The sequence below is a fragment of the Haemaphysalis longicornis genome, unplaced genomic scaffold, assembly GCF_048455015.1.
Source record: "Haemaphysalis longicornis isolate Haplotype H1 unplaced genomic scaffold, Haemaphysalis longicornis Haplotype H1 scaffold_14, whole genome shotgun sequence".
In the NCBI taxonomy this organism is placed as follows: Eukaryota; Metazoa; Arthropoda; class Arachnida; order Ixodida; family Ixodidae; genus Haemaphysalis; species Haemaphysalis longicornis.
Window position 1 is genome coordinate 53,901,209 of NW_027526245.1, and position 72,089 is coordinate 53,973,297.

The window sequence follows — 72,089 nt, forward strand, 5'->3', positions numbered from 1 at the left end:
CGGCTTCTGCCGACGAAGACCAAAACGAACCAGGAACAATTGTGTTCTGACGCAGCCAGGCAGTGAAATTGCCGGCAAAACCGCGAAGCGTGGGGAAAGGCAACAAATACCAGCGTGTAATATCAAACACCATGGCCGTAGACCTCACCTGGAATATATTGAAGCTGAACTCATACAACCAGTCAATTTCGGTCGCCACTGAGAAAAAAGCCCGATTGGATTGTAAACAAGTTAAGGCTACATGTTTTACCTATAAGCTCTGTACGCCCGTACAGCAGCTTCCAGTGTAAGGTTAATTTGGCTCATTCTGTGCAGTCTACATCAAATCTATGCGCTTACGTTAAGTGTAGTGCAGGTCCTATCTGAAAAAGCTACAGGCTATGAATAATGCCGACAAGAAACGTTATATTACTGGCAATAATTTCAGCAAACACCTATCCTAAGCACACACACACACACACGCACGCACGCACGCACGCACGCACGCACGCACGCACACGCACACGCGCACACACGCGCGCACACACACACACACACACACACACACACACACACACACACACACACACACACACACACACACACACACACACACACACACACACACACACACACACACACACACACACACACACACACACACACACACACACACACACACACACACACACACACACACACACACACACACACACACACACACACACACACACACACACACACACACACACACACACACACACACACACACACACACACACACACACACACACACACACACACACACACACACACACACACACACACACACACACACACACACACACACACACACACACACACACACACACACACACACACACACACACACACACACACACACACACACACACACACACACACACACACACACACACACACACACACACACACACACACACACACACACACACACACACACACACACACACACACACACACACACACACACACACACACACACACACACACACACACACACACACACACACACACACACACACACACACACACACACACACACACACACACACACACACACACACACACACACACACACACACACACACACACACACACACACACACACACACACACACACACACACACACACACACACACACACACACACACACACACACACACACACACACACACACACACACACACACACACACACACACACACACACACACACACACACACACACACACACACACACACACACACACACACACACACACACACACACACACACACACACACACACACACACACACACACACACACACACACACACACACACACACACACACACACACACACACACACACACACACACACACACACACACACACACACACACACACACACACACACACACACACACACACACACACACACACACACACACACACACACACACACACACACACACACACACACACACACACACACACACACACACACACACACACACACACACACACACACACACACACACACACACACACACACACACACACACACACACTTCTCGCACGAGGACAGCGCTGTTAACGGCGAAAATAACACGAACAACATGGCAGTATCAACCTTCACGCAGATTGGAATAATTCTACCGTCGGTATTTGTGAATCCATGCCAGTTGAAATTTTCGCTTCTGCTTTGTGTTCTAACGGAGTCCATCTCGGAGTTTCTATTAGGACTGCGGGCGGACACAATAAGCTGGTGCTTTGTTACTGGTTGACATATCGGTACAGCCCGAATGTCCAGCCTGCTGTAATGAGTTCTTCCTTGGTGTTGCGAAACAGTTACATTATTTTCTGTCAAGTTTTCAATGCTACATGCATAAACGCCCTCACTCTTCCCGAAGGAATGTACACTATCCAGTAACTTTTCTGGAGTGGCCATCCCCTTTAGGTGTACGTACCACTCCTGGATAAGGTAGAGAAAGTCACTGCAAAGTTCAATATTCAATGCCATGCCGAACTTTAAATTTAGCAAGAAAAAATAACGCAAACACGGCGGTGTCTTACCATACCCTCGAGGCTAGGCATGTTCTGTGCAAGTTGAGTAAAACCTTGCCTTGCTGTGTTTAGAATTTTGTCGTGAAATCCGAGGAAGGGCGTACAATGCTGACCTACTATTTCGGGATCAAACGTTAGGCAACCCATACTTTTTAGCGCACACGTGCGCAGTCTTTGTTCTGCCGAGTTCAAACTGCCGGTTTCAAAGCTAAACAATAAAAAAGCCGTTTGCAGTGTATGAGCTGGGGAATGTATAGGGCGCATAGAAATTTTGTGCGTTTCGTTTGTGACACGGGAAATGAAAATTATGTTGGGAAGCTGCTTGGTCCACCAGAAAACAGGGAGTATTGCACAGTTGTACAGACCCAGCATGGCCTTCGGGCGTGAGACGATGGTAAAAATGAGTCAGCATTTTGTTCCTCGCCCTCCACCAAAAAACAATTGTGCTTAATGGCATTCCCCGGGCTACAGACTACCGTGTTTCAGCATGAAACGGACAGTAATGGTACAGTTAAAGTACTCGCTACAGTGATGTTCAAGCTGAAGCATTATTTCAGGCTACGACATAATTTGCAAAACATTGCAAAGTTGCTTACAGTGATAATTCCTCGGTCATTTTGGTTACCTAAGTAATGCTATAGACTTTTCTAAATTTTTTCCATGCAACAGAGAAAGCATCTTAGAATGTATCAGTAACAGTTGTGGATCCATGCAGAAACATCGGCGCACACCCGGGTGTGTGTGTGGGGGGGGGGGGGAAGAAAGGGGGGAGAAGAAGATGTGCTGGTGCTCTTGAGAGGGCCTGAGGTCTGTAGCGTGTTTTTTTAATTACGACATTCGTTTGTCCTGTCAGACTCATTGAGCGCTGAAAGACCAATACTCTAGTGCCCACAAAAGTTCGAAGGTCCGGAAGTGTTAAAGATAAAATGTGCCAGAAAGGCGCGTTCGTTTCTTTGGTCCCAGTGTAAAGGTCTCACTCGCGCGCGCTGCTATGATAATTTTAAAATTAAGTTTAACAATAGATGTACGCGTTGGTATAACACGCGGTAAGAAAATCCCAATAGCAGGCACAGCATGCGACAACGGGTATACCTCACATAGAGTAAAGTGCCCGTAAAATCGAACTACCACAACTGAAGCGAGAACAAATATATTTTTAATTCTTCATGTAGTGATACTAACGCTGTCCTGATAAACTCTGAATAAACCTCTCCAAATTCATGTGTCACAAAATATTTAGGTATTTATATGAGTTAAATTTATGTTTTCCCTTATTAAAAGTTACCTAGCCGCTTCATTGTGGGCGCTTTCTTTTTCAACAACCAATTCAGACACAAATGTTGCCTTCGAAAGGAAACTATACAATTTTTCTGGCTGGCAGACACAAAGGTGCTGTGACATTGCGTAAATATTGGGAAGTGATTATACAAACATCAAATATTTTAGTTAATTTACACCGCTCATCTTACGGCAAAAGCAACCTCCATCGTCACAAGACACCAGTGATTATGCAATGATAAATCAGTGGAAGAAAATTATTTACAATTTCAGGACTCTTGTGTGTTGCCACTACGAGCGTGAGCTTCCCAAAGCCAGGGGCGCTTCTGTCGTTGCGGCATATTGCCGTTGTGTTGAGTCAGGCCTCCGAATATACACTGCTATCGTCGGCCGCCGCACAGGAAGAAAGCGGCCGTGGACGCAATGGAGGGGCTTTAGTTTTGGCCGAGCTCGAAGATGGTCATTTTGTCCTTCACCTTCTAGCACAGATACGCCCACCTGATTGTTTTCCTTGGACTTCTGGCAGACCACGGCGAAGTTCCCTTTGATTCCACAAAGGTGGCACCGTGATGACCGTGCGGGGCACCGGGTTCTGGCATGATTTTCATGTCCATAGAACCGGCACCCTGGTAGTCGGCGGTGTTCCCGTTACCATGGCTGTTGCGACTGTCGTTGCTGTACGGCGGTGCGCCCCTCCCGGTTGATGTACGGCCCCCTCGGTGCCCGTTGAATGATGCCCAGTTCGCCAGTCGTTGCCTCGTTGCTGTCGGCACGAAGTTCCAGTTGCTGTCGGTGAACTGTTTCCTTGAAAGTGGCCTTCGCTAGAGCGGTCGCTAACGTGAGAGTGGCATCCATCTGGAGAGCTTATGACAGCTGTGCGTCTCGGAGGCCTACAACAAATCTGTCCCTCATCATACGCTCGCGGAATTCTACAAATTCGCAGCGGTCGGCTAGTTCATGCAGGGGGTGTCACAAACTTGTCCACGCTTTCTCTGGGCTCTTGCTTCCCGCGATAAAAATTTGCGCTTTCATAGACTATGTTCTTGGCGGCCACGAAATGAGCGTCAAACTTTGTCTTCACTACCGCGTAGCTTCGGGACTCTTGCTCCGTCAGGCCGAACGTCTGAAAAATTTTCCGGGCCTGCCTGCCCATGGTGTACAACAGCGTCCTCACCTGGGCTTCCTCTGTTCTGTCGTTGAGCCCCGATGCGTAGCCGTAGTCATCGAAGGACATAATCAATTCTGGCCACTCGAAAGTCCTGTCGAAGTTGAACGGCACAGGCGGTGGCAGGGCGGCCGCTGGTGGGCTGGCTGCCGCTGTCGCGGCCGTTATCGTATGACCGGGTGCAGGGTGAGTGCCGCAATGCCGCTGAGGAAGAGGAAGGTCATCCCACTTCTGACACCATGTCGCGACCGCTCCTTGGGAAGCAGTGATGCGAGCAAAAGGCTGACGCCACTCCGATGTAGCCGCAACCAGGAAACAGCCCGTGGTTTATTTCACCGGAGCGTTTCATACAATTCAGACAGTGACGTCACATCGGCTCGCGTACCCCGGCGCTCAGCCACAACAGAGATAACAGATAACACGACACATGCGGAAGCATGGCATTCAAGCATCGTAGTCGGCCGTCTTCCGTAGACAAGCTCGAACGGCGTCATCTGCGTAGTTCCCTGGATAGCCGTGTTGTGCGCAAACGTGACATACGGGAGCACTTCGTCCTAAGTCTTATGCTCAACGTCGACGTACATAGACAGCATATACGCGATCGTCTTGTTCACACGTTCCGTCAGTCAGTTCGTTTTGGGGTGGTACGCCGTCGTTCTCCGGGGATCCGTGTTGCTGAATCGTAAGATTCCTTGCATAATCTCCGCAGTGAAGGCCGTTCCGGAGTCCGTGATTAGACTTCAGGGGCGCCGTGTCGCAGAACAACTTGGCTTATCAAGAACTTCGCGACTTCTTGTGCAGTCCCCCTGGGAAGAGCGGCGGTGTCTGAGTAGCGCGTCATTTAGTCTGTCGCTACGACAATCCACTTGTGAGCCCGTTCCCGACGTCACGATAAGAAAACAAGGTCCATTCCAATCTTGTGGACGGGTCTCGATGGGACGGCGATCGGCTGCAGAAGTCCGGCGGGTCTCGTCGGCGGCGTTTTTTGTCACTGACAGTCACGGCAGCTCCGGACGTTGTGAGTGACGTCGTATGTAAGGCGGGGCAAGTAGTACTTAGCCTTGATTTTTCCAATTGTGCGAGCTGTGCCGAGATGTCCGGAAGACGGGTTGTAGTGGCACGCTTCAAAATTTCGTCACGAAGGTCTGCCGGAATGACAAGAAGATAATTCGTTCTCGTTCCGAGGCTGAAATTCTTCTTCACAAGGACAGAGTTTTTCAGGCTGAATGATGGTTAGTTGCGTTTGAAGGCCCTCGGCACAAGCGACGTGGCGTCCTTCGAGGTATTCGATATTAACTCGTAACTCGGGGTCGGAACGCTGCCGGGCGGTTAGGTCGTTCTCTATCAAGATTCCGAAGAACGCGCTGTCTTCATCGAAGTCATGTGGCGGTGGGTCGACGGGGGCGCAGGAGAGGCAGATGGCTTCGGTGTGTTTCCTGCGTATTTATGGACGATTGTAACATCAAAGACTTGCAGGCGCAAGCACCAGCGCCCAAGAAGGCCAGAGGGGTCCCTCAATTTGCCGAGCCCAACCACACCTCTAGGATGGCGTCGACGGCAGGAATAGCATCTTTACAGTAGACGGTGATCATGAAGCTTGCGCGGGGTGGCAGGGTGACATGATCATCGGCGATCCTTACAGCAGCACAGTGTTGGGGGTTCGGTTCCGGCGTCATGGAGTGATCTGAGGAAAAAGTTATAAACTTGGTCTGTAGATAAATTATTGCACCGCTGCCCATAAAAAAGTCCATTCCGATAATGAAGCCATTGGAGCAGTTAGGCAAAATGACGAACGTGGCAGGGTACGTAGTGCCGTCTATGGTGACGCGTGATGTGCACGTCGTCACAGCATTGAATGGTCCAGCATACACGTTGGGGCGAACTTTTGAAAGCCCTGATAATAGCAAGGCACTCTGTCTCTGAGGCTGGCTAGTTTTTCTGTTGCTTCGAAGACCACGGCTGGGATTGCCTGTTACTTTTTCGCACCCGCTATGCTTTTGGGTGAGAACAGCACCCAAGCCTGTATCACTGGCGTCCGTGTGCATTTCAGTTACAGCGTTTTCGTCGAAATGAGCGAGCACGGGTGGGTTTTGCAGGCTTTATAGCAGCTGGCAGAATGCTTTTTCTTCGGCGTTTTCCCAGCTGAAAGGGGTGCTACCTTTCGTCAAGCGTGTAAGTGGCTCTGTAATGCGTGCGAAGTTTGCGACGAAGCGCCGGTAGTATGCGCACAGTTCGAGAAACCTTCAGCCGCCTTTCTTGTCTTTCGGTCTTGGGAAGTTTGCTATGGCTGAGGTTTTCGCCGGGTAAGGCAGGACTCCCTCGGCATTGTCGACGTGGCCCAAACATTTGAGCTTCTCCTATGCGAAGCGTCACTTTTCAATCGTCAGCGTTGACCTCGACGTGCGAATGGCCTCAAGTACAGACTCCAAGCTTGTGAGGTGTTCGTCGAAAGTACGGAGGAATTCCACAACGTCGTCGGCGTACACACGGCAGGTGTGCCACTTCAGGCCAGCTATCACAGTGTCCTTGACTCTTGGAAACGTCCCTGCTGTCATGCACAGCCCAAACGGAATAACCTTGAACTCGTAAAGGCCATCCGGGGCTATGAATGCAGTCTTCTCTCGGTCCCTCTCATCCACTTCAATTTTTCAGGAGCCTGGTTTTACATCCATTGATGAGAAATACTTCCCGTGGCAGAGGAGGTCGAGGACGTCGTTGATTTGGGCCAGGGGGTACACGTCCTTTCTGGTGATTTTGTTCAGTCGCCGGTAGTCAACGCAGCACCTTAATATGCTGTCTTTTTTCTTCACGAGTACGATCGGCGCAGCCCAGGGGCTTTTCGATGGCTGTATAATGTCGTCGCTGAGCATGTCGTCGACTTGAGTCCGGATGGCTTTTTGCTCGTGTGAAGACACGCGGTACGGTGACTGTTTGGTAGGGCGAGCTCCATCATTCGGTTCTTCGCTAGAGGTGTCTGACGTAGTTTTGAGCTCCACAAAAAACACTTCCTGTAGCGGCGCAGCAAAGCCAATAATTTGTTCCGTTCTTCTAGCGGTAACGCCGTATTCACGTCGAAGTTATTCGGGAGCTTCAAGGTATCTTCGGGTGCGCGGTCAAAGTCGGCAATCGCGATCACATCACTTGCTTCTTGCGTTTCTTCCAGCAACGCAATTTCAGCGCCCTTGTTTAAATCTGGTACTCCTCGGTGAAATGGTGACCAAAACGTGGGATTGGCGTTGCTTAAAGCGCGCAATGCCTCTTGCGGCCGAGATACCGCAGTTTAGAAGCAACCTTTGATCACTCTCTACGATAGCGTCGATGTCAGAATCAGCATTTTCACAGTAGACTCGATCATCAAGCTTGCGCGGGGTGGCAGGGTGACATGAACATTGGCTATCCTTACAGCAGCACAGTCTTCGGGTTTCGGTTTCGGCGTCACGGAGTGATCTGAGAAAAAAGTTATAAATTTGGTCTGTAGATCAATTATTGCACCATTTCCCATCAAAAAGTCCATTCCAAGAATTACGCCGCGGGAGCAGTTAGGCAAAATGTCGAACGTGCCAGGGTACGTGGTGCCGTCTATGGTGACGCGTGATGTGCACATTCCACTTGGCGTTACGAGGTGGCCTCCTGCTGTGCGTACGTGCGGACCGTCCCAAGACGCGAATGATCCGCTCATTACAGAGTAGTCGGCTCCCGTGTCTATGAGGGCACCTACATAAAAGCCGTCGATGGACAACTGGGCGTTGGACGGCCCCTTCCTCGAGTACCGGCTGCGTCGTGGTGTCGTATCTCGGCTTGTGCTTGTTGACGGTCGCGTACTATGCGCCGTCGACTTCATCGTATTCTCAGCGGCAGGTTCGGTCATGTCGGGTACGCGTCGCGCCGTGTGGTTGTCGTCGTGTTCGGGAGTCTCGTCAGGGTTAGGTCGGGTCGTCGGGATGAGGGCATGTCGTGAATCACTGTCTTCAGCGAGTCGCTGCGTCGTTGGAGGGTTTTCATTTTTCCGCCGTTGTGCAACTTTACCTCCCGAAGTTGCTGCTTCTAGTTTCCCTTAAATTGGCTAGGGGACCTTCCATGTGAGAAGACAGCATTGCTACGGCGGTTCGGCGACTGGTATGGGTAGGGCGACGGCGAACGGTTGAAACGGGCTGGCCCATGGCTGGTTTGAGATAGATACTCGTCGATCTCACGTTGTCGTTGGCGGGGAAAGGGCGAGGTGCGTCGACAGAGAAACCACGCAGTCCGAGTCTCTTGTCGGACTGCGTGGACGATTATCCGGGGTTTGCGTGGACGAGTCGGACGATTATCGGGGGTTTGCCATACGTCCGTCTTCGTCGGCTTCTGGTTTTGGGCTGCAGGGGGTTGTGCGGGCGACAGTGGATGGCGGTTAGGCGGGGATTCTTGATGACGGGTTGGAGCAGGGCGGGGTCGAAGAAGAGCTGCGGAGTAGGTCATAGCTTGTGGTTCGCGGGGTGCTTCCGACGGCGTAGAAGTCCCCAGTGCGTGATGGACTTCTCGGATCACGTCGGTCAGGCAGGCGACTTGGAGTTGCGGCGTGGTTGGAAAAACCTTCCGCATTTCTTCGCGAACGACGGTGACGATTGTTTCCCGTACGTCTTCCGTCGCGAATCCAGGGGCGTTGAAGGGTTCGCCAAAAACGTGTTGAGTGGCCAATCGTGATACCTCGAATACATGTCTAGGGTCCTCTCCATCATCAAAGCCTCGATCACGAACTGAGCGACGGTTTTTGGGGGGTTGCGAATGAGTCCAGCGAAGAGATCTTGTTTAACTCCCCGCATCAGAAAGCGCACCTTCTTCTCTTCTGCCATTTCGGGGTCAGCTCGTCGGAACAGAATCTTCATCTCCTGAACGTACACTACAACACCTTCGTTCGGGCGTATCATTCGCTCCTGGAACAACAGCTCAGCGTTCTTTCCGCACGACAGTTGTGAACGTTTCCTAAAATGGCCCTTTGAGCATGCTCCATGGTGTTAGCGAGCTCTCGATATTTTCAAACCAGACTTGAGCCAAGTCTCCGAGGTAGAAAAACACTTGCTTCAGGGTTTCTTCATAATCCCATCGGGTGAAACTTCGGACGCGCTCCAGTTTCTCCAGCCACTCCTCCGGGTCTTCACCAGGGGATCCGTGGTATGATAAGGGCTCCCGAGGTTACTGCAGAACGACGGGAGGGTTGGATTGGTTGACCATGGTTCTAGTCGCAACGTCTTCCTTCTTCACTTTCTCCGGTAGTAGACCCACCTCGCGTGGGAGGCCTTGTTGTCGGTGGTTGGTACGAGTGGGGCTTGCTTGGTGACTTGCAGAGGGTTATGGGTCCATGTACCCCGCACCTCCACGAGATCTCACGAAGTAAAGACGACGCAGTTGTCTTCAAGGAAAACAAGTTTATTGGAGTGAACTTGTGCTCCCCTAACAACTCAAAGAATACACAGGCGAAGAAGCAGCAGTCAACAAACTGACGTGCGGAGGCGAGCGTCGGCGCGTCGAATACCGCGGCGTCTGCTCTGCAGGCTTTTTATCTTTCGCCGCGAGTGGTTCTCGAATCGTCTGTTTACATCGAGAACATTGTATATGAAAGAATATTATTCTAGGCTAGTGGCGTCAGCGCGAAACCGTCTCCTTATCTGAATGAGATCGCCCGTGCGGCATAAAAATAAAAAATGAAACACGCGCTTCGCTTGGGACACAGATAACACAGCCGGGTGCGGCCGGGCAGTAAAAACAAAACATAAACAAACTGATGCGGGGTTCACGGCGCTATCAAACCTCTCAATTCTTCTAAGTTTACGCGAATACCTGCTATCTATGTTGTGCTAACATCGTCTTTCGTTGTGCTTCCCGCATGATGCTTTCTATGTTCACACAGGCCAGCCTGGGGTATCGCTGCCAGCTGTCAACAATTGACATGCCCAATGGGTGCTCCTAAAACACTCGAAAACGACCAGCCACTCTTCTCCGACTAAGTATATATCAAACTGTGTGTCCATTTAAGTAAAGAAACTTATTCGAAGAACAGTGGGCAGTCGAAGGGGGTGTTCCAGAATCAGCTGCTGGGTGTGTAAATTGTGATGACAGCTCGTAGCAATGTCTGAGGCTGGCCTGTGTGATAGGCGCAAGCACGTCGCGGATGAAACTGAGGAAGTCTTCAGTAAACGTAGATATGTTTTTGCAAGCAATTCTTGAAACTTCTTGAAAACTTCTTGAAGCTGGGTTGAGAAGTAACCTAAATGTCATCAAGAAGTTTCTGAGACATCCGGCAAAAAGCTGTGTAGATGTCTTACAGGCACTGAATTAGCGGCCTATAAGCGTCGCGTTAACACAGCTACGAGACTTCTTCAGGACGGCTTGCATAAATAACTTCTCGGCTGAGACGTCTCGAAGAAGTTTGACGATCGTCTTGTGCATACGACTTGTGTATACGACATTTCCAATATCCCTATCTGCGTTTCATTGGAAGGTGTGCATTCTATAGCAAGGCAAATCGCAAAGGCTAAGGGCAAATGGGCAAAAAAAGACGAAATAACAACGACGGCAGGCCGATGGCGGGTAGGTAGCGGTGACCCATCCGGGCTGCCGCAAGGTCTTGTGAGAAGGGCGATTTTAGGATCAGCCATTGCTTTGCCTGTAGTGACAGTTCGCAACCTGTGGGCAGTAGTTTGTCGTACTTTAATCACGGTACACTGCGCTGTATACGGTTGCTATAACTCGTCAAGAAACACAGCTGGCAGGTGTGAAAATGCCAAGAAGATGCCTAATATTATCTACCGTCAATTCCTACGCCTATTGTTAACCATCGACAATGCAGCAAGACGCATGAAATATCAACAAACCGTCGCGCCGAGTAGTTTCGCCACCTGGATTGCGGGCATATCAACAAAGAAGCTCCGCATTACAAAGTTCAAAGTGAGCATTTCGTCTCTGGGAAGCACATTTCCAGCTTCGGATGTGCCTACGCTTTTTTTCGTGCGCCTGGGAGCGTACCCATTCTGTCTAGTTTCCCATATTTTTGTCTAGGGTGCGTTCTGGCGTGTCTGACAAAAAAGGAAATGAATTATGTTACCGGGCCCTATTTTCCCATCCGTATTTGCGCTTATGATTTTTGCTTTGTGTCATGAATTGTTCATGGCTCCATATAATTGTAACTAGCCACGGCATGCACACAGTCGTGTGATGAGTGATGAATCGCAAATTGATTCGGCAGTGTTGTCGTGACCCGTTATCGTTCCGTTTTATCTTCCTCGGTTTTCGTACGTGGGGACAGTACGAAGCGAGGGCAGCCTGCATACTTCTCAATAAAGCTTCACAAACGGTTGATTGTGGCTTTTACGCACCGAAGCTACCGTAATTACCCGATTCTAACGCGCACTTTTCTTCCGGAAAAACAGGCCAAAAAATGGCATGCGCGTTAGAATCGGATACGAAACCAAAACTGCCGAAACAGCTGAAATTTCGTTTTACCATCGCCATCGCCATCTCAAGATGGCGCCAAAGCTTTTAGCAACAATTTTTCGGATCTAGGCGCCTAGCACGCCTAGGTTTTCTATCAGCGTTCACACAAATCGTCAAATTATTCTATTTGCGCGCTTGATAGCAGCAATGGGAGAAGCGGCAGCGAAGGTGCGCCGCTTCCACGGCTTACGAGCGGCTCCCACGCGTTCACAACGAGCGGTTTGCTGAAGCGTGCGCCTTTGGAGAAGCTGGCGGGATGGGCGTGCGAGGCGTGGGCCACGACCCCATCGACCATGGTTGAACATTCGTTCAGAAGTGTGGCATCGCGAACGCGTTTGATGGTATCGAGGACGAGATGTCGCGATCAGCGAAAGGCGATAAGGAGCTCTCGGAGAGCGACGAGAGTGAGATGCGCGAGATTAATTCAGGAAATAAATCGCCCGTTTCTCTCGCATTCGTTTTTCTTGCTCACAAAGTTCCGTGCGCGTTACAATCGGAGGTGCAAGTTTGTTCATTTTTTTGCCTCGAAAATCGGGTGCGCGTTAGAATCGGGGGCGCGTTAGAATCGGGTAATTACGGTATTTTTGCTCTATGAGGCGTGGTTTTGGAGGGCTCCGGATTACTTTTCACTACCTGGGGACCTTCTTTAACATGCGCCTAAATCTCGACACACGGGAGTTTTTATTTTCCACCTCCATTAGAAAAGCAGGCACCGCGGCCAGGGTCAAATCCGTGTCCTTGGACACAGCAGCACAACGCCATAACCACAGAGCCATCGCAGCGAGTGCTGTTGAAACGAACGTCCTGATGTTCCAAAATGCACTGTGCGGCTCGGCATTAGGTTAACGAAAGGCTTAGACGTCATAAGTATTTCTTATGCTATCGCCTTCCAACTTTTCTTTGTTTACTTCCATTTTGCTAGGAGACCATGCTACATGACAAGCGATACTAACGCAGACTGGGCTCCAAGTCTTAACCTGGGATACAGCATAAAGGCTGTCTCGAATGAAAGGTGAGATGCCATCAATTCTTAGAACGCAAAGCTGACGCATAGCGCCATTGTCTGCGTAGTGATTATGATAATAATAGCAGTTCAGTAGATAATGAGGTACAGAGATGGTGCATCCCGTCAATATTCCCTCTTCCGTTTGCAGTAGCCTATTTACATGAGTTTGTTGCTGGGCTTGTTGGTGCATTTTAAGTTAGGAGTAAACCAGTTGAACGTTAAAACAAAGAACAAAGTGTTGACAAGGAAGTGACAGGGACTCTGCTGGGCTAGTAACAAGGGTTGAACAAATATACGTAACGTGAATCCCATATGAAAACATATAAAACCGCTTGACGACACAGCAACGCGTTTTCAAGCCCGAAAAAGCTATCGCTGAAATAGGTCCTTGTCATGCGCGCTGAAATATGTCTTAGCACATGTCTGCATCAGGTACGTCTTTTCTATATCGGGCAGCAACACCGACGGGCTGCTCGCGCATGCTGTTTGCACCAGGCCGAGGCCTCGTGCGAACACGCCTTTTACGACCCACGGACGAGCCAGGAAAGCTTCAAAGGTGGGGGTGAAGCGCCTCGCAGTTGAGCACCTAGATGACGCGGAGGGCGTTCAGCCACTGCGTTCGCTCCGCGACGTTCCCTCTTCTACGCGATGCTGGCAGGCTTTTCTGCCACATCATACAGCAGACAACATGTCAGAAGTGCGGTATATCCATTCCTGAGACATCAGGAAGGCCCAAGCTAAGATAACGTCAAATTCTACGCATGCCGTTTCACGGAACCAGAACCGAAACTGATTTGAATACCAATCTTGGACATTGTCCAATCACATCGCAACTCGATTATGCGTCACTTCTGTTAGTTGCGGCGGCCGCCGCAAATGTCGCGCGGTGTTTTACTTTTTTCAAACTTTAAAAATTCAATACTTGTTGTTTGGCAGAATCACTTCATTCTCCCTTTAATAGCATTTTCCTTAACTGCACTGCCTTTCTTGGTCACGAAAAACGCCACGAGAACACATGATTCGTGGTGGAGTTCATTCGGGAATTTTGAGCCGGTGGCTAGAGAACGCAAGATTTCGAGCTTGTGGGTGCGTAACCGAACGTGTAAAACAGCGTTAAAACGTGACAACGCGAAGACAGATGCCCTGAAGTGCCGTTCTTTCTCGCTCTCTTGTTTCGACCCATCCTACGCAGTCTCACGCGTTTTAGAATTTCAGCGTCACTACTTCAGAGCGCGGGTGTTTCTATCATACGAAATTATACACGTGGTCACCGCAGGTGAAGAAGGCGACATTGGTAATGCCACTTTAAAACTTCGCTATAAGTACTAACCCATTCGTGCACAATAACGCGGTCGCCAACTTGCTGAGCTGCCGCTCCTGAACAAAGCCACTGGTCACATAACTGTGCACACCTAGAAAATTAGAGGCCTTAAATTGTTTGTGTGTCATAAAACTGTTCCCGTGAACGAGGTAGTCGTTTCCACTGCACGTAGAACATCGGTGCAAAGGGAGGAGTTCCCAAACAGCAAAAGATCAATGCCACTTCACATCGCTGCTTTTTCTTCACAATACGTACCTTTTAGCGCCTGCCCTAGCGTAACTAAATAAAGGTATCGGCACTCTTTTCTCTCATTGTTATGTACCGCCAGGATTTTCATTGGTCGGTCGGCACCACGTGATATTTGTTTACATATGGGCGCGGCCATTTTGTTTCTGGCGCCTCTCCTCTCTCTCTCTCTCTCTCTCTTTCTCTCTCTGCTGCACGGACGCTAGAGCGGCCGGTCACACTCTGCCCGTCACAACTGGCGGCGGTTTCATTGGGAGAGATGACAACACTGCAAGCCAGAAACAAAATGGCCCCCAGACGCTTCCGGGTGCATGAAGTGGCGGTACTTTTAGCGTAGCTTATCTAGTGATGCCAGCCTGCCCCAAATTCAATCATAAAGGCTCAAACGCAATAGGGGCCCATCATTAATACAATACTGTACTGTACAACACAGCATACAATACTGTAATCCGGGCAACCCTAGAATATGCTTCCATAGTACGGCACCCCCACACAGCAATCCTTAACGATACGCTCGAATCTGTTCAAAACAAAGCCGCGCGATTTATTTTGTCATGTTATTCCCGCTATGAAAGTGTGTCATTCATTAAGAAAAATTTAAATCTCCCACCTCTTGCCATGCGCACAAAATATTTCCGCTTATCTTTCTTCCACAAATTATATCACAGTGATTCGCCGTTCCGCCATACGTTCATTCACCCTGCTTTGTACATTTCCGCACGCGTTGACCATGATCATAAAATTGAACCTGTATTTTCTCGCACAAAAAAACACCAATACACACCCCTTGTATTATCGATAACCGAGTGAAATGCTCTGCCTGCCAGCATTGTAACGCATACACAGCAATCATCTTTCCAGTCTGCATTATTTGCGTTCCTTGAATGCGTTGGACACTCTTAGCCATTGCCACTTTTTTGCTGCTGTATAACGTGTCGTGCAGCTTTTTCAATGTGCTCGCCTGTGAAAACCTTGCTGTGTTCTTTTTTGCTTATTTTGGTTGACCATCTCTGTATCCTGCGCATTTTTTCTTGTCTTCTTCTTTTCTTGTAAAAAATTGCTGTTGTCACTGATTACTGTATAAACACCCCTTATGTAATGCCCTAAAGGCCCTAAGATACGTAAATAAATAAATAAAATAATGATCTCACCACTGTCCACTCCAGGCGCAATAACAACACCCACGCCAGTGCCGTAGCAAGAACTGCAAGGTAAATATAACTGGTAGCGAAGCTTCCATAGAAGCCCATACGTTCAGAAAATGGCGGCTCTTAAGCTGCTCATGGGGCTTAGCGCCATCTGTGTGAGGAGGGAACACTTCCGGCGGAACAAAAAATAAACAGGATGTGACGCAAGATCCGGTCAGAAAGTGACGTCATTTTGGTGGCATTAGCGGGAACATTTGACTTCAAATAGTCTTAGCAGGCCTCTGATCGCTGAGGGCTCAAGTCATTGCCATCTGACGCAAGTTGGCGAGCCCTTGGCGTGTATGTTTCAAGTCAACGCCAGCCTATACTCGTGACTAGAGAAACGTACTTTAGCATACTGTCGTATGATTAGCCTCGGTGTTTATAAAAACATCTTGCATCTTCTCTGAACCTTAATTCTGTATTGATGCCTTCCACTGCTGTATAAAAGCAATCAGTTGTTTATTTTGATTGCAGTGGGTGGCAAACGTACCCCCCCCCCCCCCGACATTTGTTTTTTCTGCCTTGGGATACAGAGCACAAAATGACACCATGACACTTTACCACTCTCCCCGGCCCCCCTTTCATATAAAAAAACGTGCCCACTCCTCACCCCGATACCAGTTTCTACCAACGCCACTGCTGGGTTTAATTGCGTCGCACATACGCAGGTTGCGTGCGTGCGTCAAGTATAGATCAAGGTTATATAATGCTTGCTCAGTTTGTGGACTTCTGTTCTAAGAGAAGAAATAACGCATAGTCATGCTATAATCAAGACATTTGAATTTTATTACAGGATAAACATAAAACAAATTTACCACACTGCACAAAATCAGCACGTATACAATAAGTACAAAAAGTTCGTGGGCACTACATGCATTATGACTTTCCTTACGCGCCGAAAAATTGACTTTACCCGTAACACATAGCATTATGAGCAATGAAAGCGTCAGCAGCAGAAATACTTCGAAACAAGAGAAAAGAACTAGGCACTGCATCTTGACGCAGAAAACCGGGCCTCAGGAATGCCGATTCACGAAAGTGCAGCGAGCACACCGCAGCTATCCCGGCGTCTTATCAAGTAGACAAGTGTTTCTACAGACGTTCACTCAGCATTCACGCCTGCAATTTCCTGGTTGCATTATTAGGCAAGTGTCGCAACAGATAAGTAAAAAGAGGAAAAATGGATCAATGCAAACGAAAGCGATGGCAGTATGTAAAAGCACATCGCAGGAAAGATCTGGCAGCAGCGCAGCACGGAGCAGCACAACACAGTACTGCGATGGAAATAATGCTTGCGCATACAATTGCGGAAAGCAACGAGCACTACAAGCATTGTAATGCAATAGAGAAAACACTGAGATAGACAATTAAAGCGACTCGTTTAAATTCGATTGGTACTACGCTGAGAAGTCCTAGAGTAATTGACACCACTTGCTCCGAGCCAGCCTGAGGTGAAATCAAGAGATAACTGTTACATAACAAAGCTTTAGACCCATTTTTTTTTTGAAGCACCACCACTTACCCTTACACAACCCCCGTGCACGTATTACCCGAACTATAGTTTCGCGTTACCTGTGGAAATGAGAGGAAAATGGTGCAGTAAAACGCCAGGTGTACGGGAGTTGCTGTTGCAACCTTGTACGGCACATCGTTTCCATAGGTACCGAGGAAAGCGCTCCGCTCCAACCGTTGGCAGCATCGTCCCGTAGTTTACCGTCCCCGCCGGGCACGGTACTAGACGTGTCCACCGACGATACAACGCACCTCGCAACTCCACGCACAGCAAAAATTAAGTGCACACCAAATTGACATGGAAAAACGAATGCAAATGCGCACCACCAAAACACGCGAGGGGCGTTTCCTAGCAGACGAACTTTAGGAGCGCCTTTCCAAACACTACAAGGACTGCATCACAGAGCAATGACATGTGCCATTCTTCAGAGGGCGCTACAAAAAAGGTTTTTGAGAATGAACAGCATTTTCATAAATTATTTAAACATTGTGCCTAAATAAATGTGATTCAGAAATAAATATTGTTCGTAAAATATTAATGTTGTTTTATTGTTGAACAAAACTTGGTTTTTTATTACTAGTGTTTGTTCCCTCCTCACCTAGTCGCGCTTCAATCGCCACTCCCATAAGCCCCCATGCTGATGTCGCTGGCAATAGGTTCTGAACCGCTTTTTGCCCGAGCCTTCGCTACCATTTATATTTACCTTGAGAACTGTTTTCGGGGGGGGGGGGGGGGGGGGGTGTCACTTCTAAAACAATCTAAAAGGAAAGATAGCCTGCTCGCAAACAACATTTCATTTTCATTTTCTTATCTAATTTCCTTATTTTTGTTTTTGTTTTTATATTAACATACCGATGCCGAGTGTGAACAGAGTGGACGGAGAAAAGCCGAAATGACGAGAGGACAAAGGAGGGAATGCACGCTCAGAAAATTTCGTGGGGTGTTTTGAACCCCCCCCCCCTTTCCCGCCTGGCTACGCCCCTGACTCACGAATTTACACTGCTTGGTTGTTCCGCAAGTGCTGCCAAAGAAATGGCGTCGGCCGCACTGGAGCGTCAATATCCAGGTTGCCAGCATAGCCTCGGGCTCTGGTGACGTCACAGGAATATATATATATATATATATATATATATATATATATATATATATATATATATATATATATATATATATATATATATATATATATATATATTTTATATATAGTACGAATAGCATATTACAATGGAAAATAAAATTTATAACTCACGACCTAATGTGGAGCAAGCCGGTGGAGTGGCGTCGGGTCCGTTGACATGATCTACCGCCTTGTGTTATTTGGGAACCTATAGTTTTCTTCCGGAAGGGACGGGTGGTCGTTCAGCGCTGACTCGTCCTCGCTTGAACCCTCTCTCAAAATCTTGAAGGCGAGCGAATGCACATCGCTCGTTTCATCCGAGCTGGTTGATTCTGCCGTCCGGCTAGCAGGCCGCGATGTTTGAGCTTGTGAAAATGAAATTAAATAGATTCATCGCTTCTTCTGTTCCCATTCGATTTTTAAAATGTCCGAAATCAAGTGCACACTATATTCCCGAGCCTATGTCTAACAAACAAGTATTATTGGTATAACCGATAAGCAAGACTATATTTGAATATACTGAAACTACTGAAATATACCTGCCGAGCAATCAGACGGTGACAGACCCGAAGAACGGGAGCTGTCGTCAGGTAATAGTTGTACATCGACGGCGTTCGTGTTGTCGGTCCGGGATGGACCAATTTTTGCAAAATTCGTACCATCCTTAACTGTTTCAAAATTCCCCTTTTAAAATGACAAAATTGGTCAATGAGATATCAATTATTACAATCATGGGCTGCGCCTTGCTCTGCGCGATGACACTGCACGCCGGATCTTTCAGAAGAAGCATCTGGTAGCGACAAAGAAAAGCGTAGAAGCAAGGAGAAGTGTTGAACGGAGGCCCCACAAACAGAACTCGTGATGAAATACAAAAAAGCTGTGGAATATTATACATTGAGAATCTTCACTTCCAAGGCATGTATGCTTTGGAGCTGGTAAAAGGAAACCACTGATATTTCCTTGGGAGCCGGGCATTGCGTGAGGGCTGGGATCAAATAAAAGAGCCATTAGTCTTTAAACGCTGCTCACACCTAAGAGACGTCGGTATAATCATTGCCAAGTTCGCTTGGGGTAGTTGCACTAACAGTATAGCATGGCTCCTGTTGAAGAAATCTCAGCGTTGACAGAGCTCTCTCCTGTCCCTTTTTCGGTTTCTTTTTCTGTTTAGCACCACTTGTGACCAGTAGGAAGGAAAATATAGCTGCCAAAATATTTTGTCGTATAGAACATGGGTGATCAGTAATTCGCGGGCTACATCAATTTTAATAATGGGAATGTCAATTACATTTGTATCAGCAAATATCGAGCAGCATGTGGCTCTTATAATATGACAGCTAGGAAATATTTGTAATTTGGTAATTCGGTTTCTGTTCCGTTTAAAAATATGAAAAACAGCCTAAAAGCACCGAGACCCCCCAAGTGCTGGCTGTCATAGATGTCGACATGGACACGTTATTTCATGTTTGCGAAAAGAAACTTCCGTAGCGTGACATTGCTCCCCCGTCCCCACCACCCCGATTACAAGGTCGGCAGCTACAGAAGTGTACTACCACATGAATGAACGTATAAAAATACATTAACATAAAAATACTTATGTGAGAAAACACCGGATGTTTCTGTGACAAACCAAAGTGTTAATGTTCTCACACTGGGAAAGAAAAATAATAAGCGGCATGCAACATTGAAGTCATATAATTCAAGCAAAGCTATTCACATCAGAGAAAAACCAAAATTGGCATGCTACGAACACCTATACAACCCTCACATGGGGGATGTATAAATCGGAACAGTGGAAACAAAAAAAAATAAGGAAGCTGGTACAGATAAAAACAAACGCTACATTATTAGCGAGAATGGCGCTCAAGCACTACGATATACATATAAATGAAGCCCATCTTTAAATGTAAGTCGATATTTACCGCTAGTCAATACATCCAAAGATTACGGACAATGCTTTGTTCTGGTTTTTTTCTGGTGGGGCGGAGAGTCCAATAATCAGGTCGTTTCGCGTGTAGGAATGCTCTTTAACGGTTCGGTTGGACACAGTACGAATAGTAAATGTTTGCCTTATTATTTACGCAACACACGCCTTCCATAAACGGTAATTATATTAATTGTTCGTGCTGAATAAACCAAACAATTTGAACAAATATCAAGTTGGCTGGTCTCCTGTAACGTTGGGTATAAATCGAACAGCTTTATTTTGCAACTTAAATTCTTTAGGGATGTTTGTAACCGTTCTTGGGCCCCAAACATGAAAACAATAGTTTACGTATGACACGAACAGCAATAATAAATGAGTAGCTTTGTATTCACACGAAGTAGGCCACTATTTGTGTAAAACAATCCGGTTACTCTCGGCAGTTTGTTGAAAACTTGGTCAACCTGAAAACTCCCAAAGCATGCGTTCGGTAAAAACTACTCCTAAGGTTTTTAAAGCTGGCTAGAGTCTCTGCAGGACGCCCATTCAAAACTAATACTGTTTTTTTATTTACAGGTATACCTCTGCACGAGAAATAACTGCCTTCGATTTTTAGTGTTGTTCAAGAATGCGTTGAAACAAGCCCGTACGGCTAATTTGCCAAGGACCTCATTACCTCGGTGGAGTAATTTCTCGCTAGCCACTTCCGCGATGAACAAACTCGTGTCGTCTGCGTGAATTACGAACTTCACTCACGGGTCTACCGGCCCAATGTCATGATTATAAATACTGAATAAGAACGGTCCTAGAATACTGCCCTGGGGAACACCAAAACATGTTTTCTAGAATATTCCACTTGCAATTGTATTATTGTCACAAAATTGTGAACCATGACTAAAATACGACAGGACCGCGCTCGTCCTGTCTTATTTCTTCTTTGTCCTCGGTCATGAACCAATACCAGCTCGCCCAGCTGTCCATTCTATTGGATGACTAAAATAATATGTAATAAGGTTCAAAGCCACACCTCGAATGCCATAGAATTCCAGTTCATGTGCAAGAATATTACGATCAAGAGTTACGATAAAAAGGCAGCAAAGTCTCCATTTTTTACATGCGTCAATATCAAACCGTCAAAACAAATGCAAAACAAACATCAAGTAAAAATTCTAACGTTTCCGGGTGCCACCAAGCTTTAATTTAATGAGAACTTTATGTCATAGCTTTTGTCTGTGCTTTCTCCGTTCACGTCAATCAAGGTATAAGCACGGGTGCATCTTGTTTCTAAAAGCCTATTATCCCACCGACCTTTACGTAGTAAACTCTGTCTAAAAGTACATGCCAAAGCCGTCAAAAAACACGAAACACGTTACGTTGGCTGTGTAAACAACGTCGTCTGCGAGATTCCGTTGTCGTGTAAACTCTCCTACATAGGTCAAACAGGCCGCCGCCTGAATGAACGTTTGAGGGAGCACGCGAACAAAGTCAAGCCTTCGACAGGCGGCACGTCGTCAGCGCACTGAACCTCCTGCGGCTGCACCCCCAGCTTCCGATAATGTGCCACCCTCACCACTTACCGTGGGCGAAGGGAGAGGAAGATCTTCGAAGCCTTCCAAATCAGCAGGAAAGGGGGCGATTGCGTTAATGAACCATCCGTGTCACTACTAGTTATAAGGAGATCGCATACATAACAAAAATAGACGTCTACAAATTGTCACGCGGCGGATAAAAATGTTGTTGCTTTACTAGCAAGTCTGTTTAAAACATTTTTACGTCAAAAAATTATTTTGCTCTTTCCGTTTTTGTAGCGTAAGCTACACTGGCCGAGGTTGAGCAGTTTTGCGTGGACCCTGAAGGGCCGTGCTGCGCAAGCGCGAGGAGCATTGAATTGGATTGGATTTGAATTGGATAGGATTAAATTGGATTGTACTGAATTGGTTTGGAAAGCTAATCCAATTGGAGTACGGGTGTGCAGAGGATTGGGTCTGCCCATTCGCCGGTCTGCGCATTACAGAGTGACGTCATAGCGGCGGCAGACTCACTCGCGCCGGCGCGTGCCCAGCTGTGCGCCTCCGTTGCGCAGTAGCCAAGTCTGAAGCCGTGCCGGAGGCGCTTGATAGCCGTTTTACATGCCTCCTGAAGAGCCGTGCTGCGCATGCGCGAGGAGAAATGACTGCACTGGAATGGTCTGGATTGAATTGCTGAACCTTAGCTCACGCTACGTATATTTTGGCATAGGCGACCTAAGCCACTGCTAATTTTTTCTTTTATTCCCTTCGCTTTTCCTGTGTATTTTCCGGCGAATTAAAATGCGCACAGTTGTGCGCCAGCGCCTGTGTCGTCTGTTCCTTCCTTAGTCCCGTTTACCGCGCTGTTTTTAAACGCTAATATTACCAACAAGCTCTCCGGTACACCCTCTTAAACAAACGGCCACGCCAAACGTCGTCTCTCAAGTACGTGATAGTTGACGTACACTGAGTACTTTTGGAATGGGTGCCGGTTGAAGGCGTCAAACCTCAATGTGTGACGTTGGGCCTAACGTCACTAACCTCTAAATGCGACGTTAGGCCTACCTAACGTCCTGCGGCTAACAGTCTTACTGCACGCACAGCAACGTCATTCTTATCGCATGTCGAGCCGTCGGTAACGGCTCTCGGCGGTCACCTCAGAACATGACGTCAGGCCTATATATGCCCCGCCTTCGCTCACCAGCGTCACCTCCTCAGCCTGCTGGACATCAACCTTATCGGAGGGGGCCTAACGGAGCAGTCGCCAAGAGTGGCAGGGGAACGTTTTAGATGCGACGCATCTCTTTCACTCGCCTTGTCCCTCCGGCGTCGTACGGTGTAGTCCGCATCCCTCCCCCGTTCTCCTCGCTGCGCCAGCTGCGCGCTAGCGCCGCTTTCACCGCAGCGCCATCTGCATGTTAGCGCTCGCCGGCGCTCGCTCCGCCGCCGTGCCAGCTGTGCGTGGGTGCGGGTTAGCGCGCAGCTTGCGCTCGGTTAACACATGCGCATGCGCTGCTATGCGCTGCTCTCTCTCATTCCGCTGCATATAAACGCGGTAACTGCGCCGCTCCGCTCAGTCGTTCCGCCGGCGCTCCGCCGATGACATCCTCCGATGACCACCGATGATTTGAATGGAGACTAACAGGACTGATATCGCAATGGTAGGCGCAACCGTAAGAAGCACCGGCCACCCCGATAAAAATTTACACCATCTTCCCGCGAGGGGAACCATGGGGTAGATGCGACGCATCGGGGGTGAACATGCTGCGTAAAATATGGACACACAACAACAATGGACACGCTAACATAACGGAAACCCAACGGAAATCCCCGATGCGTCGAATCTACCCCATGGTTCCCCTCGCGGGAAGATGGTGTACATTTTTAATCTTTATACACTTCACCAATCATGATCCACGTCAGAGAAAGTTTGCTTTCCAGCAGTGCGTGTTCGCGTACGGACACCATCAGTGAGAGGCTTAAAGCTTCGTTGTAATAACGTTAATTCAGGTTGAAAATGAAAGCAGTGTTGTCGCAGTCCACTGATCACGCTGGATAATTTGCCTTTTAGCCTGCTTATCACAAGACATGTGCCCTGTGAAATATACCTGCACGTATTGTTATGAAACACAGCACAACTTCGATATCTTTATTGTTAATCTTTATAGGAAGAAGTTTAAAATTCGGATGCTACGCTCTGAACAATTGGTCCCCTCGATTTGGCTACACTTTCTGCACCAGTTGAGGCGGTGCAGCCCTCTCGCACTCGATTTGCCAGTGCAGTTAGCGCCACCTGCACTTCGGCCCTCGATTTGACGCTGTGCTGCACGAGTTCTTCTACACTTCTGCACTAGCCTCTGTGCGAGTTCTCTTCTCGTGCAAGGCGCAGCGTGCTTTGGCGCGTTTTTGGTGCGCGTCGTAGCAGACGACTCCAGCATGATACTTGTGTCAGTAAACGGAGTAGAAACGACAGCGTTTCCGGTTTAAACGAGAATGGTCGTCACATGCAACAAGATAGTGCACTTGTGTACGAAACACAATTTGAGTGAAACAGAGACAGAGAGAAGTAACTTTTATTTTTACCAAGAGATGAGCTTTTATTTAAGCTCGCCCTCAGTCCAAGATGGCTTAGGCAAAACCAACAAAGCGGAGAGTAACACTTGTGATAGCCCGCTACAACCTGTTTCTTTGTGCCTAGACGGCCTTTACATCAGCATCCAGCACGAAGAAGCGCCAGCCAGCCCTAGGCTTGCGGTAGCCGCTGTCGCTATAGTCAGCTGTTCTCACCTCCTGCCGCCGTCCATTCTCCGCTTCCGCCTGCGACCCAGCCTGCGGCTTCGCCTTCGCCGGCTAGTCAGCTTTTAGCCCCTTCGTCACCACCGTCCGCCGACAGTGCAACGAGTGAAGTGTGGAGCGCCAACAAGGCGAAGTTCCCCATTTGCCAGTACAAGGAACTCGAGGAGAAGATTGGAATCTCGGGAGGATTTAAGTAAGCCCATCATATATCGTACGCCACCATATATGATTCATGAAAGGAATTTACACCATGTTTTGTCACACTTTCTGAATGGTGATGCCCTAGTTGAATAATAGCTGTTATTGTCGGGTGCTAATATACGGTAAATTATTTTCACAGGACAAAAAAAGGCCATGTGGGAAAAAATGGCCTACGAAATTAACTCTGCATTCGGATGTCAGATGAGTGCACTTCAAGTGGAGAACAAGTGGGGGACCATGGAGTGCGCCATAAAAAAAAAAAAGAAAACTAAAATGAGGGATGGCTCAACCGGTCGCCCCCGTGTTGAGTGCGAGTTCGAAGAGCTTGAGCAGCAGACCTTTGATATTTTTGTTTGCTCATTTACTGACTCAGGATCATTTTTAAATATGCGTTTTCTCGCCAGTGAACTTTCAGAGGTTTTGGAGAGAAAGCACCACATTGCTCCTGTTGTACTGCTCACTCCAGGAAGGATTGTTGCGTAAGTTTCCAGTATCACGCCAATTCTCGAAAGAAATCTCATTAAAACATCATCCCGCTAGGTGTACAAATTTTTCTGGCGGCACATTTGAACTGCGCTTAATATTCATTTGCACAGAATTGTTAGCTGATTATGTAATTGCTATATGCATGCATGTTTATGCGGTAAAACTTTCCATCAGTATGGCAAACGCGAACTGTTATTATATATCAAACGCGGTTATCCAGATAACCGGGGTTCGATCCCTTCATTTGCAATTAAATTCGCTTTACAGTGAATTGACCTATCAACTGCACAGATACCCACACTTTGCGTGAAGTTTGTGGACATTCAGGAAACTTTATTATTTCGAAAGCAACAGGGATGGAGAAAAGATGCTGCCAGAAAACGAGCCCGTGGATGAAGCTAGAGATGAGGCAGCACCAGCTGAGGAGGCACCTCCACCCCGCAGCAGAGAAGCGACAGCACCGAGGAAAGGCGGCAGTCGGCAGACGAACGCATCTATTGCCATCCTGATCAGGGTAACGCAGGATATGCCATGGCTGCGAAGCGAAATATCCATGAAGAAAAAATGCGCCTTCTTGAGCATCTCGTACCTGCTGTCGAGGCAAACAAATGATCACGTGTGTTTTCTCGTCCGCAGCCAATGCAAATAAAAGAATTCTGTCACGGATTCTTCCGATGATTTGCATGTTGTTCAGCATTGATGATGGGCTATGTGTCTTCTTCGGGTTTCACACTGTGCAGCGGATGCGTCGCTTTCACTTGATTCTTCATCATTGCCAACGTCATCATGAGCAGGCAAGTCTACAAGCTCTTCAATGAAATCCCTCTCAGAGTTGCACAAGTTGTGAAGCACGCATGCCCCCATAACAATGCGACAGCACTGCATAATCGTCTTGGCATCGGCAAGGCATAGTCTTCTGAAGCGTTGCTTCAAAAGGCCAAAGCAGTTTTCAATGGCCACCCTCTGCTAGCTGGCTGTGGTACTTCTTGAATCTTTTCTTCCACGAAAAAAAAAACTGGAGCCATTGTCTTTGCACGGTGGCAAAAGCCAAGGTAGCATGGGGTACGCAGAATCTCCAAGTATGTAAAAATCGCCACACTTGGCTCCAGCCTCTTCGAAGGAAAGGCTCTATCTCAACACACGGGCATCATGAGCACAGCCAGGGAAGCCAATGAATACATCCACAAGCCTGTTCTGGTCGTTGCAAACTGTCTGTAGAATAATTGACGGCCACTTCTTCCGGTTGATATACGAGGCAGTGGTCTTTAGAATCTCGATGTGCGAGCCATCAATGCACCCCGCGGTGTTGCGGGGCCCTTTCCCGCCGCTTTTTGCCAGGAAGGCCATTTTGTGCGGGCCATGTCGGCAGCGCTTGGCCAGCATATCACTTCAGCGCTTACCGCTTGCAGGAAGTTCAGCACCCTCCGCATGGGCATCACAACCGACGATTCGGAAACGTCAAATCTATCGGCTACCGATTACATGTTTGTTTGGGGTACCAGGTAGCTCAAAGTTATCATGCAGCTCTTTTCTGCTGTGATTTGTGGACGACAGGCGACATTTTTCGGGAAGAACGGCGACAGCCTGAACCGCGCGCACCAATGGTCAAATGTCTCGCGCGACAGCCAGAACAGCCTCTTGAATTAGAAGTCAAAGTACAGTTAAAACCGGATATAACGAAGTTGACACAATTTCGCAATTTTTCGTTATATCCAGGTTTTCGTTACATGCAGATTTCGAGTTAAGGCTCGCGCGAATGAAGCAGAAACGAAACCTATCAGTGACAGCAGAGTCCTTCAAAGCTTGGGAAGGTGAACGAACTCTTATGGGCTTATTTCACAGTGAAAAATTGCGTTATTTGCGCCGGCTGCTTTCCCATCGCAAACTTAGTCACTGCACAGCCCTCCAACAAAGCAAGGTCACTTAACCCCGCTTAAGTATGACTTATGCCGTTTGACAATTTTCGGTTCCTTAACCCGTGTCAACGACCAAACGTATGCTGAAAGGGCTCCTTTTCGGGAACTTGATGCACTTTTCCGCAGTAATAATTCTTGATATGGTGCACGTTGGGATACTGTACCGGGCGGCGACGTTCTTAGGTCCTCGCCGGGGGAGACGGTGTTTAAAATTGAGATCTTGTCTTGAAAAGAGAGAGAGATAGAAATAACTTTATTAAGGCTTAAGCGAGTTTGTAAACAAAACTTTTAGTTTTCTAGCGGGACAACTTACCACCGACGAACCGACACCACAGATCAGTGGAGACTCGCGGCTAGCACCTAACCGACACTCCACTGACACTGAAAATGCACCGTAGTTTGCGGTGCTGGTGGAGATCGCTACATTAGTGCATTTCTCCAGCCGATTTTTCAGAAAAGTGCAAAAAACAATGCCTCATCGGCGTAGCGAATTCGTTGCATCAAGGTTAACCGTCGCAACACGCTCGTTTCGTAGAGGCCGCAAACAGACGGGTTTCAATGGGGCTGGCAACGGGGAATTGAAAAACTTCGTCAAATCTAGGAATTCGTTACATCCAGGATTAACTGTATTTGGTTGACACCTGTTCGAAGTATCCGTTCACTTGACGGTCGGCCCGTGCAACTTTGCACAAAGCAATAAAAAGGGCGCAGTCAAATTCCTCGTTGCAGTCGGGGTCCACAATTTCCATGGCCGCTGCCAAAATGCACGCAATTTCGGAAAAAAAAAAAAAAAAAACGAAAACAACGCGAGCGCGCAAACACGGACCGCTGAGACGACGTTTGTGCACTTTTGCCCTCGATTAGGCCGCTGTAGAGAAAGCTCTAGTGTACGGCTGCACTCGTAATGAAAGAACTGGCGCTGCACTTCCACGACACTTTTGTGAACTAGTGCACAAGTGCAGCCAAATCGAGGAGACCTAATATTGCCTCGGTATTATTTATATTATTCTGTAGGTCATTTATGACACGCCAGTTATTATAAATTTATGCGCTTTGTTCGCCCATTCAAATAAGTTGACTCCCGATTCCCTTGGAAAAAAAAAAAAGGTGTCGTCGGCGTATAAATTATACCTAAAAACTCTCAACATTAGAGCTTGCATTTACATACATATAATTGAGCGATTTTCTTGGCTGTACTACCAAAACGAGAGCGACTTAGTCTTTTGTCGCGAATAGCGTCGGCATTCGAAGGAAAAAGGGGACAACGCTAGAAATTTGGAACTAGGTTTTGTTAAGACTGCTTTTAACAATTGAAAAGAGCCTATCGAAACGTGGAAATCACACCGTGAAACTAGAAGTCATTTGAGCCAGCGCTGATGGGGGGCCCAGTTTACAGGTAAGAATAAGCAGCGCGTAAGAAAAACATTTTTACACATGGTTAATAGAAAAGAAGTCGAGTTCTTTTCTTTCGAGCGAAACTCTGATATTAATAGCGTAAACATTTTCAAGTACATAAAAACACCGAAAAAATCGCTTCAGGGCCCCGCCCCCCTTGAAAATATAGTTCCGGCGTCACTGCGAGGGGAAAGCCTTTCCAGGTGGTGTTGTTCCAGCGCGTGGAACTTTGCGCTAGCTTGGAACCTTGTCAGCTTGGAACCTTGGAACCCTGTCCAGCTTGAACCCATCCGCTTTTTCAGTAAATTTCTACATCACACCATATTGTGGACAAGGACGCGGGTCGCGAAACGATTTTTCTTTTTCGTGGGCGGGTGGGAGGAGAGGAGCATTTGTTCCGACGCACAAGGTGAGAAACTCTAATTAAAATTAGAAGCAAAGTAGCGTAATTGTAAATACTGGCTTTAAGCCCCCTTGAACGCGTTTAAATATGGCGCCAAAGCAACCCTCATTTGTTTGTACACTACTTTTGGAAGTCTGCTTTTAGTCTTTTTTAACACGGCGGTGTTTTAGTTTTTATTTAACACTTCGACCTTACATGTAAATAATTAGTTCTGCTAGCGTGAATCTCGCACAACAACGAGTTCACCAGTAGGGGTGCAAGTGTAGCTTTTACAAGCTTTTGTTTGTGCCTGTTTGCTGTTTGTGCGCGTTTACTTGCTCTCGTGTGGAGGATCTTCCGAGTTTGTCTAACTTCGTTACCGTGCGCAAATGTGTCACTAATGGATACTTAGTGGACAAGAAACAGGAGGCTTCAAAGTAACCAACGGGAGAAGACGCGGGCACTTCGCGCTCGGGAGTTTTTCGAAAATAAGTGGAAGACTGCTCCATGTGACTGCGGGTTGACAGCGCGGAGACGCACGGAACGCTTTTGTCCGAGTTCCGCACCGCCACCGAGAGCGAAGAACAAAACAAAGGAGATTGGAACCTGAGCGAAGCTTTCCGGGACGATACCAAGAGAAAGGTACGCGTTAAAAGCGACAGAAATCGCGTCGCTTCGGTCGTTGCAGTCGCACGTGTTCTCGCCTTTTGTATCTTCGCAGTGTTCACACGAAGCTTCATAAGCAAGACGGTGTAAACGTTTAAGTAAGACAATACTTATAATGCGGCGGAACTTGTACAGCTTTGAGTAAAATACCTTGCGGACATCATCAAAAACCGTCCACATTATAATGTTTAGAATTTTGGTAAAGTTGCCCATGACGACCGGTGACTGTTTTGAGCAGAACGCATCCGTGCATGCCGAGTGTACGAGCTCGTTGCGCAGTGTTCGGTTTTTTTTTTCTTTTTTTTTTTTTTTGCGGTCACTGCAAGTGTTCAGATTAAATTGGCCTTGGGGGGGGGGGGGGTATTAACTAGGCAAGATGGTTTCAAAAAAAAAAAAAATCTTCGCGTCGGTCGAACGCTGAAATTCCTTCGAGGGGAAAAAGGTCTCGTGAGTTTTGTGAATGAAAATCAAATCGGCTGAAATGAAGAGTTGAAAAGGATATCTTTTCGTGCTCAATTGTTACTTTAGTCAATTAAATTTGTCAAACATTCTTATTAGTTGGTAAATCCTTGGATCAGGTCGAGTAGCCCCATACAACCTTTTCAAAAGTATCGGGTCAGCAGCAGAGAGTACTGGGAATGAACCTAATAAAACCAGCGAGGTTAGGTGTGTTTACTGATTTTTTTTTCCCCATACAATATTGTGACTTATTGATGTGTAAACATTTGCAGATAACCTCTTCTATAGCCTTTTAATACCCCTGCTACACTGAACCAAATGTTGTTTGACTCAAATGCCAAGTTGTGCTGCTACACTAGAGTTTGAAATGCCATTCGGCTCAAATGACATTCGAGCCAAATGAGCACCGAGAAAGACATTTGGGATTTCAAATGCCATTTCTACCACTCTCGCACGCAGCGTCTTCCATCGGCAATAAAAAATATAATACTTCCATACGTAAAACAAAGTATTTTTGTTTGTGGAACTTTGTTCAGTGTTGATTTACTTAAAATATGAAATCAACATATTTAATTTTCATACTCTGAAAACCAGTGATTCATTGCAAAAAAAGAAAAAACTAAGCAAACAGCCACCACGTTAGAGTCAAAACTAGTGTCTCTTCTATTTGATATCATTTTATTGCCTTAGACTGCTCCTAAATTTGATTGTTATATTATTGTACGAAAACGGAAGGGGCGACAACAGCGCTACTACAGCACGGCGAGCAATTGTGAAAGCTTTCAAATGCCATCAAGATTGTAGGTAGCACGGTGGATTCTGAATGGCATTCGGAGCACCCCATTTGTGTCAAATGACATTCGGACCCTAGTGTAGCCGCATTCCACACGAGCGTTCATATTGTATGAAAAACAGCATCATTTTTGCTTGAAATGCATGTAAAAGTTCACGCATTTTTTTTAGTTATATTTTCATATTTATCTAGACAGGTCAAAAGACGTCGCATTAATTGTGAGTACATACATTACTGCGAGGGAGTGAAATGCAAGAAAGGCCCAGTTTGTGGTACAAGAATTTGACAGAACAGTAGGAACCCTTCTGTAGGACCTGCTTCACACCTATGAATATGTTACCAATACCGCTCATCAGGGAAGGACAAGTGGGTGGATATTCAGGGTGTTTTTTGCCGAAGGGTGATGCGTAAAGTTTCGACCACTAAGTGCAGTTATGCAGAGGTACTCTGATAATCCTTGTGTCGTCTGCTGTTGTGCCCACCCTTTCACATCTGTCGCAGTTAAGGTGCACGCGGTTTAGTGAAAAAAGAAGGCTTGTTTCTGTATCGACAGCTGACTGAGTATGGCCGTTCACGAGTGAAAAATTTATTTGCAGAACCATTTGTGGATCTTTAACAGTGCGTGACCATCTCGTTCCTTTCCTTGTGAACTTCAGGCCTGACCTGAGGGCGCACCATGCTCCAGCTTCAAAAGTTGACAATGTGTAACGTTTTCATCTAACACCTGAGCTGTCGCACCCGGCCAGCAAAGCCCCCTCCGAGCCCATTTCCACGTGCTTCTCACGCGGGGCATCTACCTCAACAAATTGCTAAGGCAGTGAGCTAGCGTTCCAATCTCCTCCCCCATCTGCTGCATGTTTGGGATGTGCTTTCCCAGTGAAGTAATCCCACCTCCACGAATGCAGTTTGCCCCCCCCCCCCCCCCCCCCCCCCCCCCACAAAAAAAAAATAATACGCCGTGCTATTGTCACATGTATGTCAGCGTCTTCTGGAGTGCACAACCAGAGTTTGCTTGCCTTAGCAGGGGAATGAGCTGCCTGTCTATTGCCTATCAGTGTTGAAAATTTGTCACTTGTCAGTGTTGAAAATTTCCTTCCCCTTTGCCAACTGCACTGGTACCCGCCCCGCCACGGTGGCTCAGTGGCTAACAGGGTTGTAGAGGTGCTTGAAAACTTTTAAAACCTTGAAATCGAGCATTCAGTTTTCAAGGGCCTTGAAAACCCTTGAATTCTTTGGGCAATAAAGAAGAGGCCCGGATATGTGACTTGCTTTTTATGGCTTATCATTGTGGCCCTGCACACTCCCCGTCAAAGTCATGCTTTATCAATTTCAAGCCGGCTTGGGAGTACAGGCAGGCTGCTTAATGCAAAGACTCGTACGGAATGAAAGCCCCGCATCAGACTAGGGGAAATTAACGTAGGTCCCCCTCCCATGTTAGGGGCTGCTTTCTGCATTGCCTCGTCCTGCTATTCATTTTGCGTATCTCTTGTGCCCCACCATAACCCCACTATGTTTCGAAAACGAACGGTGCTGACACCCCAGAATGATATAAAAATGTCCACAGGTAAGCAAGATTTGGAATGTGACTGTGAGAACACGGTTCATCTAGCTTCTAAGCTTTGTTAGAATACTTTATTTTGTAGGTGTGATGGTGGGCAGGGTCAGTAAACCCCCCCTTGTTCATGAACAGACATTTAGGGGAAGGAAGACAATGGGAGGAGGTATTAATTTATGTTCCTTGCTATCTGATACTTTGTAGTAAGAACATTTCCAGAGGTCGGAAAAGTTAAAAATGGCGTGTATCTGGTAAAGCCCATTATTATTGCGGGTGGCGCTAAACTTTACCACTTCCAAAAGGTGGAGTTGCTCCACAGAGGTTTTCCTCGGGGTCATTTTTCGAAACATAAAGAAGCAAATGTTTTTTGTTTGATCAGAGCAGTAGTAGAACAGTTCCGTGCACGTTGTTCCCGGCCCCCTTGAAAATGCCTTGACAGGGCTTTGAAAGGTCTTGAATATCCTTGAATTCTTATATTTGAATCCTGTACAAACCCTGGGCTACGGTGTTGCGCTGCTGAGCATGAGGATGCGGGTTCGATTCCCTTCTGCGGTGGCCGCTTTTCTGATGGAGGTGTAAAGCAAAAACGCCCATGTGTGTGAGATTTCGGCGCATGTTAAAAATTCCTAAGTAGTCAAAATTAATCTGGAGCCCTCCGCTACTGCGCGCCTCATCGCCTGCATTGCGTTGGCGCGTTAAACCCAAATATCAATCGATCACCAAAACGTACCAGGGGTTGCATGCATACACCAGTCCGACCCTTCAAGGAAGAGGAATGCCATGCGTTTCGCTTGTCTCCACGACAACGTGGCTTGCAGTTTTATTTGCACTTGGTCATTCCGTGCTCCTCTGTCGCTCTTTGTTGTGGCAGAGCAGCACAAAAAGGAACAGAGTGCCATGAAAATTTTGCCAACATGCTTCGTCTGTCGCTCACACAATTAAGAAACACTCGTGCTTTTATAAAGGCTCTTGTCACTCTGCCATAAGTCTATGCATGCTGCCACAATTTGTTTCCTAGGTTGCCTTTTCTTGTCTTGCTGTCTCCTCAAGAAAGCTCCCCGACTGCTGCCAAGATACGTCTTGGATTGCTGTCCAAATAGATACCAGCCAACTAGGGGAGGTGTACGCCGGTTGCATTTCTCCAAACACTTTCTTCCCAGCCTGAGTGCCAACACAAATGGTTAGTCGAGGATTAGAAGCCGCCAAAAATCAAGTTCAGACCCCACATTACCTGTTGTGCACTCACGGAAGTTCCCTGGCATCATACGGCATTTTTTTCATGTGGTTATTCATGTAAGCAATTAGTAAATGAAAAAAGGTATTACCAATCAATGAAAGGAACACAACCACTACAAAGACAGCTAGGAAAGTCTAATCTAATACAGAAAGGCCAGCAAAGGTCTTGACTGAAATATTCTTAGGTAACTAATTTTGTCGCTCTAAGTGAAAGTCAGACGAAAAACTTTCTTGATCGATTTGTACTAAAATTCTGGTGTTTGAAAATGAAGTAAAGAAACGAGTGAATGAAGCGGTTGATCCAGTGAGATGCAGAAGAAGAGGGGAGGAAAGTTGGTGCTTGCACCAGTTAAGGCTTTTGCTCGGTTTTTTACATTACTGTAATTGATTGATTGATTGTGGGGTTTAACGCGCCGACGCAACGCAGGCGATGAGGCGCGCCGTAGTGGAGGGCTCCGGATTAATTTTGACCAGCTGGGGATCTTTATCGTGCGCCGAAATCTCGTACACACGGGCGTTTTTGCTTTTCGCCTCCATCAGAAAATCGGCCGCCGCGGCCGGGAATCGAACCCGCGACCTCGTGCTCAGCAGCGCAACGCCTTAGCCACCGCTTACTGTAATGTCGCAAGTCATTCCCCCTCTCCGCTTGCCACCGTCACCAGAAACTCGCCACTTTTTGAAGGGACAAGTAAGGCACTGCGCACTTGTGTACTCCTCCAGGCAAGAGGTGGCGTACCCCAACACCCTGAGCATCCACCCAAGATCCAACACCGGATCCTGTGGGCCCCGGTGCACTCAGGAATAGAGGGGAACACAGGCAGACAGGGTAGCTCGAGGATATACTACCAACCGAGCTTCCGATGATTCCAACTTCGAAGAACCCACGCCAGTCCCCCCGGAATACTTGGCCACATTGGCATACTCTGGGGGTGTCAGGGAAAGGCACCCTCCTCCACACGAATCCCTGACGAGGGCAGAAGCCACCGACTGATAACAGCTGCAGACAGGCACGTTCCCAAACCTAAACGTGCTGAGCAAGATTTATGCTACTCTACAAGTAGATGCACGCCCATTGTGCCATAATGGAAAACCCACCCTCTACCGCACCACATGGGAATTCCAGAACACAAGGGCTGTCCCCAAAATCGCAAACCCAAATGCGGAGCAGTGGGAGGCACTTCTGGCCAGTGACCGCAGTGAAGACCAGATCGGACCACCTTTGCTGACCCTCTCAGAAACTGTAGCACGTTGCACAAGACCCCGGTGAAGTGCCACCTAAACACTTAAAAAAATATAAATGTTTTCCCTTGCCACAAAGTGGGGTGGGCCACCTCTTGGAGACCAAACAAAATTTTAAAAGAAGCTAGAAAATGCATTTTTTTGTTTTCATCTAGTGTGCCATGTCAGGAGGCACACTCAACTTTAATCTTGAGATGTTGTAATGCTCTCAAGACTGATAAAAACAATGTTTCACTGGCTGTGCAATCAGTTGCTTGGTTCACGCACACACATTTCAGAAGAGCATGGTTCGAAGCTGTGACAGCATGCCTGTGCTGAATAGCAAATGCAGTAGGAAAATAAAACAATAGTATTCGCTGAAAATTACAAAGAAAAAAAAATCTACCGGGCAAAAGCTGATGGAGACTGGCATCCAAGTTTCAAGCTCATGCACCACCGTCTTTTAACCTTAAAGTTGCAGAAATTCAAGTGGATTCGTAACAAAGGTTTTGCTCTCCTATGTTCTTTTTTGTTTTTTGCAGTGGAAAAGTTTCAGTGTATTTTTTTTTCAAATTGTGAACTTTCTGGTTCCAAGTTTTAACTCTTTCGTGACCACGCCTATCCAAAATTATTCAATTTGAACAAAACCTTGGGAGCCCCTTTTCATAGCGTTCCACGTGTTGCTGGAACACGTAAAGCTATTTGGAGTGAGCTTAGAAAATGCCCTTTCAAAATCAGTTTTGTTTTCATTTTTGCAACAAAAACGTGATTTTTGACACGCGTTTTCATCAAAACGGGCGTGGTCATCGTGCATCACTGCTGCCTACGAAGAATGCGTGCTACTCAAAATTACTCTGCCTCAGTGTTTGGTTTTTGTTATCAGAGCACGAATGGTGAATCAGCAAACAATCGTAACAGTAATAATCCCTGAAATCCGCTAAAAATGTCAAGCAGTGCCTGTTTGCAAATCTACTTTGGTTTTAGGCAGTTTTATTGCCTTTGCGCACATTGTTCTAAGTTGTGTTGTAGTTCTACTTACCATGGGACCATTCGCGAACAGTTCACAAGTTTCGGTTTCGTTTTTGCATCGCGAAATTCATATTTAGCACTACTACACAGTTACCCAACATCGAAAAAAGCATGCCGCTCCTTATTTCACCCAACCCTAACCTGATTTCTGCGATACGAACTTCCGATGCAAGTCAAAAGATAACACCCAGTCGCCAGATATCTGTTCCGACTAGAAGGGTCCTTCAAGCCGGCCTAACTCACCACCAGCTGTTCGCCTGCCGGTTTCGTTTCCATACAAGGGGGGGGGGGGGGGGGGGGGGGCTAGTGTTGCTTCTTTGTTGAACTGTCTATTTGGATGGATTCTGCAATAAGTTTCATACTGTTTCATTTCAAAAATGTTAGGTGGTGCTGCAATGGAGGAGGCTCGTTGTGCTGATATTGTTTATCACGCAACAGGTCTCGGCGAAAGTTTGCAGGGCACGATTCTAGCGCATCACACCTCATTCTGCTAGCAAGGTTACAATAGCGAGTCGGAAGATGATAGTAAAGCTCAACTTTATGTTTTGAGAGATAACTGACAGTGAATGTCAACAAGGATCAACCACGGATTTGGTTTTCAACTTCATGCATGTTTTTCCTCATCTTGTGCTTGTCCCAAATACTGTGCTGGCCGTAAATACAAAGTCAGTCATTAACAAGATGTTCTTATGGTACTCGGGGCCAATTCGTGCCTGTGATAATATCAAGCCGCCAGATTTCTTCCAGGGAACCACCTGAAGTTGTACATTTTGAAATGGAGGTTGGGCTTCACCACACAGAACGAGCACCATGCGTGCTAACATTTTTTTATATATCTGACAATTCCGCGCAAGCCGACATTTTTTCTAGGGCGCGTTTTTAAAGTGTTGCCCTACAAAATGTATATTCTAATTTTTTTCCACTACTGGTGGTTTGTTATACACAACTCCTTTTTTTATCATTTTCTTTGGCGACTTGACAAATTTTGATTTTGATATTTTTTTGCAAGTATGATGTATGAAAACATTTGAAAAACTGGAAAGGTCGTTAAATAATCTACAATTTGTGTCCCTGTAATTAGTGCCTAACCAAGTTTTTAGCAGAAAAAAAAAAGTTTTCTTGGACCCCAAAAAGTCGGTCAATCTTCCCGTGGTCACGAAAGAGCTAATATAAGGCAGCAGTTGTGTTGTGAAGCTGAACTGAAGGGGACAAGTGCAAGGTAGGGTTTATGCCTGCCTTTTGAGGCACTGGGGTGCACACCAGTTTGGTTTTTCATGGTTACGTCCACTGCTTTTCATGGTTATGCCCTGGGCAAAAATACAGCTAATGTGCTCACGTGACTTTACGGAGGAGCCATTTAACTGCAGCTAGGGCATGCAATTACCGAACTTTTGCACGTGTATCCTGCCCCTGCATATAATCCACACCCCCACTTTCAGCCCGCCGGAAAAGAAAAAAAAATTGAGTATCGCTATCAACATGGGCTCACACCCCTTTTTTGTACAGGTCCTGGCCTGCCTGACTGCAATCGCCCGTCCGATGTACAGCGCTACGGATAACCAGTTTCCACCGCCATTTCCTGCAAGCCACCGCATCGAGTTTACGGGTGTCAAGCAAGCGGTACTGCCCTTTCATCCCTTCCCGGATACATGTCGCACATCACCAGGTTTGGCATCGACGGCGTTTTCTACCTGGCAACCTGGTACAGCGAGCGACATCCTTCGTCTGACACGAGTACTTAACCGCCACTACTCCATTGAACGCGCGGGGCACGACATCGCTATCAACATGGGCTCACACCCCTTTTTTGTACAGGTTGGTTACTTACGCTCTGCTTCATGTTACCGTACCTCGAATAGATATGTTATTGCGGTGTCGTGCTGTGATACTGTATTTGAGTGTGCCGCTTCTATCAAGAGACTGTGTTTTTCTGGTGTTGAACGTATGCTTATGTGTCTTGCCTGTATGCTGTTAATGGTGTCGGGAGATGTTGAAAGCAACCCTGGCCCTAACGGTGACACCCCTTCCGGCCCTCATGACAGCCAATCTTCTCAGGTCAGCATTGATGGCATTTTTGAAATTTTAAAGCGGTTGGAATCAGGGCAAGTACAGTTTTTTCGCAAACTAAAAGAAGTGAAGGACCAACAAGCTGCAATGCACACCTCTATAGAAGGTTTGCTGGCCAGGGTAACCGTGGTTAAGAGCGACGTTAACTCGTTGAAACAAACTACGCCTAGCACGTCATCGGAAAACAATCTTGCTAGTTCCCTAACCCAAGACATCGCCCAGCTAAAAGGACAACTAGAAGTCGCCAATAACAGAACTCGCAGAAACAATTTAATCACACATGTAATAACTGATACTCTAAACGAAAACTGGGCTATTTCGGAAGAAAAAGCATGCTTTTTCTTTCAAACACAATTAGGCGAATGCGTTAGTCCCGACCGTATGCGCGTGCGCATCGAATTGGGCAATTCTGCGAGAGTAAGAACTGTCCGATTATTGTGATGTTTTCTAGCTACAAAGATAAGGAGCGCATCCTTTCCTGTGGGCCTAAGCTAAAAGAGACTGATTTTGCAATGCGCAATGATCTTACCCCTGCTGTAAGATTAGCACATTCGAAACTTCTACAACATGCCCGTACGTTAGATTTACCATACAAACTGAGGCATGATAAGCTAGTTATCAACAAAAAAACATTCGTCTACGATTCTGGGCTCGACCAAGTAGTCGAAACAAAAAGTTAGCTAAGCGGGACGCAGTTGTCTCCGCATCATGGTGCATGCGGTCGTGACTCTGTTCAGACAGCATTACATATTCCAGAGTTTACTATCCTCGTAGTAAACTGCCGTAGCATAAAAAACAAAGTTGATGAATTTGCTACGCTCCATTCAGCAGCCAAGCCCCACATTATCATTGGCACAGAGTCTTGGCTTCATAGTTCGGTCCGGGACGCTGAAGTTTTTCCGCATGGCTTTGCCGTATATCGTAGTGACAGAAATACCCAAGGGAGAGGTGTTTTTCTGCTGGTCGATTCCAGCTTACAATCTACCTCATTAACAGTATCGTTGAGTTGCGCAGAATCGGTATGGTGTAACGTTTACTTAAACAGCGGACGAGTCATCACTATCGGGTCATATTATCATTCACCAGCATGCGCTGATGCGGAAGCCTTCAGGTCTTTATCAGACTTTCTGTCAACATTGAACCACAATTACATACTTGGAGGTGATTTTAACATGCCGGAAGTTCAGTGGTTGGACCAAAAATGCATTCCCACCGACTCGTGTGCGCTGTCTGCCAGGTTCTACGAGTTGATATAAGCAAACAATCTTTTCCAATTTGTAACCGAACCTACCAGGAAAGGAAAAGATCGCGCTTCCGTTTTAGATTTGCTCTTCGCAAATAGGCCCTCTCTTGTCCGAAATACTGTAGTCATCCCTGGAATTAGTGATCATGACTGCGTCCTTGCCTATTTACCACCAATCAGATTCAAAACTGTGCACAATAACCCACTTAACGTTTTCTTTTATAATAAAGGAGATTATGTCTCCTTATCCAGGGAACTTGCATCCTTTTGACCAGAGTTTAACGAAATGAGCCGATGCTCTAATTGCAACACTCTATGGGAAGCTTTCAGAACAAACTACAGCAATAATAGCAAAATGTGTTCCTAACAAACTAATATCCCGCAAAAGGCGTGCCCACAAGCCGTAGGTGTCCCGTGACGTATGTCTACTTATCAACAAAAAGCGCCGTCTTTTTCAAACGTATGGAAAAAAGAAAGACCAGAGCATAATGGATGCCGTAAGGTTCCTCGGCAAAGACATAAAAATCCGGAACAAAATTGCTAAAGACAAATATCTCTGCTTCTTGGGAACTACGTTAATGGAAAATCCCAAAGGAATGTGGAAATTTTTGAAATCCCAGGGCAAGGAACATACAGGAATACCCTGTCTTCACGTTAACGGCACAACTGTTTCTGAGGACCATGAAAAGGCTCATTGTTTCAATCATTACTTTCAGTCTGTTTTCTCTCCAACGTATTGCGAAAACGCTCCGAGTGTCTCGGAACAAATAAATGAAAAAATGATCCCGTCATTGTGACCTTTAATGGTGTACTCAAACTACTCCAGAATGTTAAAGTTAATTCTTCAGGCGGACCTGACGGCATATCCAATTACGTCCTTCATGCCTGCCGTGAGACTATTGCCCACTTTCTCGTTACTCTGTTTTCCAAGTTGATTGCTTCTGGTGACCTGCCTGAGGATTGGAAAATCGCTAACGTTGTGCCCATTCACAAAAGTGGCCCGAAAAGCAATCCTGAAAACTATAGGCCCATGTCCCTCACAAGTGTCTGTAGTAAAATCCTAGAGCATATAATATATAGCGCCATAATAAAACACCTGGAATCTAATAGATATTTTACGAACTGCCAACACGGCTTTCGGGCAGGTTTTTCCTGCACAACGCAATGAACAGAATTTAGCCATGATCTCTTCTCATCATTTGACGTGAAAGAACAGACAGACTGTGTATTTTTGGATTTTAAAAAAGCATTTGATTCTGTCCCGCACTCGTTGCTGCTCCATAATTTGTCTTTTCTTGGCCTATGTCATGATGTTGTCCAGTGGATAACAGGTTATTTGCATAATCGTACCCAATGTGTCCTGATAAACGGCTGTAAATCAGGTGCTGTGAGTGTTAGTTCTGGTGTTCCGCAGGGGTCTGTTTTAGGGCCCCTGCTTTTCCTTGTATATATTACTGATATTGTAAGTAATTTGTCCTGCAAAGTACGCCTTTACGCGGACGATTGCGTTGCTTATCGCAGTATCAAAAGCCCAATTGACACGGACTATCTTCAAAGCGATCTCGACCATATCCAAACGTGGTGTGCAAAATGGAAAATGACTTTGAATATTGTGAAATGTAAGCACGTTTCCTTCGCACGCAGTCGCAGCCCTGTTTTATCAAAATACACTCTGGGAAGTACGCATCTTGATACAGTGCTAGATTATAAATATCTTGGCATCTATTTTTCATCTAACCTAACCTGGAAACGTCAGATTGAACACGTGTCCTTTTCTGCCTCCCGCATGCTCAACTTTCTAAAACGCAACTTCAGTGATGCTCCTCCAAAAGTTAAAGAAGTTTTATATTTCACCAACGTAAGATCCATTGCGGAGTACGCCTGCGCCGTGTGGGACCCACAATTTGAAAATTTGTGCACTACTAGAACGCGTCCAGAACCGCGCCGCCCGATTTGTAACTAAAAATTATAGTTTTCGCACTAATAAACTGACTGCTAGGCGAAAGTCACAATTCACTAATAAAATTCAGTTGTTAGAGTGCGCTCATCCTTGTTTTGTTTTCCTTGTCCTTGTATGTTTTGCGCAATCGCTGCCACGGAAGGCCTAGTCGGTGTTAGTGCGTTGGAGCTTCTTGGCACAACGTGCATTGCCGTGAAGCTGCACTAAAAAGAAAAATCCCGCATATTATCTGCACCCCTACTTTGCCACTGAAATTTTCATATTTTTGGTGTGCGATATACGAGCAAAAATACGGTTCAAAGGGGCTGCTCTGTGGGTGACAGTGTTAGGTGGCAACAAATGTGTCATGCCTGGTTGTCAGTGCACTGTTGTTGCTTTGCACTCATGCGCCATGCTTGCCGCACTTGACGCACTTGCAGGGTATCATTTTGGGGGCCTGTGGCGATCTGCACAGCTGAAGCTAAATGTGCCATTGCAGGAAGGCCATGGGAAAGGGACCACCAGTAAGCGTGGTGCATGCTGCCTGCTTGTACATCTGCGATGTGACGTGTCAGCGCTGCGGCCAACAAGGCCGGTTTGCTGTCCGAGACACCACTGCCATCAAAGACTTCAAGTTGAAACTGGTAAGCAACTACTTGTTGCTCATCTCATCGAATTGCAACGGTGGTTCATCCTGTATCCAGTGATTGCAGTGCAGACAGTAATGTGTTTGGAGATGGGCCGTTTTAAGTGCAGAGTACCTTAGGGGCTAGGCAAAACTAGGGGGCTAGGCCTGTCACCTTGTCATCGTAGCTCGCTCGCTGCACCCAAGTAGAGCCACACAGTGTACCGTCATTGCGGCGTCCCACGGAGGCTTCGAAAGAGAAGCGGTTTATATAGTAATAAGTGTTCGAACCTCATGAACTGCTGGCACTTGTCATACATCTCACCGTTGTTTAGTGCAAAGAATACTGCAGGTACGTTGAGGTAAAAAATACGTAATTAACCAGCAGTTCCCGCGTTAATTTAGTTAGGAAGGCTTGTTGGGTTAGTTTGTACGATAGTAAGCGAAAAAAAGTGGCAGTGAAAGAAAAAAAATGGCACGTTCGAAACTGTGCAGTAGGGTGCCGGTGGCACCGACATGTGCAGTAGAGAAAGCAAACACAAAAAGAACGGAACACTTGCTGGCACAGTTTCAGGCAAGGGGCGCGCATGCACTACAAAGGCGGGAAATTTGAATTGCATTGGGCGAACTTCGGTTCCATTCATCAGGAGAGGAGTGGAAAGAGGGCGGCAAAGGTAATGGGTGGTAGCAGTGAGCGGATAACAGCGGTGCAGGCCATTGTGGCGGATCACCTCTTTGCACTTCCGACAACTTTCACATCGAGTGGAACGACTTTAATTTTTTTTTTTGCCTTATCCCTGTCACCACTGAAACAACCACGCAGAAGGGGTGGTGGCTTGGTCAAAACTAAACTGTATTGCATCAGGTGAGGTTTCGTATAGGCATCGGCGACCAGGGAGGGTGATTAGGGAAGAGCTTTGGTAACTGCGGCCATTTGTCAATGCGACATCAACATTACAGATGTTAGCAAGCGCCTTGATTTTGGGAGTTTTTTTCTGCTTTACCAGTTATGCATTCCCTTCAAGCAGGGAAATTAGAACATGCTGAGAATATTGGCAATGGCCCAGTGCTTTGAGGAACACCAACTATTAGAGGTTCAAGACTGCCATTTACAATTGAGGTTTGCAGAAACGAGACATATTGGTCAAAATTCCAAAATAAATCAATTGGTTAATCCTGCTTGTAACTTTATTCTATTTACAGGGAAATCTTACTGCTCAAAATATTGCTTTCTTAGTTCTCAAAAGTTTTAAATGCAGCGCCAGCAATTTTAATCGCATTCGATATAATCAGCTGCGCCAAACCACCCCTGTTGCGCCAAACTCATTTATCAGTGCCGTCCTAAGCCACAGCGCCTGAATTGAGCCACGAGACCGCCTTGCTGCCTAGCACCTGAAAACTTGTCTGAAACATCGTGTTTTTGATTTCATCAAGGCATTTGTGGTTTTGGTTTCATCAGTGCTATGAGCGGCTACGGAACTTGGCTTTGGCTTAGCTGTAAGGCCGCAGGCACTACACGCTATAAGTTTGAATTTCTGCGTGTTGCATTTGCACAGTTGGGTTTGCTGGTGTCGGCCGCTGCGCCACAATCAATGGAAAATGACCAGAAGTAAAATGTTTTTGTATTTCGTAGCGCAGATAGAATAATATCCGCATGAGAGGTTGTAGTTTATTGGAAGTGAACATCGATTTATTCGCCCTGTTTTGGCGATCCTAGCTTTGCTGCCCGCAACTTTCCGTTGCTGTATGTATTGAACAAACAAGGTCTTGGAAGAATAAGTTTGTGCAGAAGACGAGGACGAAGAAACGATGTGCTCGTCCTGTCGTCTCTTTGTCCTCGTCTTCTGCGCAAACTTGTTCTTCCGTATATCATGAACCAACTAGCCAGCAATCAAGTCCTACTAGGGTCTTGGACATTTTGCCCTTGGCTGTTAATTCATTGTGCTTCTGTTCAGAGGTAATTACTCATTTTCTTCTGTCAACTTAAATTGGAAATGAATTTGAAACTTGAAATGTACTCCCCATGTGAACGGAGGGAAGGCTCGTCACCTGTTGCCTTTGCTCCGTTTTTGTGTATTTAGAAAATAACAAATAAACTTCAATTCAACTTTGGGGTTAGCTTTGCTTAGTGGAGGATGGTCCAACATTAATTGTGCCTTCTGATACGCTTTAGTTATGTCGTCTTTTCGGCACACTTTAAAGGTCCTCAGGTGGTCAAAATTAATCCGGAGCCCTCCAGTACGGCGCACCTCATCGCCTGCGTGGCATCGGCGCGTTAAAACCCTACGATCAACCAATAGTTGCGTAGTCTGCGGCGTAAGGTCATTGGCTCCCACAACCCTGTGACGGGCGAAGACAAAGCTATGTTTAGCTTCGCACTCACTGAAACCGCTGTTCGATAGAAAACATGCAAGCAAACATCTTGTTTTACTGAATGCAGCCGTTGGTTTGCATAAACACTAGTGGACATGAAGCAAGTTTGGCTCAGCGTGTGAGGTTTGATCTTCGGACGGTAATGACGCAGCACGCTAGCTGGGGCCGAAGCTAGATAACTCCGCATTTGGTAAACCTCTAGATATAGTACAAGAATTGTGTTCCTTGTCCCGAGTAGGTCCTAGTGCATGGATGAACGCCCGAGATAGTAGACAAATAAAAAGTACTTGTCAGGGGACTTGCGCACAAATGCTTGTACGGAGATTAGGTAATGCACCTGTGAAATTGTGTTACATCTGCTCCCAACGGCATTTCTGGCTGCTCCACACCTGCTCCAAACGGCATTTCTATCTGCTCCAAGCCTGCTACAAAAGGCACCTTTACCTGCTCCCAGGACTGCTTCCAAACCCGTGGATCCTGTTTCACCCCTGAAGGCAGCAACGCTAGGATAGCTTGGTTGGCTAGTTAATAAGGCGCCTTAATAAAGGTTAAAGGTGCACCTAGATGTGGACGATTACGAGAGACGGGACAGAGTGCTGAATTTTTATTCAAACAAGATTGACACATGTGCTCTAACACAGCGAATAGGAAGGCTTGCTAAACCGAACACACTTGTCTTGTTGCCCTCTGCCCGCTGCGTAGCTTTGCTGAGACAAATGTTTTCACTTGGGAGCACAGCTGACGTCATGGTGAGGCACTTGTTAACACTTTCATGACTGTTGAAAAAATTGGTTGTTTTTGGGTAGTCCAAGAAATATTTCTTTCCTGTCACAGGAAATGAATGATGTTAAAGTGGAAGGTGTGTAATGATAGAGGAAAGATAGGGCTTTCCAACAGTATTAATTTCAAACAACAGATTTATTATGAATGTTATTAAAGAATGATCAAAACAAAAAATAACAAAGAAAAAACATGATGAAAACATTTGACAAAAAGCATAGGGGAAACAAAAAAATATTGAAATATACACTTTGAATGCAAGGCCCTTATAGAATAATACTGCAAATATCAGTGCTGTAAGTACAAAAGTTATTTACATACATACAAAGATATAGCGCCAGTGCCTATCATGCCGCCGCGTGAGGCACTTCCTCGACGCAGTGAAACAAAGATTGGCTTGACTGTGCAGCTGGCGTCAAGTGGTCCCGTTTGAACAAAGTAGACACCTTACAGATAAGAGCTGTGACCTTTAGAACACGCTGGATATGTTTACATCAATGCGCGGCAGGAATAAAATGGCCCATGGAGAAAGCGAACTTACTGGCAGGTACTTTGTGACACCGTCCGTGCTGAAGTGTGATGAATTGATGTCTTGCGTGTCTGTGCTGCTACCATCATCCAGAGATTACAGCTGAGATTCCTCAGAATCGTCCCAATTCAGTGTTTCCGTGGAGCATCGGCAAGCGGCATCGACGCCGCAACTGAAATCACGTGCGCCCGCCAGCGAAGAAGCTTTAAAAAAAGTGGCAGCATCTCCACTGCGTGGATGATGGCGAGGGTGCGGAGTACGGGGACTCAAACTGACATCCAAGTTGCGCGCCAAGTGACATCCGATTTGCGCCCTGACTGTTATTCGATTTTAGCCGTGAGTTGCACATTGGCTATTGTATAAATGAAACTGCAGCTCACGGCTCATAACGAATTTCACTTGATTTTCGCTTGATGGTGGTGTGTGCACGGATGGACGCGGACGGACATTGGGAGGTCCTAAGGTACTCCGCACCGTTACAGGCGAGGCAGTAAGCCGTTTGACTCTCGGGTACTAACTCCTGGTCGTAGCCAATGGGTAAGATGGCTGACACTAACCCTGTCTGGTCTGCTAGACACAGGCTGGAATCCTGCTGGTGCCTGTGGGATCTTTTGCGATTGTAAATGGTATGCGCACGGACGCGGACGAATACTGCGCGGTCCTAAGGGGCTCTGCACCTCAAATCCCCACCCCCATGGTGGAGAAAAAAAATTCGAAAGCGAAACGATGAATTACTTCTGTTACCCTTTGGATGGCGTTAGCTGTCCAGAAGCGCTCGGAAAGCGCCAAAATTTGAATTTGTATTCATCGATAACATACTATTGATTGGAACAGACGCCGTCACGAAAGTGCTAAAACTGTCAATTTCAAATGACTTAATCACTTCATGTGTCCATGTCTCCTTTTCTTTAAAAATGGCTGGGCACAACCTGAATGTTGTAGCTCCAGCATAACTTATATAGTGTAAGGCTAGGTAGGTGAACCTTTACAAGGGCCTTTTCAACTAGGTTCTTGTGTTACACCTATTGTTCACAGGCCTGACCATTGGGCCAATATAACTCTTGCATCAAGTGAAGGGGAGGCAATAAACCTGTTTCTTGGTCTCCAGAAATTGGGCTTGGCATTAGTTAAAAGTTTTAAGCCGATGAATTGGCTGCCTTTAATCAAGTACACTGATTAAATGGGTGTGTTTATGCATAGCAATAAAGCTTAAGAAAGAATAAGTGTTCAATTTTGTTTTGATGGTTGTCGATGCTACTGAATACAGTTCATTTTAGCCAGTCGATGATTCATCCAGTTGTAGAGGCAAAAAAGCTTGTTGACATTTCCTGGCAGCAGGGAGTTTTCTTGCTTGTAGAGCTGGCAGTGTGAGTACATGCTCGCACAATGTTGAGGTCACCAGGATGTACAGCAGCATGTTTACTGCAGGTGCTAGATCCGGATGGAGAGGGAGGCCAGCACCTGCCAGCACTCTAAAGGATCAGGATTGTCGTCGGCTGCATTTGCCATGAACGGTATAACGGCACCTGGTAAGGTGAGGCTTGCTCCTCTCTTTCTGCCCCAAAATGGTACTTCTGCTTTTGGCTGGGAGTATTTTCAGTGGGTCTTTCCCATACATGGTCTCGGTGATGTCTGTTAGTGCAAGTGAGGCTCTTGTTGCGGATCAAGGGAGGTAGCCACCTTGTAATCACTGTGATTAGGCCAAACAAGAAGCCTTTCTTCGACTGAATCCACCAGCATGGCCTTGAAACAGCAAATAAAAGCAGGGTCGCATTCGTTTGGTGCCATAGCACTCTGAGTTGTTTCAAGGCAGAGGTGAGTACTGTATATACTCACTTGTAATGTGACCCTGATTGTAACCCGAAGGGTGGCTTTTCACTGTGCCAAGAAAAAATAAACATGAGTGTAACGCGCGAAAGTAAGGAAAAAGAAAGTACCTTCATTTGTTGCAAATAGTGGCCAACACTTTCCAGTTCTTAAAAATAAAACAAGTCTTGTACACTCATCGCTTTCGCCATTGGTGATCAAGTGCTCCCCCCGAATTTCACTTGTCACTTACATCGCCAACGTCGTCGGGAATCTAGTGCTCCTTGTTGCTTTCTGCCCCCCAGATGAAGTCATCCTCCGTGCCATCCAGGTCATTTGATATAGAGCACTTCTTAAATTTGCGATCCACCGTGTCTTGTGGGAGGCGGTACCATGCGGCGAGACACCCACTCGGCGATCTTTGCCGTTTGGTTGCTTTATCTTACCCGAATGCCTGATCTTCACACATGCAGTCTTCGTACAGCTGCTGCATCCTATCCCTAAATGGCTTAAGACAGACGTCTAATGGCTATTGCACGGATGTCATACGTCTGGAAATAGCAGCTAGCTGCGTTCCTTTCCCCCGTCGCCTTTTTCGCTTCAGGGGTGAGGTGACTGCGAAACGATTCAAGAACCAAGATGGAGGTAAGGTGGAGGAGCGCACCTGGCCATTGGCTTCACACAGTCTTGACGTAGTCTAGCATAAGCGGAGCGACCATCCAACCTTGGCAGTGGGCCATCCTGGGGAATAGCTGCTTTGGGATGGTTTTGCACCATAAAATGGTGTATGGTGGCAACCTTGTGCCCGTCTGCCAAGCAGGCTATCATCACGGCTAGCTGCATCTTCTCGTTTTCTGCAGTCCTTTCCTTATGCTAACTTGAGGGGCACCTGTTTCATTAACAGTCCTTGACATAGGCATGTCAAAGTCGACAGCAGTCTGATCCGCGTTGCTGATGTGCCCCAACGACATTTGAGATGAGTGGCGCACGTCAATCACATTACTGAAACTCTACTAGCTTCGCTTCATAATCTGGTGGTAGCTTCTGCCTTATCGGTTAAATAATATTTTGTAATCCCAGACTGCATTGTACGAATGAGTGTAGAGCCACGGCAAAAAAAGCTCAATGCAAGGTGACTGATCATTGCACCCTATCAGCCCTCCCCTCAAAATTCATGATGTGCACGTTCACCACGATTGTAATTTAAGTAACGTTGCTATGCATAGCCACCTCTCGTTTGAAATTAAATTTTGCTTGACATGCATAAATTATTGCTGCCTTGCGAGCGGCGGGAATGGGACGATCGACAATGCAGAAGTGGCGGCGCAGGCTACATCGCCACAAAATGTTCAAGCAGTGTCCGATTGCGGGACAGGCTATTATTGCAAGCTAGTAATATTGCAATGGTTCATCTATCTGAAGTGAAATTTAATGCCGAAAGAGAGGTGAGGTAGCTAAACATACCAACGTTACTCAAATTACGATCATAGTGAACGTGCACTGTGGGAATTGAAATGGGAGGGCTGGGGAGGGGGCGGGGAAGGGGGGGGGGGTGTGCGCTGACTGTCACGTCGCTTTGCGCAAGCTTTGCCTTGGCTCTGCACTTGTGCTTAAAGCCAACTCTGGGATTACAGAAATAATAATTTCGGCTTTTACATGATAATAAAAATGCCTTATGATTGCTTAGTTTTTCAATTCGATATTTTCAGTGGAGCTCCACGCTATCTATACGAAGAGCCTAGGAATTTAAAAATGGTTTGTATAAAGGTATTGCAGTTTGTACCTTGTGATACTAGAAAAAACTTTATTGAAAGGCTGTTCCAGTGTTATGTACGTTCAAAACTGATTAAAAAGTCCACTCTTCACCCCCCCCCCCCCCCTCACCCCGAGTTACCAAAAATTTGATGTTTGAGGCTTCTAAGGTGACATAAGATAAATGTCATTCTTCTGCTCCAAATCAAGGTTCTTCTGCTCCAAAATCAAGATTTCGCTGCTACAAAAACTGCTCCCAAATCTGATTCATCTGTCTCACCCCTTTGGTTCATCTGATGGATGCCTGTAGACTGTATCAACCTTCGGTGGCTCGGAAAAAAATGGCATCGCTTTCCCGTTGATGGAGTTGTCTGAAACAACCTCTATTACTTGAAATCCTGTAGCCTCCAGTCCATTAATGAGCTGACGAAAAAACTGGTGCAGCTGTTTTGCATCTATTTGCGCAACTGGGAGGATGTGCGCTACGTCTTTGTTTGACGACAGGAGGCTTTGAACCATAAACACATAAGCAGTTTTTGGTGCAATTTGGCTGTTTGCAGCCATGCCTACTAGACCTCCACCTTTGTAGTCAATGTATGGTTGCAGATGAATTTCATCCATGACAAGCGTCACAGTTTTTTCATAGTCATCCATTCCTACTGCCAGTCTCTTTGCGTAGGACAGAAATAAAGCATCTTGTTGTTCAGAGCATGGATTCACACGGTACGTCCCACAGACACGTCTAATGGTGTCTGGATGCGGAAGTTTCAGCTTCGATGTAGACCTAATGAATCTGTACGCATGTGGAGATATCGTGAACACAAGGCTAGCAAATACTAACAAGTCCGCAGGGTATCTTGAAGTTCTGCTCAGCAAAATGTCGACTTGTTGCTTTATGAACTTTACAACTTCCACTTGCCAGTCATGTGGGAAATTTTGTGACGCTAGCTCATCTAGCGTTTCCGCCGTCTTCTTCAAGACAATCTGCAAGTGCTCTTCGCTGTCCGAGAAGTTGCCTGCCGAACTTTGCTCAGCATTAAGGACTCTGTCGAGCTCCCGCAGATCACAAAAACACATAGGAAGCAGGAGGGTCCCGAGCTTGTTGAACTGCACGTCACCAACAAACACTTTCACGATCAGATCAGTTGACACTGTCACAGCAAATCGCACAGTTGGAACATCTTGAGACGCCAAGTTTAAGAAGAGGACTTTGTCGTCAGTAACAAGTTTGTTTGCCCACAAGGTGTTTATCTGGAAATTTGTCAGAGAGGTGACCAAGTCCTCAAAAGTGCTGATGTTATTCTTTTTCTTCTCTTCTTCGTGAGTTTCAATGGACTGCTTGATTGCCTCCTGTAGTGATTCTCCTTCTAGACGAAGACGCTTCTCTTCAGGGCCTTCACGGCCGCCAGTTGTGGGGCAAGAAAGGTAGGCAGGGCAGTTAGGAAATAGGCTCGGAATAGCACCAGGCTTGAGTCGTCTCAGCTGTAGAGGAACTTCAAGTAATCGTCCAGTTTTCTTATCTCTATAGGTCGAAGTTGTCGCAAAATCACTTGGAAGAAAGTGCTTCTCACACACCTGAAAAAAGAAAAAAAGCTCTCTGAGACAAAAAATAAGCAACAAAAAGTTACACTGGACAGCAGCCAGCTACATACCAGAAAATGTGGCAGTAATAGTAGGCACCACCATTGGAACAATGCCTTGTTAGGCAGCCCAACAAGCGAACGCCATTCATTAAATATAACTATAATGAGATCCGATCTGGCGCTGCAGTCTGTTCAGAGCGACTCTGTGCATAAGCTACACGTGAAATTTCGAGAAAAGTTTTTGTTTGTCAAAGATGATCGCGCAGAAACAAAAATTAGGGCAATAGTACGATTACGGTTTCGCGGTTAGGTACAATCAAGGACTGATCACTCGCAGATGCAGACGACATCGATGAAGGTGGCCGTACTGCACGGGAGAAAACTGTCTTTGTTTCATCGAACAGGCCAAACCACTTCCGCCCAATGATTTGCCAGAATCGCCATAAATAATTAACAGCGACTCTGTCTAGACAGCGAGCAGAAGCGCTTAGGCCGGTTGGGTGAAACAAAGAGACTGCTCCAATCGCCGCCACCATGCGATGCCGTTACCTCCTGCAACTGCCTTCAAAGCTTTAGCACGCAATAAGGAAACTGAAAAGGTGTTCAGCTGCATGACTGGTTAACTCGACACAAGCGTTGGCACCTGCAGCAAGTGAATTCACTTACCACGGTGTACTTTTTTGGTGAGAAATCCTCGCGCGGGATCGCTTTTTTCCATGCTCTTGTTTAGGCAGCATCCGTCGGAAACGAACGGATAAACGTGCACTTTAGGACCACCAGCATAGTTAGAGTTGCACCTTGGCGCGCAACAGCATCCAGGCATATTGTGTAGTTCACCTGAGCATACTCACACAGCACAGTTCAAGGAATTGATTAAAGATAAGGCAACATGAGCGCTAACAAACGCCGCTTCAGCACAAAGTGTTCAAACGAGATCAAGGTGGCCAGACGCACTCCCACGCGCTGTCAACGTGCGCACTATTTGTTCGGGTGTGTACAAAAATAGTTACCGTAATTACCCGATTCTAACGCGCACCTTTTTTCCGGAAAAATAGGTCGAAAAATCGCATGCGCGTTAGAATCGGATTCGAAACCGAAACTGCCGAAACAACGGAAATTTCGTCTCGCCCATCGCCATCTCAAGATGGCGCCAAAGCTTTTAGCAACAATTTTTCGGACGCAGGAAGCATAGGCGCCCAGGCTTTTCTATCGGCGTTCACACAAATCGTCAAATCGTTCCACTTGGGCACTTGATAACAGCAATGGCAGCAGCGGCTCTCGCGCGTTCAAAACAAGCGGTCGGCTGAAGCGTGCGCCTCTGGAGAAGTTCGCAGGATGGGCGTGCGAGGCGTGGGCCATGATCCCATCGACCGTGGTTGAATGTGCGTTATGAAGTGTGGCATCGCGAACGCGCTTGACGGCATCGATGACGAGATGTTGCGGACAGCGGAAGGAGACAAGGAGGGGGATGAGTGAGATTACTTCGAGAAATAAATCGCCCGTTTATCTCGCATTCGTTTTTCTTGCTCACAAAGTTCCGTGCGCGTTACAATCGGAAGTGCAAGTTTTTTCGTTTTTTTTTTGCCAGGAAAATAGGGTGCGCGTTAGAATCGGGGGCGCGTTAGAATCGGGTAATTACGGTAAACTGCGAACAAATTAAATAAGAACAACATTTGAAGAATATAGTATTGCAAAGCGCTTTTTGTTGGTTGTAGCAAATAATTTTTATTTCAGTTCGCTTTTTAAAAACTAGTTTTGGAGGGAAAGACTGTCTGGCTACTTGTCGAACAGAAGCCGCAAGCCATTCCGGTTCCAGCCAGTCGAGCGTTGTTTTCTCAGATCTCACTGAAGTGACGTCACGCTGTCGAGACGGAGGCTTGCCGAGGCCTTGAAAAAAAAATGTCGAGGTGGTGTTGCCCTGGGTGCTTCGCCCACAGGTGCTATTGGTGCGAGCAGACACTTCCACAGTAGGCAAAGGCTTTTTGCATTAGAGGCAGTGGATTTGCTTCTCGTTACAAAATTCTCTGCTACAGTTTACTTTAAATCCAAATTACCCTTCGAGCTTGTGGGCCAGATGGGCCTACGTATGGGATAGCAGAGGACCCCGGCTAGCTTCGCTAGAGATGTCGGGCGCCAATTTGGGCTAGATGGGCCCCAGGCAGGCCTATGTGGGTTACAGGGTGTTAACACACACGCGGAAGTGACCCATCCAAAATGCCCCAGAGAGGTTCGCGGCATCCACGAGGGAGACGCCGCGACGGGTTTGACTCGCTGACAAAGGCGACGACAGGCACCAAAGGGCCAGGACGAAGCAGGGGGTTTATTGGCCGAGTGGTACAGCGCATAATAAACGCCAAGACAGGGTTAAGAACTAAACTGTACCGGCGCGCGTCCTAAGGCCCCGCCCGACCGGGCGGGCATGGCCAAGATGTTTCCCACTTTTTTATTGTTTTCGTTTGGAAGGGGGTAACACAAAAAGGAAGTGGAATTGGTTAGATCGCATAGGATGGCTGCCAGTGTGGAAAGCAAAATAATTTTTTTTCTTTCACAGATCTTCAAACTTCCTTTGAATTGGTGCTTTACAGTGAAGCCAAGTGAAAATATTCCATATTGTTTTTTTGTTGGCTGTGCTTAGTGGGCACCATCACCTGTATAGCTGCACATGCAAACTAAAGTTGCGGCATTAAGTAGGGTGTAAGGACTGACACCTCCACCAAGGCAGCCTCAAAAATTATGCATACAAGGCGACCAAATTAGGCATGACCAGTTATGTACACTGACATGGTGCAAACAGGAATAGTGTAAATTGCAAAACTGCTGGAAATATAGTAGTGCGTGTTCTTATTTCATTCGCTGTGACTGAGCGCAGATGAGCTGTAGGGCAATCCATGAAGTAGCCTCTTCAGTATTGTTGTCTTCCGGCAACTTGATGTGCTCCTTCTTGACCTAAAACAGCATTGCAGTGGCGTCCAGTCATTAAATATACCCAAAAGAAGCAGGTCACTAGGCCGCACTCCTGGACTGAGGACCCCGCCCACTTACAAGCTCGATCAACATGTTCAATACAGTTTTCTCCTCCTCCTCCTCAAACGTTTAGTGGGCTTTCATTGCATTATAGTGTAGCTGAATAGGTAGAGCACGGACATTTTTGTGCACTGGTGTGCCACATTTACTTGTGAAGGCTGGACGATTGACCAAATTTGTTTTGTCAGTTTTCAAGCACAATGCACAGAACATAGCTGATAGGGTCCAGAGGACACGAGCAGTTTTTGTTGCAAAGTAAAGGGAAGACAGTTATGCATGCCATTCTTGGTATCTGAGACTGAATGGGTGTACATAAACGGCAGGTTTGCTTCCATTCTTATTTCCACAGGAAGAGTGTTGAAGTTGCTAATATTTATGCAATTAAGTTAAATTAGACGACTCACTGTAAGATGTCGAGTTGAGATTATCCTTCGTGCCATACATTTACTATTTCACAAACAGTCAATAGTAAAATGAACATAGCTTAGTTACCTTTTTTGAGCTTGGCAGGTCCACAATCTTTCTAGGCTGGTACTTTTCTTTTACCCCCAATTTTTGGGCCTTGCCCCACTGCTGGGGCAGGTCTGTAGACGACAGCACACTGAATTTCTTCTGGGAGTTGATATGCAGCAGGAGGGCTACCATGTGCTTGCACTTGTGCTGGCTAAAAATAGATAAGTTGCCATCTGTGAGCTTCAAAGCCGTGAAACTATGCTTGGAACTAAGCAATGTAGAAAAACCCAAAATTTCATCAAACACTTGCTGTCATTTGGGCTCTCCTGTACTCATTGCATGTGAATATATATGTGAATAATAACATCTTTTTACATGCAGTTGTGTTGAAATAGCTGCAATGAAACAATGAGGGGTCTTTTACAGAACCAGTTTTTAAAAATGTTTACGCCTGTTTTTTGTGCAAATAAATGCTACTACCACTGTGATTTTGTCATACCCTGCTTTGCACGAACAGGACGCTGCACCCACTTCTCTGCCGCTTATAACGACTTCAAGTTCGTGGGGATCCTTGGTGAGCGCTGAAGTTTGCAGTACTAGTGCAGCCAGCGTAGTCTCTTCATCTGTTCGCTCCTTCACGCTGCACACGACGACGTGCTTTGCTTCGTAGACAGCCTCCCCCTCTTTCAGCAGGCGCGAGTTCTCGAATGTCTTATTAATGAACGTGAGGACGCCAGAGAAAGGCAGGCTCACTATAAACAGGAAAAAGACTAAAAGTCCGCGCTGAAAATGTAGTCACCCATGGCGAGGTGCCAGCTCAGGGCAGGTTGTCCCAGTACTGCGCCAGCATGCGGACAGCTGGGGCCAGGTGCGGCACCTCGTCGACATCATAGATGATGCCTACCTGCTTGAGCAGGTCCACCCTGGCCTGGCTGGCGAAGGGACTGGCGTTGATGGCTGCATCCACCGCCTGAACGTAGCCCTTGCTGGACACCGATTTCAGCTTGCCCCTGGTGTTGGGGTTGATGAGCAAGGTGAAATGGTGTTGCCAGGCGAAAAACGCCTTCCGCAGCAAGGACCTCCATTCAGCTGTGATGACGGAGTCGGGGATGCAGGCACCAAACGCTGGGCAGCACATGCAGGCAGGGATGTCAACCTTGGACTCCTCGCGGAACTTGCGGGGGCCCATGGGGAGCGAGTCGCCCAGGACTGCGGCTGCGCGGATGGTCCAGGAGGGGAGGGAGGCGGCGACCCTGGCGGTGGTGATGTCGTCGCGGGTTTTTGCTTGGTCCACCAAGCCGTAGCGCCCCTTCAACTCATCCACCCAGGCCTTGCCTTCATCACTGACCTTCCCCAGGATTTTTGAGATCTTTGTGCCCCGAGTCAGCGCAAGGACGATCATCGACTTGGCATCCCGAGTGAAATGCTCGCCTCCCTTCTGCTGGAGATTCCGCACAATCCGCACAGGGTCAAAGCCCTGATAGGCGAAGAGGGACTCCTCAGCCTGCATGTCCTCGTGAGTGATGGCATAAGTGCCAAACTCTGCCAGGATCTCAGCATACGTCTGGCCAACTGGAGGAACCATCTTGGACACAGTCAATTGGGATCCGCTGTTACTTTGAGTAAACATAGCAGCAGTATGCAGTACGGCGGTGATCGTTATTAGTCAAATCAGGGCATAACTAAAACAAGTATACGCACTGATTAAGCCAAATTTCACATCCTACCAGCACAAGCATGAGGGGCGAAGCAATCCGCACACTGTGCTCGCGCGGTCATTGTCGGCGCATGTCCGCCGTGCGCGCGGCGAGATTGCTACTTAGCGGCACGTTACCATAGCTGTTTACATAAATATTTCATAGCGAATTTACAGCTTACCTTCTTCGGCATCAGCTCCATCGTCTTCCATGGTGTTGGCGAGCTGTTCGAGCTCTCGGTCATGATGACAGCAGCAGCTACCTAGATGTGTGGGTACCACCGGGGCACGCGAGTCGTTCGCGTGGCCGGGCGCGTTGGACGTGCTGCTGGTTACACGCGAGTCGTTTATTGCTTTGCGGAATTCTGTTAGGTCCGTAGACCACTTTCTTGGGTAATTTGCATCAAAACCGCATGCACACGGTGGCGACACCAAAAATAACACGTGGTCGTAACGCAGAGAAAAAGTGTTGTAGCAGACGACAAAACACAGAGTCCTACAAGTGACGTCACTCGTAGGTGGCACCACGGTATGTCCTCGGGGCCAATACACAGCTCTGGGCAGCGGCCGCCCATGCAAAAAGCGGCCGTGGACGCAATGGAGGGGCTAGTTGTGACCGAGATCGAAGATGGCCATCGGGTATTGGTTACTGTCGCGACCGCCGTCTGCCCGTTGTAGGGCTGGTGACTGTGCGCCTTCGCGCTTACAAAAAAGACGCGCCGGATTCGCCGAACCAATGAGATACGCTGCTGTCGCATTCATGTAAACCCGCTTTGTGGGCAGCGCACCCTTTTTGTTAAGTGGGTGTTCCCCAGTTTCCTAGGTTAGTGAAAAATACCGCCGAACGAATCTGCCTAGTCGCGGAAGAGAAAATGTCTGCCTGGAACACCGCTTTCAGGAGAGGACATGCAGTGCGCGCAAGCTGAGACCATACAATTATCCCATGCCAACACCCTCCCGGGCTCCACGTCAAAAATAATGAAGGGGCGACGTGCAGAAGAGGGGCATACTTTGCTGTGCGCCTCACCCACAAAGGCCCTCTGCCCCCTCCCCCCCCCCCACCCCCCTCGACAGTCATCCAGCTAAAGCAGACGTTTCGCCCAATACGCAGAACCATCGTCTTCTTCAGAACCACCACTGCTTACACGTTCTGCTTACGCATACAAAGATCGTCTCTTCCCTTTCGGGTGCCAGTCTTCACCCATCAATGACCGGCGGTCCCTTTTTTTTTGCGCACTCCATGCTTCCCCGGCCATACCGTGACGAGTCAATCTACTCTGCTGAGAATGACTCAGCCGGGCAATTATTCTGTGTGGTGACATGCCACACACAACGCACGCCTTTGGTGTCCCGTGGGCTGAGCTTACCCGAAGGCGCCATCGCTTTTGGAGCTGCACCCCTCCGCAATTATCCTGACCTGGGCGCTTCGTTTTGTGTAAGCACCAATGCGTCAGGACAGTCATGAATGTTTTTAATAGTAGCACGTCCGAAGGCGACGTACCAGTTGACAGGCAGCATGGCGCCGGCCGGAAAAATTTCGGGGGGGGGGGGGAGGCTTGAGCCCGGTTAGCTCCCCCCTGGCTACGCCACTGCTGGCATGTGAGCAAAACATTGCGTAACATTCAAAATGACCCACGCTTACACAAGGCATTGGGCTCAAGTAACTGCTGTTGTCACTTTTGTATATGAAAGCATTCAGTGGTCTATAGGCCAAAAAAAGCTGGCATTCGCATTGCCCAGCTGTGACACATTCTATAGCTCCCATCTCCTATTGCAGAAAAGGGGTGCATTCATTTCTAAACAAAGTGCACCTCAGAGAAAAAAAAAGAGGGTGGCCGCTGAATTCCTAAAATGTGTTTCACAGTGCATGCCTGAAGAAACGAATCAGAATGTGGAGTGCAAAGACAAGTGCAGAGGCACGTAAAGAAGATAGTGGCTCTGGTCAAAGTGTTTTGATCACAGCAGATGGTGTGCCTGTCGCGCACAGAACGCCCACAGAACTTAATCCGTTGTGACGTCGTTGGTTGAGATCCTTCACTGTTCGTTGGTCCTGTTGCTTGAGTTGTCGTCGTTTGGTCTGGAGAGTCTTGCCTTGGGTCGCCGTTAATCTGCTGCTCCAGCCATGCCAAGCATTGAACGATGTGGTCCTTTTATTCCAATACTTGGCTGTATTCTTCCTCCAGGTCGTCCTCGGAAATGAGGGGCTCTATCTCGTAGTTGACGGTGCCAAGCTCCTTTTGAATAGATGTTAAGCGTGCATGTAGCACTCTCGCCTTGTTCTGTGCGAGGCTATCTTGCAGGCCTTGCTGACATTCGTTGATGACGTGTGTGGCCTGGGACCGGAGAACAGTGGGTCTCTTGTGCCCGCGTTCTATCGTCACCAAAGAGCACCGCAGTTCCTTGATCAGCTCACCTGATGCACATCACACGGTCATTGTCGAGACGTTAAGGCTAGATGTCGTTGATGTAAAGTCCACGGCACGATGAGTCCCGGGTTTCAGCACCAGAATGATGTCCGTGACGATGACCTTGTGCCCATTTTCACACACCAACTGCCTCTGCTGCTTCCTTCCAGCGGCACAGCAGTCATTAGCGAGGAGCAAAGGTGCCCTGCATGGCACAGGGCACCCTGCAGCATTGAAAGGGGCAGTGCTTTTACATCCACAACAGTTGACTGCTTGGGCATCCTTGCAAAGTCTCTCTCTAAATTTTGCTATTAAGAGTGCAGGCTATATAATGCCAACAAATACATCCGGTTGAATTGAGTGTAAGGTGTTTTCAGTTGACTGAAATCAGGATAGGTCTACACTGAAATAGGAAATTACTGCTTGTACTACCCACACACATGGAGGCACTAAACATAAGTGCTTCATTTTGATTTGTGCGTAGTCAAACCCTTGTGCACCTGTACAGTGGATAAAGACACAGGTGGTAAACAGACCAGTGAGAAGGATGTTCCCTACAGCCTTCGTGTTGACGGATGGCTCACTGTCCCATGTGAAGTCGTGTCCAGCCAGGCACACTATTCTCACATGCAGCAGGCTTCCTGACGTTGTCATAGTCGATGTGCACTCTTGCTGACAGGTAGCACAGCGTTTCAGCAGCTGCAGAAGGCAGCTCTCGAAGACTGCGTACACTGCCTCCGATATTGGGTCTCTGCTGGTTCATGGCTGCAAAAGAATCAGACACGAGCTCTAGCAATAACTTAGCTGCGGGCAGTACAGACTAAGGGACCATGTTCCATATACACACTGGGTTCTGTAATGGCTGAGCTTGCATCATCTACATCCAGGTCCACACTCCCAACATTTTCTTTGCAGCAGCCATCAGTACCATCACCAATCTTGTAGACATCATAGATGGGGCACGCTGAATGGGATGACGACTCGGCAGGTGGAGCGAGGCCCACAACAGAGCGGAAGCGCCAGGGCCGGTCGGTCTCTAGCAGCAAAACTTCCTTTGTGTGGCTGCAATGCAAATATTAAACACGGATGGTTGAACAACTACATATACCTTTACTTCAAGCATCCTTACCGCGTTCCTATGGATGGTTTCGCCAGCCTTGCCATTCTCTCGCAACAAAACGGGACGTTCTTAAGGCGAAAAATCAAAACTAAGGGCCTGAGTGTGCCCAACCGGGCCACAAAGACAGCGTATTCACTACACACTAAGAAAAAAAGGAGTCCCTGTGACCCTCTTTGGGGGGTATTTACTTGCCACAGATTTGACTCTTCATCGACCCCCTTTCGCAGAGTCACGCTACTCTTATTGAAAGGGGGTCACACGGACCCCGTCACAGTAGAATATGGGTGACTACCTCCTTAGAGTCAGCACCGACTGCCACGACCCTATCTAAAGAAAAAAGAAAGTCACGGGACTCCTGCCTGATGATCATCGCGACCCTGTAACAAGAGTTGTGAGGACGCCCCTTTTTGAAGAGTCCCGTGATGCTTATGGCGAGTCGTGGAAGTGTATGGGTGACCTTCCCAGAGATGGTCAGTAATACTGCTGGTGGAATCATTGCAGTATACGTGCAAGTGCAATTTTAGCCCACATGCATGCAGCTTCATGAGCAGTTTCATACAAGTATAGCAAAGCAAACCAAAAGTATTTGAAAATCATTTTATTAAAGATGAAAGTGATACGCATTTGATGAAAAGCCAGCGTAGGGTATCACAGTTGTTTTAAATTACAAAATAACCAGCAAATAGCCTAAAAATACAGATACACTAAGCATGTTTTACTGCTTGCTATGGCTTGTCACAACACAGATTTGCTAGACTAACAGGCATGATATTAAATCACAAAAACAAGTTTTGTGTTAAAGGGGTCCTGAAATACCTTCCGCCGATGCATGGATCTACATGTAACCAAATAAGACAATGTATTAGCAATCTCCCACCGCAAGAATTTTGTTAAAGCGATGAGTATTAGCTGAGAAATCGTAAATCAAAAACCGCGCATTATCGTCGCGCCGCGTTTCCTCCTCTTTTCAACTGTTGACGGCGCGCGAGCACTGCCTCCCATGATGCTGCGCTAGTCAGCGGTGACGTACTTCCGCATTACGCTCCTCCGACTGCCGTCTGCTACGGGCACGTTTTGTTGACACCATGAATTCCGCACTCCTCTCAAGGATGGATAAGCGAACGAAAAATCTGGCCGCATGTGTGCGGTGGCCTGGCCTCGCCCTTTCGCGGTGTGCGTTGCTGCAGTGCAGCACGTGACTTTTAATCGGCGGCGAACTCGCAGCCGCTGGGGAGGATCTTGCGCTCGGTCCCTTTCATGCACCGCGCACTGTTTATCCAAAAAGCGCCGTATCAGATGTGGCCCCGCTGGTGCCGGGTCTTATTTTGCGGTGGTGGTAATTCCTGCCGGCGCCATGTCAAAAAGACATTTTAAGCCGATACAGAACCCGTGCACAAAACGCTTCAATCATGTGACCAGTTCAGCTTGGGGCGACGCGTGGTGGAGAGCGGCAACGTTGGCTAAACATGCTCCGGCGCGGCTCTGAGCTTTCTAGCGCTGGAGCAAGCGCCTTTCTTTGACGATCTCAAACATCGGTTGCCTTGGCAACAAGGCACAAACCGCCCCAGAGGTCAGTTACGGTTGCGTGATTCCGGTTCAGCTTGGGGCCCCACCTCGCGGCATATGGGCACTGCAGGCATACTACTCACTCTCATTTGCAAGTGCGAGATGCGTTTGGCATTACAGGAGGCGATGGTGTGTGTGTTGTGGACGCCTTTGTTTCGCGATGAAATGCGACGTTGTGCTTCTGCGGGTGGATAGTGCTTCCCATGGCCTGGATTATCTTTCTCGAGCGACGTACGACTCAACCTCGCATGGGGTATGTACAGTGTGCGTGGCTAAAAGCCATCTCGGCTTGCGCGCCAGAGTTAAGTGACTTGCTGTTCGTCCCCGCAAACCGCGCGCGAGGTGAGTGCCGAATTTACGAGGGGCAGGAGGAGGCAGCCCATCGTCTGTCAATCGCGGTTCAGACTTGCAACGCATGTTGTGACGTTGTGTTCGTTCGAAACGCATCTCTGGATTGTTTTGAAGTGGAAAAAAATGTATCCGTCAAACCTGGGCATTCGGCTCAGGCCGTTCTCTGCGATTGCACGAAAGAAGTGCCACGGGGCTTCAACGCTTTCTTTATGGGACGTACTCCGGTAAGAGAATATCCATGTCGTGTTATGGCCGTGTTGCATTCAATACGAACGGTTAAGCGTTTGTTTACACTTGTTTCGTTTGTCGTAAAATGTCCAAGCACTCCGGCACTACGCTGGCAGATCAGCCGGCGAGTCGACGCTGAGCAGACGACTCATCTCTTTGCCGGAAGTGCGTGAAAAAGCCGCCCAATAGCAGGATGTCTAGCTCATGACGAACATCGGGGAATCGATGATGTAGACATGTGAAGATGGCGGCGTCCAAAAACACGAAGGAAAGGGTGAGAAAAAAGCGACAAACTTTGCAACAAAAGTGTGAGCTTTCCGCTGCGCGTAAAAGAGTAATACTTGGCCCAGATGACCTTGACGACCCAATCTAACGATTGCGCTACTTCATTTAGTGTGCTCAAAATGCCTTTCAGGGCCCCTTTAACCAGCTTTGCATGCCTGCTGGTGCAAGGTTAAAATGGTGTGAAAATAAATTGCAATAATTAATTTTTAAAGGCTTCTTTCCTTGTTGCTGTGTTTCTAAGGCAGACTTCTTACACAAGAAGTCCATGAAGTCAATCCAGAAATCTTCACAGGCCGTGCACAAGCGTTGCAAGGTGTCCTCGGGTCCTGGCGTCTCGGACCTGCCTGAAATATCAATGAAAAAAAATTGAACGATAAACAAAAGCAAAATGAAATTGTAGCCAGCACAGTAAAATCACCAACAACAGGCTAACTGCCCAGTGCCTGACAAAAAAGAGGGCGAGAAACACACCTCTTGCCATTGCATTTCCTTGCTTCGCCATTTGGGTTTTGTTATGAAATGTTTTGTATTAGGAAACATATGTATAATGTATGAAGTTACATATGGACACCCCAGAAATGCAAAGGCTTCAAAAATTATTGCATCCATAAAGAGGATCTGAAAGCTCCAGGGAGGGAGACTAAGAATTTATGAGTGCAAAAGGCTGCTACTCCCACCTTTTGATGGTATGAAAATATCTATGTAAAGCTTAAAGGCAGCACGAGTAACAAAGCAGTAAGTGAACTGAGACACCTGCTGCACAAAGGGCATGCTCCCCACTGCAAAACACTGGAGGGGTACAAAGTCTAACTCAAACTGTTCAGTAAAAAGCATGAGGCAAGTTGGTACATAGTTCTTAAAAAGTCGAGTTCATAGCACATGACAAAGATGATGATAGGACAAGCACTTGCTTGCAACTAAGTTTATTGAGTGCATCGTCTAAAATAACACACTTTAATAGTGGCCCGCACAATGTTAACAAAGGAATCATAGCGAAGTTTCTAAATATTCAAGCTCATTGCAATACAGGTTCACTGTGCTCCTGTTTTTTATGTAATAAACATCTAAAAGCTCCCAAATCAGTGCTTTAGCTTTGCAGAAGTCAAACTTAGCCCAAGAAAGGCTTGTACTTGCATGATTCACAAAGAGTGGGTACATGCAAAAAGCCAAGGGACAAATTGGATACATCGACTTTCCAGATGGGAACGACACATCATAGATCCCCCCCATTCCCTGGGCAAAAACCGCTGGGTGTGCTGCTTGTTGCGCTTTTCTTTTGCTTTTAGGCTTGATAGCAATTTGCCTGAATCTTCTATCTACGCTTCACTGATTAACTTTGACGCTTTTTTTAAGTTATTCAATACGCTGACTATATTTTCTACTCTGCATGCAATGTCTGCACCCCATTTAGTTTTTTTCCTTCAACAGTTTTTAGCTTAAGTGAAAGCATGAAGCACTAAATAATGCTTACAGTTGTAGTTATCGAGATCACACTTATTACTGATGGAAAAGAAACCTAAGTTGTCAGTACAAAGGGCACCACTGCCTTGTTACGTGCCTCGGTTTCTTCATGTTTTTAGTGGCCACAAGAAAACATTTTAAACCACTTGTCTATTTGAATTATTGTCAACGCGTTTAGTTTCCGTACCCAGATTTTTTAACTTCTCATATAATTAAATTTGGCACAAAACTTGTTCCAAAGTTTCTAATTCTCTGGATGGGCTTTTCTGCACGAGTTGTGAGCAATGCAGTAAAACTGACACTACAGCCTTGATGCAGGGGTGCTACAGCCAAAATAGAAATTGGAGCAATTTGTGGAGCAGGAAAATTTTGCTTTTGGAGCAGATAAACCCAAATTTGGAGCAGATTACGGGAAGAAATACCTCCATTTTGGAGCACAAAATTTCAAATTTGGAGCAGTTTAACAAAAAAATTTACTTTTTTAGTGCAAAACAAAGAATGCAAGGTATTCAACATCAGCACAATCGTGCTTTAGTGTCAGTGGACACTAAATGTGCTTGACAAAAATGACCAACGAATTCTGCAGGAAACTGCAAGGCCTGGTGAATTTGTACCAACCTGGAAAGCATGTTGATTCAAGTGCTTAGTGTGTTTACAGGACCAAGCAAAGAAACAAAAAAATAGTAGTGCACCTGCCAACATTTTATTTGTACTTCGAAATGCCATAAGATGACCTAAATAGCAATTAAACAGCCGAGAACACTAGCGCAAACATGATAACACACAGCTTTCACACCTACTAACAAGACAAAAACAAGTGATCTTGCATATGGCAAGAAGCTCATAAAACTTGATTAATAGAGACATGACAACTTGACTAGTCCAATCACTCAACTTGACTAGTTCAGACACCATTCAACTTGACTAGTCTAGACACCACACATCAATGCTTTCTTTTTTTAGAAATCTCTTCGAGCTCACTGAGCTTTTTAAGCGCAATCTCCAGGCTGGCGTTCCCCTTTGCCAACAGTACATGGCCACTTGACACTTTATTCATGTCTGTTTTCTTGACACCTGCGTTGATTATTTCTTCTGCACTCGTGAGCAATGCCTTGCTGGCTGCCACTTGGTCCTCTAAAGCAGCTTTTGCTGCTTCGTGAGTGGGCTGCTCTACGACAGGATCTTCCGTTGCCTTGCGCTTGCTCGAGCTTGCCTCGAGGCTCAATCTTTGCGCATACTTAGCCCGAGCTTGCCTCACACTCTTCAGCAGGTCGGGGTTGAGTGGCACCTTAGTTGCGTCCCCGTCATAATGCTGAAGGAAGCTCTTCACTTGGCGCATGCCATTTATGCTGGCAATGCTCAGCGAGCTTCTTCCATCTAACAGGTTCTTGTTTTCGCTGAACCCTCTTTCAGCATCAGCATTGCCATGTGGTAAGGAAAGCAGTGCTTTGATAATCTTAGACAGCAACGGATACTTCAGTTCTCCGGTGGTAGTCTTCAGGCAAAGCACCTTGGCCCAGTACACATCCACCCTTCCTTCCAAGTGCAGGGTGCCTCTGTCCCCATCACACTTAAGCGTGTTCCATTCGTCGATCAGCGACGACACTTGATCCCCACATTGACCTGAGGCTGCAGCTGCCCGGCAATGTACCGCAAGGACCGCACCTCCTGTTCAGCATTCTCACATCTTAAGGCAAGGAACTTTGCATGCATGATCACTTTGTTTGTGAGAGGAAGCTTCTGGAGAAGTGCTTTTGCACAAGCGATGTAGAATGCACGAGCCCCAAGGTGGAAAGTTTTTTTCTCTGCAGGGTCCCAGCCTTCCATAGCCTTCTCAGTGTCCATCCCAACTTCCGGGCGCACCTTCCAGAACGCTCCATTATCCAGGTTCAGTTTTGTCAACTCTTCTGCAGTCTTGGTGCAATACACTTCACTTCTTAAGACACGGCTCAAAACTCGTCGCACCAGTGCCAGGATCTCATCATGAAGGACATGTAGAAGTGGCTCCTGCCTTTGAAACAAGCGCTGAAACCCAGCAAAAAGTTCTGCTGCATTTCTTAGAAACAACATTTTAGCATACAGAGTCTTGCTGGCAAAAGCTGCAGCGAGCCTGTTGTGCTGAGTCTGGGCATCTGGTTGGCGCACAGCGTGGCTCTTCTCTGCAAAAAAAAGACTGCAAAGCAGTGAACTGTTCTAGCACACGGCCTAGCGAATCCTGTAGTGTCAGCCAGCGGTTGGACACGTGCCGGAGAAAAACATGAGGAATTAAACCCAAGAGTTCTAGCTGTTCTTTTAGGCTCTCAGAACGCACAGAGGAATGCTTAAAATAGTAGTACACATCTCTGACAAGTTGTTCAACATCAGAGCAAAAGGCATCTAGGCCCTTTGAAAATGCATTGTGCACTTTGTGCAGAGTGCACTCTCCAACGTCGACCAGATTTGGGTTAATTCTTTGTTTCAACTTGGACTTCACACTCTTCATGACGTTAGGGCCATCACTGAAGAAGCAGAGTAAGCCTTGCCTCGGTAGCTCAGCTAGGGCATCCTCTATGCACTCCACGATTATGTCACCAGTGGCCCGGCCAAGGTTAAACGAATGCAAGTGCTCAACAACCACCTGCTGCCTACTCTCGGAGAAATACCGCACAAGTAGATCTAACTGCTGGACACGCTGCTCAGGCTTTGGAGTTTCATCAATCACAAGGGCAAAAAACACATTCGGCCGACACAACTCTGCAACGAGCTTTGATTTGAAGAAGGGCCCCAGCCCATCAGAGATGACGTAAGAAAGCTTGGCCCTTGCGCAGTTGAAATTTTTGGCCACGTCACTGTCAGTAAACATTTTTTTATAAATGTCCGTAGCAGTGGTGCCCCAGGCATAGGGAATGTCCTTTGAAACAACAGCCATAGCAAAAATGGCTTCCGCCCCACACACTTGATCTTGCAATGTGGCACGAGGCGTTCCCTGCGAAAAATCTATCGTGGCTTGCACAGTTTTGGGAGCTAGCAGCACACCACTTGAGTCTCGCCGCTTCGCTGCTGCCTCCAGATGCTTCTTTTGGCTTGCATGCCGCTTGACAGCAGCAGTGCCATGCTGCGCACAGGAAATTGTCGCACTGCAAAGAATGCAAAAAGCCTCCGTGTCCTTTACACCTGGCTTGCACCACTTGCTGATAGCATCGCCGTTGCAATCCACTTCGTTTACCACCGACGCACTGAATTTCGTACTTCTCCCTGTAAGAAACAAAATAATCATGAAAAGCCCATCTAAAACGGAAAGCGCACGCACACAAAAAGTGCAATATGAAATACAACGGTGCAAAAATCGGCATCGTTATATTAAAACGCGGTGCCTTTTGCCGCATGGATCCAAGCCTCGTCGCCTACTAAGCTCACGCCAATTCACTGCCCGTGCGCTTGCTGCACCGTGCGAGTGTTCTTCGTACCCGGCCCGGCCGTGACCGCAAGCTCGGATAATGCTAGGATCTTCTTGGGTACGCAGCTTCCGATAGTGCACATGCTACGTACTCCTTGTCGTTCCGCAGGAGGAGGTTGCAGCGAACATCACGTTTCCGTTGCCCCGTACTAAATGCGTGCAACACGTTTATAGCCGCGCCAACAAGGCTACGCCACATGCACTCACTAGAAAGCTAAAGATGCCTATCGCGAGAGACGTCGGCACTAGCACGCCTGATCGTAAACGCCATCACGCGTAACCTTTGTGCGTTTGCCATGCTTACCAGCATACTCGTGCCAAAGTTAAAATCTCTCTCTGAAATTTCAATCTGTCTCGGAAATTCAGCCGTTAGAACATTTAGAACGGGTGCGTATTAACATTTTACGACACGCGAATTAGTGAACGTGTGCCCTGCTACTTTAACAACGGCGGTGTGCTGACCCGGCCTCCATTCTACTGGCTATGTCGGCAGCGTTCGTCAAAAGGTTCCACTCGCTCGAATAAACCGGTGGCACACCCACAAAGTTTTTTGCGCGAAACGGAGTTTGAATAGGTGCTTACCTTTGCTCATGTTGAATGTCCATGTACAGCCAGCAGCGTTGTAGCCAGCAGACAAAATACAGCAAAACGCAACAACTTGTCGAGTGCCCAGCCCCAGCACCCGCCCGCACCAACGTTTATACAACGTTGGCCCGCACAGCGTCTGGGCAACTGGATTGGATTGGATAATGCCTTGTAAAGGTTGCCAACAGAGCATTTATTTCCCACTAAAATTAGCGCAGCTGAGAAATTTTGCGGCTAGTCGAGCATTTTGCGCAGCGTGGCGCAATTTCAACAAATTTCAGGGTTTTGGCGCAGCGTGGCTCAAAGAAATGAAATTGTATCAAAATGGCGCAATTGGCGCAGCTGTAGCACCCCTGCTTGATGGGACATGCCACAATAATTAGTTTCCCTATCCCAATTTGACTTTGGATGTCCAACTTTTTGTTCTCGAACTTCTCATGCACTAGAGGGGCTTCTCTGCACAAATTCAGAGTGATGCAGTAAAGCTGACACTAGCGTTGATTTCAACTCTCCGCAGAAAATTTAACAGTTTTTAGGGCTCTAAGAAAACATTTCTTTCTGCTAAATGTGTTGGTTAGGCGCATAGTGCAGTGGCAAAAATGCGGATGATTCAACGCCCTTGCTAGCACCAGCTGTGTAATGTTTGCATAAATAATGATCGCAAAAAAAAAAATCCCAAATCAAAATTTTGTCATCGTAAAGAAAAATAAAAAAAAAAAGAAGTTGTGTATAACAAACCACCAATAATGGAAAAAATTTAGAATACGCATTTTGAAGGTTTACATTTAAAAATCCTGTCCAAGAAAAAATTCACTAGTGCAAATTAATTTGTCCCCGTGGTGCCCACGTGGTGCTTGCACGCATGGTGCCCGCGTCTCGTGGTGAAGCCGAACATTCATTCCAAAATACGCAATTTTGGGTGGTTCTCTGAAATGGTTTGATATTATTAGGGGCCCAACTTAGTCCCCACGTGATGTAAAAACATATTAGGGACTACAGCAAGCACCAGATTCACGGCAAGCCAGAGATGCCAAAAAATCCGCTTGGAATTTAAAACCAATCTCAGTGGTGCATTTTTGTTGACATTCTGATAATCAATTATCTACCAGAACTTCCACTTGCGGTATATTGTCATCTTCTGACTCGCTATGGTAGCCCTGCTTGCAGGAATAACTTGCGATGCACTAGAATTGTGCCCAGCAAGCTTTCGCACGGCGAAAAGTGTGCTGCCTAACATTTTCAAAAAGGCACCATATCAAACCTTTTGGAGACTGCCAGAATAGACAGTTCCAGTAAGAAGCAACACTAGACCTCCAAAAATAGCCTCGTACTAACAAAACTGGCTAGTGAACAGCTGGCAGTGTTCAAGGCTGATTGGAAATCTCTACTTGTCTGGACTGATATCCGATGACTTGGTGTTATTTTTTGAGTTTCAGCTGGAGCTGTTATCACAAAAGTAGGGCATGAGTGAAGCGATATCACAAAAGGCGTTCTTTTTTCGAGGAATAGTAGAGGGCGACGGGGATGCTATGGTAAATCGGCTTGAAGTTGGGTAACTGCGTAGTAGCACGAAATATTAAGTTTGCAATACACAAACAGAATGAAAACTGCTGGAAAGTGGCTGAAAATGCCAGGTCCACTTGATACACATGCGGGGAACCTTCAGAAATAAGCTTTCACAAAATAAAACGACACTTTCTTCGGACCAAAGCTCAGTAGTGGAAAGCTGGTGTCATTTCCAGGTAATTATCATCTGTCACTGCCATCGGATTGCAAAACTGGCAAAATGACCACGAGTCGCATGCTTTTTTATCAAGCGCAGCAGCAACGCTCCCTTCTGAGGAAACATACACACCTCACCTTGTAAAAAACTGCCGAAAATCTCAAGGTTGCCTAAACGTGAAAATGTAAACCAATTGTAAAGGTGCAGTTGCCTAGACTAACCACCGGGGTGCATGAGAAACAACTACAACAGCACGAAATCGGCAATATAAAGCACCGATCACCGATGATCAATGCTGTATATTCCTGATATCCATGTTGTCATTTCTCTTGCAACTAACGCAACCCACTGGTTAGTCTAGGCACTGCAATTTTAGAATCAGTTCTAATTTTCCTGCTCTGGCTACACTGAGATTTTTGACGGTGTTTTTGAGGGTTGAGCAGCATGTGTTGTTTCGATAGGTGCCGTGGCTGCTGCGCTATACAAAAAAGGATGTCACTTGTGGTTACGCTGCATTACCATTAGATTTTTTGATCAAATGGCTCACAGAAGTCAAGTATCAAATGATGTCGTCAGCTTTGCAATCCGACTGCGTTTAAAGGTGAGAACTACCAGAAAATGACACCAGGTATGCACTAGTGAGCGTTGGTTTAGAGGACGGGTAGCTTTTTTTCAGGCAAAGTATTCGTGGATGTCTCCGCATGCCTGACAAGTGCACTTAGCATTTTCAGCCCTTTTCCTGTCATTTGTTTCATTTCTGCATTGCACAATTTATATTTGGCACTACTAGACAGAGAACTTCAACCCGATTTGCCTTAACGCCTTCGTTGCCCACTACTTTTCCTCAAAAAAAGCATGCCGTTTGTGATTTCACTTCACCCATGCCTTACTGTGCAATAAGTGTTGCAGTTGAAAGTCAATTGATAGCCTCAAGTCATCGGACATCAGTTAAGACAAGGAGAGAGAGCTTAGAATTGGCTTCAGTTTTGATTCTGTACGAGGATATTTTCGGAGGTCTAGAGTTGCTCCTCAGTAGAACTACATATTCTGACAGAGTCTGCCACAAGTTTGGTATTGGTTGTTTTCTAAAATGTTAGGTGGAGGTGCAATGCAGGAGGCTCATAGAGCTGAACGCTTTTTTCATTTGTCACGCAACAGTTACTCGGGGATAGCTAGCTGGGCACTGTTCCAGTGCATTGCACCTCATTCCTGAAAGCAGGGTTAGAAAAGTGAGCCAGAAGATTATAACCACCAGCAAGTGAAAGCTTCAACAGGTGCATGATAGTAAACTGACAGTGACCGAGTTTTGTTTTCAGCCCCAAGCAGTTTTTGTCCTGTCCCGAATTTTTACCTGACCATTAATGCGATGTCAACCATTGACAAGATGTTTCTACATCATGTGGGGACAAATTAGTGCCTCTAATAATGCCAAACCACCCGATTTTTTTCAGTAAACTATCCGAAATTGCATATTTTGAAACAGAGGTACGGCTTCACTGCAGAACGAGGGCACCACACATGGTAACATGTTTTTCATATCTGACAAATTGTACTGGGCAACTGAACTTTTTTCCAGGATGTGCTTTTTATGTTTGGCAAAAATTATACTCCAAACTTTTTAAACTATTTGCGAATTGATATACACAACTTATCCATATTTGCAACGTTTTGACAAAAACTGATTTTGTTAAGTTGCGAATCTGCTCTTGTTGGAAAGGGCATCGAATAATCTGCATTTTGAGCTGATGCAGAATGTGCCTAATCAATATGTTTACACAAAAATATTTTGTTAGACCCCAAAAAGTAGTACACTTTCTGCGATAGAAAGAAAGTTACCGCCCTGTCTGTGAGCCATATTCCGAAGTCTATTCTTAGCAGATATCAGCGTCAATGCCAGAAGTAGTGTACTTAGCGAGCATCGCAATGCATATGGCAGCTTCTGGATTTTCGGATTGTCTCGAGCGTTTTGATGTTCGGGACAGGTTTTAGTAGTAGGAAGCATTGTTTCGTTCACAGAAAAAGAACTACCCTTAAACTCTAGCTTTAATCAGCTGTCATGAGACAAATTCAGCCAAGCTATTTTTCTTAGAAAACTGTTACTAAAGACGAACTGTTTTTCTAGTGGCTCATTTTATTCATGACTACGTTGTCTGAAGTTGTTGAAATTGCAATGTGTGAGAGCTTTTTACGAGTTGAATATGGGAGCTTTAACCTAATTGCTTGTAGTATTAGCATGACTAGGCCGATCTGGAAGACCATTTTGTGAGAAACGAGCGTTATCACTGCCAAAATAGCTTAAAAATACAAAACCCACCCACACATCAAGATATTCATTCATGCCAGGGTCCGTATGGGAAATTTAGAAGGTGTGTCACGGTGTCACAGTAATGGCGTGGTTATCAAACCAGGTAGTTGTTTTGAAGGTTGGTAGCTAGTAGCTCACAATATGCCTTTTTTGTCTGCTTCTTCGGGTTTTTTTTGGAAGATTATTCGGAGCGAGATTATAGAGAAATCGATAGATGATTTTTGAAGACTGGGAACGATTCCAAGAAATTTAAGCAATTTCGCTGACACAACCGTTTTTCTAAAAATTCTGAAACCACACAAACAAGCAACACTCAGTTTTTCCAAAGCTCCTGCGAAGTGATTTCATTAAAAGTAATTACTGCTGTACTTACCAGTGCTTCTCTGAAGGCGTCGACACCACTTTCATTCAGCAAAACAGGCCGCAGGACAGTGTATCCACCCCTCTTGCATCTAATGTTAAAAAAAATACATATCACTGTGACATGGAAATTAATAAGATGTGGAGGACCAACAAAAGAGTATAGAGGAGGCCATAAGAAAAAATAACCACAGGGCTCCAGCTTCACAAATGCAATGTGGTAATTGCTACTTTCCTCATATTTTCACGGTGTATTAACAATTGCTTTATTTTTAGGGTCTCTACTTCCACACTACTTCCACACTACCCTGTAGCTGCTTCCTCTTTGACAAGTGGCATGTGCGGGTGAAACTTTTGGAGATGCCATACTGGCGTAGATTGTAGATGTGGTGGGGCATCTCCCAACAGCAGTCGCTTCCGCTTGACAGGCGTTGACGAAAGGAGCAGATCATCCATGC

The 72,089-nt window shown here is 46.7% G+C and overlaps 1 protein-coding gene, 1 long non-coding RNA gene and 2 pseudogenes across 5 annotated transcripts; 1 reads left to right on the plus strand and 3 right to left on the minus strand.

Moving 5' to 3' along the window:
• The first annotated feature begins 29,298 nt into the window (after positions 1-29,298).
• Positions 29,299-48,740, plus strand: LOC144165280 (uncharacterized). 3 transcript variants are annotated; one of them, XR_013321436.1, is made up of 4 exons: positions 29,299-29,622; positions 31,555-31,715; positions 41,685-41,829; positions 46,921-48,740. It is a non-coding gene; the product is annotated as an uncharacterized LOC144165280 (long non-coding RNA). The 3 variants fall into 3 exon arrangements; XR_013321437.1 differs by lacking the exon at positions 31,555-31,715 and adding an exon at positions 37,443-37,751; XR_013321435.1 differs by lacking the exon at positions 31,555-31,715.
• Positions 48,741-48,867: 127 nt separating this feature from the next.
• Positions 48,868-51,910, minus strand: LOC144165106 (uncharacterized; annotated as a pseudogene).
• A 1,957-nt stretch (positions 51,911-53,867) lies between these two features.
• On the minus strand, positions 53,868-54,905 carry LOC144165279 (uncharacterized; the record flags this gene model as incomplete). The annotated part of the gene is made up of 2 exons (XM_077695407.1): positions 53,868-54,321; positions 54,610-54,905. Coding segments are annotated over 2 exons (498 nt in total), but the record flags the coding sequence as incomplete, so codon positions are not given.
• Positions 54,906-61,929: 7,024 nt separating this feature from the next.
• On the minus strand, positions 61,930-67,483 carry LOC144165278 (uncharacterized; annotated as a pseudogene). Its single transcript, XR_013321434.1, has 2 exons — positions 67,241-67,483; positions 61,930-66,456 (listed from the first exon to the last, which is right to left on the minus strand). The product of XR_013321434.1 is annotated as an uncharacterized LOC144165278 (transcript).
• Positions 67,484-72,089: the final 4,606 nt, after the last annotated feature.